General features: G+C 39.2%; 2 protein-coding genes across 4 annotated transcripts; one reads left to right on the top strand and one right to left on the bottom strand.

The window, feature by feature from the left end:
• Nucleotides 1-9,399: 9,399 nt before the first annotated feature.
• LOC120297225 (cytosolic 5'-nucleotidase 1A-like) lies at nt 9,400-20,037 on the bottom strand. Of its 2 annotated transcripts, none has more exons than XM_039319602.1 (7): nt 19,885-20,037; nt 16,177-16,234; nt 13,335-13,502; nt 12,258-12,387; nt 11,683-11,805; nt 10,661-10,839; nt 9,400-9,828 (listed from the first exon to the last, which is right to left on the bottom strand). In XM_039319602.1, exons 2-7 carry the CDS (start codon nt 16,219-16,221, stop codon nt 9,514-9,516), a joined length of 960 nt encoding a protein of 319 aa, XP_039175536.1. In that variant the 5' UTR covers nt 16,222-16,234; nt 19,885-20,037; the 3' UTR covers nt 9,400-9,513. The 2 variants fall into 2 exon arrangements, with proteins under 2 accessions (XP_039175536.1, XP_039175537.1); XM_039319603.1 differs by having other exon boundaries at nt 19,888-20,029.
• A 9,310-nt stretch (nt 20,038-29,347) lies between these two features.
• On the top strand, nt 29,348-60,432 carry LOC120297224 (synaptotagmin-A-like). Of its 2 annotated transcripts, XM_039319600.1 has the most exons (10): nt 29,348-29,500; nt 31,638-31,802; nt 34,725-34,865; nt 38,844-39,004; nt 40,617-40,712; nt 41,337-41,504; nt 42,958-43,125; nt 56,569-56,686; nt 58,149-58,282; nt 59,275-60,432. In XM_039319600.1, exons 3-10 carry the CDS (start codon nt 34,742-34,744, stop codon nt 59,506-59,508), a joined length of 1,203 nt encoding a protein of 400 aa, XP_039175534.1. In that variant the 5' UTR covers nt 29,348-29,500; nt 31,638-31,802; nt 34,725-34,741; the 3' UTR covers nt 59,509-60,432. The 2 variants fall into 2 exon arrangements, with proteins under 2 accessions (XP_039175534.1, XP_039175533.1); XM_039319599.1 differs by lacking the exon at nt 31,638-31,802.
• The last annotated feature ends 11,657 nt before the right edge of the window (nt 60,433-72,089 follow it).

Here is a 72,089-nt window from a genome sequence, read left to right as displayed (position 1 = left end):
ACCAGGTTTTATATCTAACACAAAATGTTAGATCTGGGTAGTAGCTCTCAGTCGCTAACATGTTGCATCTGGGGCCAATTGTAGCTTCTAAGTATTTTTCCAAGTAAGCTTCTTCACGTAATCTAACTGGAAGATGGCAAAGGCTTGAGTTAGTGTCACCAGGGCTTCCCTCCCAGGAGGGGCATCAAGTGGTACAGCATATAGTGAGCAATACTGTAGCCCTTCTAAGCCATAGCCACCCCCACACTTGTTTATCCAGCAGTAATTGTGAGCTAAGGAGAATGCCCATGTTGCTGTCCCACTTAAAGTGATCACTGGAGCAACTGAAGTGTTAGTTTTTAGACAAATAGACTTGAAATGGTCTAAACTGTATTCAATAAATGACTAATTCAGTAATTTGATTTCTGTTTCTCTCTCTTCAGTTCATGAAGACATGAAAGTGTGAATTTTCATGTGCATGTGCCCAGTGACAGTGAGAGTACAGCATTTGGAAATCTCCATATGCTTTTTAACTTTACCTTTAAAACTTATGAAAAGAGGAGGGGACAGGTTTGGAAAAATCTCTCATGTTCATCAAAAGGGTCTAGTAAGCTTATTGTTATTCATTGCTCCACACGCTGTCTTGGTTTTTGCTTTTGGTAGGGGGGAGGAAGCTGCTGACCAAATTGGTTCTAGGAGCCTGCTATCTTTACTATCTTATAATACTATAAGCAGCCTGTGCAATAAGGCTGGTTATTTCACCTTACTGAAGTTCCAGTCCAAATTTGATGTCAAGAGAATTAAATAACGAGCTTATTTAATGCACTGAATATTTTACCTTTGCCAAATGATTTCTTCCTCACACATTTTTTTTAGAGTTTCCCCAGCCTGAAAATATTTGAGTTTATATTTGGGTTTATATCTAAGGCATATCATCTACTGTATGAAGGCAGTGGTGACAATAAAAATTGTAGGATTACTATATGCTGACGCAAGAAAAGTGCAATTCCTGGCATAAGAACATAGGAATAGTCCTACTGGATCAGGCCAGTAGATATGGCTTAAGGATCAAGATATGCTACAATCACCTCTTGAGGAAAGATCCTGTGGTTTGTGGAAAGAAGTTCTGGAAGGGGACCTGCACTCAAAAGATTCTGAGAAGAAATCTGAAAAGAAACTTGGCAACTTCATTAGGAAAAAGCTTGGAAGATGACAGGATTTGAAAAAAAGACAAGCAACATTTCATTTTTTTAGGTTGCTTTCACATGGCCTTTAAGACAACTGTGGCACAAGCATTAATGAACCAATTTGTGAAAAGAATCTAGTTTATAGTTTCCATGCGTTTAAATGAAGAAAAATCCTGTCTCATTTGGTCAGGCTTTCTATTAGAACATCGTGGCCATTATTGAAACTTTGAGTTGGAAGAGTTCCAGGTTTAGGTTCACCCAATTCTTCTAGAATACAACTTTGAATGACCATGAATGCCACTTTACACCCCCCCACACACACTGCATGCAATTTGTTGCTTCATTCTTCAATGTTTTTGTGCAGTTAACATCTAGAGTGAGGCTTGTTGAAATGGAGTGTTGAAATGGAAGGAAGTGCAAAATGACTTCCTGATTAAAAAAATCAGGAAGTGCAAAATAACCCTAACTAGTTAAACAAAGAAAAAAGTTCAACTTGATATGGAATGGCTTCATATCCCATGAAGTAATTGAGTTACTATATTGTCCTCAGGTCAAGCTGCTCAGCTGATGTGCCTCAAAACAAGGTCAGTCAGGTGTCCAGATCAGAAAACAGACTCCACAAGACTAGAACAAAGCTTTATTGAAGTAGGCTATAGTAACACATTTTTTTGGATAGTTTGTGTTTTTATCAGCTCACTCTTATACCCCAGTAAGTCAGCCTGAGTCTCTTCTTAACACAACTCCTTTTCCAGAGCTAAGGAATGCCTCTGCCCTTTTTGTTGTTGTAATGGCTTCTAAATATTTCACTCAAGGCCATCTCCATGGTTCTCTGCATCAGATCAGGCAAATTGAACCGAGAATATCTGCTATGGATTTCTATTTGGGCCTTGAAACAGTTCGCTGTTGCTTATGTTTGGTTAGTTTCCTGGCCTGGTTAGGCAGCTGACTAAAAATGTAACTAAGCATCTTTAGCCAGAAAATAGGATTTCTCCATAAGCCAAATTGTACTCTGTTCCCAGACCAGTTGTCAGGAAGTTTTTTTGGGTCAGCTCTAGCTGCCATTAAACTGCTTGTTTTTGAACAGGAACAATTGTGGAAAGATAAATGTTTTAATATGTGTTGAATAAGGTACAACTGACTAAGTTCACCAAACACACAAAGCCATAAACCATGATTTAGAATTCACAGTTCTAGAGGAACATCTTAGTAAATAATACTGGGGTGTGAATCTGGGATAATATTTTGCAAAACATTGTGAAGATCTACAAAGAAAGCCAGCATTACAAATGCAACACAGCATCTTTGAGATGTGTTGGATTATTACTCCCATCACTCCCATCTAGCAAAATCAATCATCTCTTGCCCACAAAGCTCTTTGCAGACAAAGCATATTCTCTACCATGGAACTACACTCCATCATATATGAAATTTGTAGTACAATAATCCTTACTAACTTGATTTGTGTCAATAGACTAATATGTATGTAAAGCATTGCCAAGAACCATTCTGATTTGCAATTAATAAGAGTATATCTGGAGGACACTCAGTTGGGGAAGACTAGTGTAAGGTAGTCTTGTAGTATATACTGCAGCAAGTTTTGGGAGATCTCCTCTGGGTGGCTTTAAACTAGGCAATATTTTCTGCTCACTCTACTCCACTGAGTGTTTTGAGGGTAAAAAATAAAAATAAATTCATATGATGCCATATGTTTTTGGAGTAATTTACAAAAAAAATGATTGATTATGCACATTTGAAAATAACTTTCATTGTTTGGAATCCACTGGACTAGGTGAAAATGGGGTTTGATTGTAGTTCATTCTGATATTGAAGGCCCGCCATTGACTTAGCATGTTGTATGAACTAGCTCTTGGTTGTTGTGGCTGTTGTTTTGGTGCTTTTGAGTCATTCTTGTCTCCTGGCAACTACATGGACAAGTCCATGCAGTTTTTTTGGACACATTTTTGGGAAGTAGTTTGCCACTGCCTTCTTCCCAGGACTTAAAGACAGCAACTGGCCCCAAGTCATGCAGTTGGCTTTGTGCCTAAGGCATTGTCTTAGCACTTCGTATGAATCACCTCATTATATTGTACCATAAAACAGTTTGGGCAGAATGTATTATGCAAACTCAGCAATGTGTTCCATTAATCTTGTTTCAGCATGTCACATGAACTTAACCACAGAATAGTTCACTGAGGCAAGGAACCTAATATTGTCACAGCCTGGTTTTCATGCAGATATGATTAAGCATGTTCCTACTTTTGAGCTACGATCCCTATCCTTACATGATAAGATTAAGGAAGCTGCTCAAAATTTTTGCTGAACCGGTAGAAAAAAAAAAAAAAAGAAAACCCAAACTTTTCCCTCTTCCTTGATATGTTCCAGCACTTTTTGCTTGGTCACTCATCAGTCTATGTGCTGATGAAGCTTTGTTTGATGCACATGACTGTTTATTCCATCTGCCTTTGCACTTAAGCAATCTTGCTTGCTCAGGGTGACCAGGCACCTGAGCTTTGCGAGTGCTTCCTTCCCTTTATCCATCAGGCTGCTGAAGAACCTCTCACTTTTGCCTGCAAGATCTTAGCTACTGCCCAGCATTTCTGCCTTGTTTAATTTCCATTTGCATAGATGTTTGAGTCACCATTAGCACTGTCAGGAAATCCTAGGGAACACAATTTCCTTAATTAAAGAAGTTAATTTCATGCTGCTATGGAATGTACCTAACTTCAATTCTTCAAGATCCAGACTACGGCTGTTGAATGTTGATGGGAGAAAAAAAAAATGGAATAGTTTCATGATTACAATCTGTGTGTATGTTACATTTATAATAAATAAGAGGCCTTCATTATAATATAAGAAAGTGATGATGAATCTAAATTATGTTTTAAGATATAGTCACAGCTATGCTGATTTCTGTGACATCTAAGCTCTACCTAAAACAATAATTGTGGAGTGTGTATATGGTATACAGCACTTGCCACGTCACATGATGCGACGTATCGCGACTCTTTTTGCATTGCTGGCAATGGGATGGGCGTGGCTTCGTTATGATGAAACCGGCCCGTGGGACGCCAGTTTGACACCCCTGGTATACAGCAAACAAGACTTTTTGAGTAAATTACTATTCCACAATTTATTTATTTTTTAAATGCTAAGATGAGTTAAAACACTATTCTCTGTATATGTGAAATTCACTAACATAAAGAAAGACTTTTAGCTGACATTCTTATCCAGCAATTTTCACTTAAGGGAATAGATGTTATGCTTCTTAACTAACATACTTTTTTTTCTAATATGCTATGCAATCTAGGAAGAGCTGTACTTTTTTTTACTCCAAATCTGAGAGCTGTGTCCAATTGCTGGCTATGTCCGGTGTCAAATAGGCCCTTATTTTGGCACACACAATTATTTTATAGGTTGCAGTCTACAAATTAAATATGAGATTATTACAACTTTCTAGTGACTGGAACATACATCTCACTAAACTGTACAATGGTAGTAGTGGCAAGAGCTTTACATAGTTGCTTTGAGTGGTGAACCATAAAATTGCAGGTGGCAGCTTTTAAATGCTGCATTTCTAGTTTCTAGAGTATATTTCTTCATTTGAGACTTTGGAAAAAGTTCAGAGAAGAGCAACTAAAATCATCAAAGGCCTGGAGACTAAAACATATGAAGAATGGCTGCAGGACTTGGATTTGGCTAGTTTAAAGAAAATAAGAAAAAGGGTGATATGATAGCAATATTCCAGTATTTGAGGGGCTGCCACAAAGAAGAGGGGGTCAAGCTATTCTCCAAAGCACCAGAGGGCGAGACAAGAAACAATTGTTGGAAACTGATCAAAGAGAAAAGCAACCTGGAATTAAGGAGAAACTTCCTGAGGAAAATTAACCAGTGGAACAGCCTGCCCTCAGAAATCGTGGGCTATCACTGGAGATTTTTAAGAAGAGACTGGACAGTCATTTGTCTGAAACGGTATAGGTTCTCCTGCTTGAGCAGGGGGCTGGACTAGAAGATATTCCATTCTGTTCCGTTCCGTTCCATTCCATTCCATTCCATTCCATTCCATTCCATTCTATTCTATTCTATTCTATTCTATTCTATTCTATTCCATTCTATTCTATTCTAAATATTCATAGGATATTCCTGGATAGAATGGAATGTAAAGGGCTTCCTATGCCAGTTAAGGTTGTGTCCTTCATCTATAGCATATTATTGTACCACTAATTTTCCTGGATCTCATTTTGGCTTTCTTCTTAATCCTGACTCTTGGTTTGTCCTTTCAGCTAGTTAAATGCTAATTCCAGAAGAAGCCTGTGATTACAGCATTTAAAATGTACATATATCCTTTTGAACATACTGTGCCTGATCTCACCCGCACAGAAAAGCAAAATAATATTTGAAATATTATTTAATTATATTTTAAATAGTAGAAACAGAACATAATCATTGTGCTAAAGAGCTGTATGATGTCTTCTGGTGGACAATTTCGGATAGCAAACTGATTGGTCTACCAGTTATCTAGATCAGTGGTTGTCGACAAGTGGACTAGTACAATTGTTTATAATGAAACACTTAATAATTGAAATCTCATTCTTGAAATAGCAGTAAATGGTAAATATAATTGCAGATTTCCTGTTAATACATTTAGTTCTACATTTAGGCAAGAAAAACCAAATGCACAGGTACAGTAAAGGTGGTACCTTGCTCAATAATAGTAACTGTGAGAGGGATCTTGGAGTCCCAGTGGACAATCACTTAAACATGAGCCAGCAGTGTGCTGCAGCTGTCAAAAAAGCCAACACAGTGCTAGGCTGCATTAACAGAGGGATAGAATAAAAATCATGTGAAGTTAATACCACTTTACAATGCCTTGGTAAGGCCACACTTGGAATACTGCATCCAGTTTTGGTCACCACAATGTAAAAAAGATGTTGAGACTCTAGAAAGAGTACAGAGAAGAGCAACAAAGATGATTAAGGGACTGGAGGCTAAAACATATAAGAAACAGTTGCTAGAATTGGGTATGTCTAGTTTAACGAAGAGAAGGACAAGGGGGGACATGATAGCAGTATTCCAATATCTCAGGGGCTGCCATAAAGAAGAGGGAATCAAGCTATTTTCCAAAGCACCTGAAGGCAGGACAAGAAGCAATGGGTGGAAACTAATCAAGGAGAGAAGCTACCTAGAACTAAGGAGAAACTTCCTGACAGTGAGAACAATTAATCAGTGGAACAACCTGCCTCCAGAAGCGGTGAATGTTCCAACACTGGAAGTTTTTAAAAAAACAGTGGACAGCCATTTGCCTGAAATGGTATAGGGTTTCCTGCCTGAGCAGAGGGTTGGACTAGATGACCTCAAGGTCCCTTCCAACTTTATTATTATTATTATAACTTTTTCACAAAATAAAAAATTAAATTCCTGGACTTCTATCACGGTAGGGCTTAGATTTTTGATATAGGTAAGTAGACATTAAGTTTCTAAAGACTGAAAATCTCTACATTAGAAACTATTTATAATTTCTGTAAAAATGAAAGTTTTTTAATAGAATAAAATCATAAGCCATTATTTGTGTATCTTATAAAGAATATGCCTAGCTGCTTTTCAGCAAATGCAGTGAATGTCCTCATTCTTATAGCTTCTGATGCTTCTGCTTGTAGTAATTGTTTTGCCTGTAATAAGCATCACTCCAATGCACTTTTTTTGCAAGTGCTAGTTTTAGTTGTTTATTAAAGTATTCTCTTTATATTATATTAAGTATTAAACTATTCCCTTATGAAGAGTTCATAACAATCAGTATCAGTATACATGTTGGTATAAAAATAGTTTTAATTTTAATGCAGAAGAGTTGATTCCCTTCACTGACAGCTATTTTAAACTAGATATGTGTGTTGCCATTACACAACCATCACATGATAAAACCTAAGTAAGTTCTTGCAAAATAAGTGGCAGAAGATATGTTTTTCACATCTGATATTTAGCATGAGTTATCTATTTAAGAAATTTGGAAGCACTTATACTCAAATTCACAATATTTAACCTTTAAATTTATCAGCTTGCCTACATATAGCAGATGTACAGTATGTATTATGAGAGAGAGGGGTCAGTTCTATACAAAAATGAGAGTGCTAAAGAAGGGTTTTTTTTTTTTTTTACATTTTATTCTAAAGCCTACTGGAAGCCAATTCAGCATCTACAAAATCAAAATTTCATGGTTGGAATGGCTCTCACCTATCAGCAAGTGGGTCACTGCATTTTTCACTAATGCTTGCTTCTGAGTAATAGCATTAGTATTAGCACCTAGACCAGGGATCTTCAAACTTGGCCCTTTTATGCCTTGTGGACTTCAACTCCCAGAATTCCTCAGCCAGGAACGCTAGCTGAGGAATTCTGGGAGTTGAAGTCCACAAGTCATAAAAGGGCCAAGTTTGAAGACTCCTGACTTAGACTTATATACTGCCCCATAATGCTTTACAGCACTCTCAGTGCAGTTTACCGTGTCAGCATATGGCCTCCAACAATCCGGTATCTCATTTTACCAACCTCGGAAGGATGGAAAGTTGAGTCAATCTTGAGCCTCATTAACTCCTGCCTGTGGGTTGAGTTAGCCTGCTATAGTGCATTCTACCACTATGCCACCAGGGCTCTTCAAAATTAGTCTTCAAAGGCAGTCCCGTGCACAACGCATTGCAGTAATTTATACTGGAGTAATGCAAGGGAGTGCATTACTCTTGCCAGGGTCTCCTGCTGTAGGAATGGTCACAACTGGAACAAGTGGTGTTATATCTTGCACGATATGCCTTTTAATTACAGAAGAAGAACAGAACAATTACCATCCCATCCATTTACTGACTGTTTTGGTAGTGATTTTATTCAGTTTAATAGGACTGACAATAATAAAAATAAATGTAAAAATATAGGAGAATATAGGAGAAACTACAAAACTACAAAAATGAAATGGAACCAGAGTCATTACCAGATGGTAACAAGTGATTTATATGTAAGTGTCATCCTGCTTAACTTTCTCCAAGATTAGGCAAGATGTTGACGCTTAAAACTATTTAAATCAGTGGTTCTCAACGTTTGTGTGACGGCGACCCCCGTCACACAAACGTGCTGCGCAAGCGCTGCGCCGCCCCATGCGCGGCGCGTGTGCGCTGCGCCGCCTCATGCGCATCGCCGCCCCCATGCGCGGTGCGCATGCGCGTCGCCGCCCCCTGAGGGGGGAAAATGGTGGATCGCCTTCTTTGGCGACCCCCGAAAAATGATCGATCGACCCCAAATGGGGTCGCGACCCATAGGTTGAGAACCGCTGATTTAAATTATTTAAGCTCCATTTTCTAATATCTTTAAATGAATAACATATGTCTAAAGAAAGTCATCATTTTAAAGTAAGTTCAAATTCTTCTTTAAGTTTGATTTTTTTTTTTAAAAAAAAATCTACTTTAGAATTTCACTCTCAACTTTTTAAAATTCTTCCTTGCGTGTGAAGAGTAGACAATTTTCAAAGTCTCATGTGAAATTATTTCCAAGGAGTTACTAAAGGGCGAAGTGGCTGTCACTTTGGGCAACATTCACAGAATAAAATTACTCCACCAACATGATGGGCATGGATTTCTGGGGGTTGAGGAGAGTTTTTTAGGGAGTTGCAGATGTGGTGGTGATGGTTTCTGATAAACTAAACTCACTCCAGGGTTTAAATATCCCCCTGTTTTTCTGCCAAACCACTGATTTGCTGCCATAATTCAGTAGCTCAATCTGGAAACAGATGGAAAGAATGGAGCTGGAAGACCTACAGAATAAAGGAAAAGGGGCAGATACATTCAATTCAAACAGCATGAAAGGATTAAAACAGCCAGAAACGAGAAAAGCCCATTCTTTCTAAGACCTGCAGCAAATCGCTGTCACCAGGAGCAACCATGTGAGAACTTAAGCTGTTAGTGAGAACAGTTAATTTTTCATGGAGGTGCTAGAATGGAATTCTTATGATTACAGTAATTCCACTTGGAAAGCAGAGTCTGTCCCATGCAAGTAGCTTTTCGCTATGTTCCCGAACAATAGAGAGGTCCAGAATGTTTTGTTTGGAATGACCTTTTGTTGTAATAAAACAGAATCTCCAAATGTCATCAATGGAAAATAAGATGCACAGGCAAATAAAATAACTAATTTGCTACATGTTAAGCATTGATTTCGCCTCCCCTTTTTTTTCAATACCCTGATCAGATAAAGTCACTTCCTATTTTCTATAAATGTAATTTATTCTAAACATTGCTCTCACTGTACATTTAAAAGGTTGTTTGTATCCCTTTTACTTAGAAATATTGGTATTCTTAACTGACAGAACACTGTGATCCTATGTTCCCGTCTGACAGCCATAAGGGACCAATGCAGAGGGTATGCCAACATCCTGAGCGCCTTTGATGTTGTGAAAATTATCATCAAAAAAGATGTGGGGCTGGATCTTGGAGAGGATAGGACCTTTTGGAGCTCCAGCCATGAAGAAGGCTTCATCAGTCGACAGTCCCCATTCCCGAAGGGTTTTGATGATCCGGATGCCCATATCACAGCCACTGCGGGCAGTCACTAAATAGATACGGATGGGAGAATCCTCTTGACCAAACTTTTTGCGCATCTTCCCAAGATGCAAAGCAAAGGCTTTCAGGGGGCCCTGGAAAAGATGGCAGGAAGCAGAAAGAACGGTACTGTATTATTTTGCAGACAGCTGGAGAGCAAAACTGAAGACCCATTTATTCTACTCAGAGATGGACAAATAAGCTCTATTGTTCTTTTATTTTACAATGCGTAATTATGATCAACATGGGGCTCTTACTTTAGCCTATTAACAATAAGGGTTGTTCATGAAGGCAATTCAGTAAAGTAGCAAATCTGAATCCATCCATTAGCCAATAAGGAAGAACTTTATATTGTATTTTGATATCTCAGTTCAGTAATATTTTCATAACTATTAATGCATTACTCTATGTAACAAACATATAGAAGGCTGCTTTGTCAACATAAATAGATGCACTAAAACAAATTCCTCATGAGTTAGCTTTTGAATTGAATTGGTACCTGGGAAGGTAAAGCAGAGGTATTATGCAGACAGCTCACTTTGGTTTAACCAGCTGTGAATTCTTTTTTAAAGTTATATTAAAAGTTTAAAGTCACACATCCTTTGTTATTCTTTGCTAAACTGAATGAAAAATACCATTTCTACAATTGTTGTAAAACACACAGTTGAAGGTAGAAGGAGTGGGCTGACACGAAGTCTAGTAGCAGTGGCAGGAAAACACTGGAAAGACCAGGGGGTGGGCAAGCTGATGGGAAGACCTGAGAAAACTGAAGTGAGCTAGCCATTAAAAAGATCAGCAACAGCAGTGAGAAGGTATTAGGAAGAAGTGTTGGGGGAGGGGCAAACCAATTACTGCTTTATTTAGGTATCACCCTTGGAGAGAAGAGAGAAGATAGGAACATCTTCTTGGGGATGTAGGCAACCTTACCTCTCCCATGGGTACAGTTTCCATAATTTTCTCATATTCTACTGCTTCCTCAAGACCTTTCTCATGAAAGACACGATCAGTCTCATCCGAAAAGAGTACAGCATCACCATCAAAGACAATTCGTAATTGGGCTCTAGGAGCCTGTATCTCCTGCTGAAAGATGAGGGCTGCTGAGACTCCTGCATGACAAATAGACTTTGTTACCTTGCCTGTACAGAAGAGACATTTTGGCGCTTGTCCCAATTTAAGAAGTCACTCCTTATCATTATATAATTTCCTGAAGATGATGTGGATTATTTATTTGCACGAAGCAGAAATGGTTAAAATGTTTTATGACTGCACAGAACCCCTCAGGAAAAGCCATCAAATCATCATATGTTTCTGAGGCCAGGAAATTGACAACTTTTCTTGTCATCAAAGTTCTCCTTAAGAGGCACCACAGAGTAGGTGAAGAGAGACAGGAAACCCTTCCTTGGCTTCAAAACCTATCTCTTTCCCTTTTACAAAAAGTAGAATTTTCAGAATTTTCAACGGGTTGAAAATTCTGGGAGGGTTGGAGGGTCAAATAGGACACCAAGTTAGAGAAGAATGTGCTAGATCAATGTGCTTTACAACGTGCTTGTAATGGTTCTACTGAAATACCTGAACAGCATGACAGAAAATGCCTATTCCTTTTTCATGAGAAATAGACTTACTTCCCTGATAACAATCAACTTCAGAAAAACCTGCACTGCTGAACAGTGACACCAACTGGGATTGAGGGCATCTAACACTGCTTGCTGCCCTCAAGGTTTAAGCTACAAAACAACCTGATATAAGTCATTGACAGAATGTCAACATTGAAAAGCCAACACAGAGGAGATATTGTTCCTTGTTGGCATGATCTTGGAGGAGCATGGAGGATTTTCACAGGAAGGCCCTTTCAGAATTTGTGATAGGCTATAATGGAGGAGGCATATTCAACTCAGGACATAATCAGGGAGATGGCAACAAAATATAATGCAAAATACAAAAGAACAAACCTCTCTGAAGTGCGTTGCACACATCTTTTGGGTCAGCTGAGAGAAAAAGTTTCACATTGTGGGTTTTCAAATATTGGGTAGAATCCTCATCACTGACAAAGCAAAACTTGGAGATTTCCAAACCTTAAAATCCAGGAACAAATAAGGATGGTAAAGGAGGAATACAAACACAGCTTGAAGCAGCAAAGAGATATATCACAATCCCATTTGTGCAATCCAACCATTAAAAACTATGAAGTGGTTAGCTGGCTCCTCCAGAGCTTTTTTCTTAAAGGAGATTGAAGTGGTGCAAGAACACATTTGAAACTCTAGGGAAAGAAGAAAAGGGCTGTGCATAACTGATTAAAAAAAATGGAGTTGGCAGAGGAATAACTAATTCTCAAGCTCAGTGTTTTCCCTCATATGAGGATATTAAAGCTACACAGTTATATTTATTAAACCAGATTTATATACCACAGCAGCTCAAGATATATACATAGCAGCCCCTCCTCCTATTTTCTCAACAACAGTTCTGTGAGACTAAAAGAAAACAACTGGCTCAAAGTCTGGGTGACCAACTCAAACAGACAACCTACCATAATGTTTCACGCTGTTGATTATTCGCACACCACTCTCTGGACTGTTATTGGAGAGAACAATGACATCAAAGAGGCCCTTTTCTTCGGGGTCTCTTTCAAGAAGTTTCTTGTTCACAAACTGCAACGCCTGAAAGGAGCAGGCAGAGATGCATTACTATGTGTCTATGGAGATTCTCAGTCATCCAGGTCATGGTTGTCCCAAAGATGCTTCTTCAAAAGGTAATTGGACTTTCTTTGGTTTTTTCCATGAAGACATTTTGCTTCTCATTCAAGAAGCTTCTTCCATTCATGAACAAGCTTCTTGGATGAGAAGTGAAATGGTCTTCAAGGGAAAAAACAAAGAAAGTCCAGTTACCTTTTGAAAAACCACCTTTGGGACAGGCATTACGATAGGTTTCTCTGAATGCAAGACTTTAATGGCCATATATGGCCACTCTGCAAAAATGACATTTTAAATGTAGTAGCAATTGTTTGAAAGTTCATATATTCAATACAGTATGTCCACATTAATGATCTGGAGTGAATTCTGAAGATGGAAAAACCCTGAACAGCAATAGATGATTCTTTGCAGAACGTGGTCAAAAATGTCAAGATTGCAACCACAACTGTGAGATCAAAGTTCCCCATCTATTGTTAGGTGATACATGTGCAACCCACATAAAAAATGAGCAAGTCAACATTTTGGCTTTTTTTTAATATCATACCTGGTGAACAGCTTTTGTTTATAAACAAGACTATTATAAAATGCCCATAAGCCTTCTGTAACTTCATCATAAAACAAATATCTGGGTACCTAACAATTGAAGTTCTTATTTCTTAGAAAAATGGAGTATGCATTAGAATTACAATTAATGGGCAAAAACTTGATTATCTTCATACATATGGATATAAACATTGTGATCAAGCCAGAATCACTGCTGGTGAAAAACTCCCAATTACAATGTCTCTTCTGCATTTATTCTATGTTTTAATTTAGTACATGAGTACTGGATGAGGACTCTAAAAATTAACATGTGTACTTCATACAAATATCTTGTTAAGAGAAACTCCCTCCCCCCCCCCGCTTTTTCTTACCTGAATTAAAGGAAAAGCTGTTCCCTGCTCCAAGGGGCTGTTCTCATTTGCTTGCTGATGTTTCACATATTCCTCTTTGCCCTTTGTCAAGAAAATTTCATGCTCTCTCTCCAAATTGAAAATGGTCCTGGTCGTCACAGCAATAACCAAGGCTTCCTTTGGATCTTTCTGGAGATGTTCAAGAACATTGACTTAGCTAATATTAAAGAGATGGAAAGGAAGAGAAAGAGGCTTGTACTTTCTCCTCTTTTATGCCTTTCTCATCATCACATTATACCATCTGTGCTTGTGATCCAGCACTATACTCAGAAAGCTAATTATATATATATATATAAAAACTCTGCAAAAGCTGTATTTATAGCATAATTACTATGTAGTGTGCAGAAGTGACTCCAGCCTAGAAGCCTGGACCTGACCTTGCATGCTGCCAGAGAAAGGAATGGCAAGGAAATCAGCCATCAAGGAAGGTACTATAATTAATCAGTGGTCATCAGCTCACACATGATTCCCATAATAATATTCAGGATAGTCTTGCATGCACGTAAATGAGAATCCAGTCTCTATCAGCCACCATAAATCTTCCTTTTCATTGTTAAGACTTGGTCCATTCACGCTTTTTTAGACTCGATGCCAGCTCATCATGTGAAATGTCTTCAGGATAGGCTCAATCGGCCAGAGGAAACGGCCAAAAGAAAAAAATGCAAAAAGGAAAAATTGGAAGGAGCTGGATCTTCACTCCCTAATTAAATGCATGAATAAATGACCAGTGGTGGTCAGGTTGATGCTTCCAAGAGATCCAGAAAGAGACATAAAAGCTTTAGAACAGACCTGGGCATTTTACAGCCTCCAGGCCACATCTGGCCCTTTGGTTGTCCCTGTGTGGTTTGTATGGATTGCTTTTATTTTGAAAGTGACTGCTTGTTTTTTTTTTTTTTTTAAAAAAACTATGTATTTGCGTGTATGCATGCCTATGCACCTTCACAGCCCTACTGCTACTTTGGCCCTCCAAACAGTCTCAGTTTCTCATGCTGCCCCTTAGATTAATTGTCTCACGTGGCCCCTCAGGAAAATTAATTAACTGTGCTTCGGAGGGTAACAGCTTCACACATATAATTTTGCCCATATTACTGAACATTTCCCCTTCCAGGTCAAAGGCACATTGTTCAAAACTACTTTAATGTAATTTTAATGTAACTAGTTTAAAAGGATACAGATCCATTCTAAAATATTTCTGAAATTAAGCTTTAAATGTTATATAAAATCAATATATCGACATGGCCAGAACACAAAAACTGCCAAGGAATACATCTTCTAGCTCACAATCAATTTATAACAATGGTTAATTTATGATAGCAATTAACAGATTCCAGGGAGAAATCATAAAATAATTTAAAAATGATATTAAATTGGCAACTTTAAAAATGACGTCATTAAAAGCTACACAGAGAACAAGTTACAACATATATGTAACCTACCTGGAGCTTTACTTGGAGTTATATAACGGTGACTGAATTACAAGGGAAAACCTCTCTATAAAGGGATACATCAATTATATTCATTCCAATTAAGACTGAAAGCAGAGTATTAACAAGAGCTAAGGTCTCTTATGATGCTTTGCCATATCAGGGTTACATATACTCACTCAGGTGAAAGCTTTCTGTAGCTGTCCCTTCTCAAAGCAAAAATAGCCCTTAACATTCTCTCTCCGCAAATCAATATCCATTAGCAATTCTCTTTTAAAACCCAAAGGTTACAAAGCTAAAATAGATAGATCACAGTTGTGTAGTTTGCCTCTAAGGTCTCTTCCAAATTGAATATATTATCTAGAACAGTGGTTCTCAACCTTTTTATACTGGCAACCCCAATCATAAGGATGCGCTGCGCATGCGTGGTACCGCCCCATGCACGGCACGCATGCGCGCCGGCGCCCCCATGCGCGGGACAGATGGACACTTGTGCCCTAAGTCATCTCAAGAATGAACTACAGTACTGCAATGTGCTCTACATGAGGCTGATGTTGAAGGCTATTCAAAAATTATCCAGAATACCGATCCAGAAATCAGTTATGTGTATGCTAATTGCTGGTTAAAATTCAAGATACTGGTTATTACTAATAAAGCCCTTAATGGCATAGGATCTAATTGTTTGATAGATTACCTATTTCCAATAATTTTGCTCATCTGGTTAAGTTTTGCAAGTGTGATGTGTTCCAAGTCCCTTTAATTATACAATGCCATTTATCAGGACTTATGAACTTAACATGAAGGGGTTAGTTTATAGGTCTTGTGAATCCAGTAGCTATGCAAAATTTCCAAAAGGAAATTTGGTTGAAGATTTGTGCAAAACATGTCTTATAAGGTGCTTCCTATAACCATGCAGTCTTCTTAGTTCTAAAGGCAGAATAACTGGGTATATGGGCCCTGCTTTGCACTTACTTCCAGTATCCAAAGTGCCAAACCCAGTTGCAAAGTCACACAAAGTGCACTGACAAGTCACATTACTTCAGTGAAATGAACTGTGATTGCTCAAGCCTAGAATAATTGAGTTCATTCTACAAACCACATTTTATTAAGCATAAGTTAGCATCTTATGTGACCATTGTCAAGTAAATCCCTCTACTTTTAAAGGGTGGAGCTATCAAGGCAAGAAACAAGGAGTTGGGACCAAATAATATTGTTTTGGAGACTCGGGCTTGCTGCAGGTCTGATATTAGGCAAAAGGAAAGAGCTTCCTTCGGGATTAACAGAAGCAGAACAGCAAAATCTACCTCATGCAAGAAACAGACAGCAGCAGAAGCCTTTGAAATAGTGCATGTAAGGCATTGTTGTAATTAATACTTCACCTGATTAATGCTGGTATTTATGATGGTGCTATCAGGGTCGGCCATCTTCTATTCTTGCCTTGAAAGGGAAAAAGAAAATAGCTGATCCAACAAATTCATTTAATAGCAAGAGAGACATCAGACTTAATGACATCCTTTACTCTATTCCCAAAAGAGGAAGAAAACACTCCTTCACACGTCTGTGTTGTGATATGCTATAAGCAAAGACCTTCTTGAAGTAAAAAAGAAAAAAGAAATGACAACCCAAGATGATGTTCCTTCCATGAGTGGAAGTGGGATTCAAATATGTGAACAACTGGTTCTCTGTGTGGATGCCGCTTCCGGAAGTCAATTCTGGGCCCGAGCAACAAAAAATTAGTTATCGGTTCTGCTGAAATGGTATGAACTGGCTGAATCCTACCACTGGTCAAAGCCTCTTATTAATACTGGCAGTGGGAGAGCATCTTCCATTGTTCTTGAAGGCAACAGACTAGCATAGCGGATCCAGGGTTGAGAAGAAGGGCCACTTCTACTTGGGGGACTGCTGTATACAAGCACTGGCTGTCTGAAGCTCATTTTGCCTTACAGCAGGGCCTGCTTTCACTCAGCATAAACCTCTCATATAATTGGACAAACTGTTGTTCTATGGAGCCAGGATCAAACTATGAATGATGAAATATAATTCAAAGTGAACTGAGAAATAACACCTTAACAGTACAACTTGCTTAAAAAAACACACACACAAAAAGGGAATCCCAAACGAGTGAATACGCATTCAGTTAACATTCTGTTCATAACTTAACTCAGTCTGGAGTAAGAAGATGGCACCTTTGTATTGATTTGCTGATGTTTATGCTATTCAGAATGGAAATACATATTTTACATAAAAATAGGTGTATCTTTCGCAATCAGATCCCCCCCAAATGGCTTTAACATTTGGGGACTTAAAAAAAAGTATTACATTTGTTAATAACCAAACCTAAAGCCAATTCATTCTTTGCTGGGATATATCACATTGATAGAACTTTTCATCCAATAAAGCTTATCATTGTTATATTCTTTCAGTAAAGAAAGTTAATTGAAAGCTGTGAAGGGGCCAGACTGGGTCCAAGCAGACTCGGATTTTAATTTGCACTCGACTAAGGATCTCACCAAATAATTTTGAAGCAGTAATTCCTTCTGCTAACTTCCCTGGAGAGTTGCTATAGGATGAAATGAGGGGGAGCCGCCCTGTATGCCACTATGTTTCCATAAGACAGGCAGGATATAAACACAAGACATACTTTTTAAATGGCCAAACCTATCAAAAAATCAACAACATCTTCACAGACAGTCGATTCACGATAGAAACCGAGAACAACAATGAACTGCCATTCCTGGACGTCCTTGTAACCCGAACTAACAATGGACAACTTCTAACATCTGTATACAGAAAGACAACACACAGAGACCAAATCCTCAACTTCCACCACAACCACCCCAAAGCCATAAACAAAGCTGTGTCAAAACACTTTTCAGAAGAGCAGAATCCCATTGCAACACCACAGAAGACAGATCAGCAGAACTGAGACACTCAAGCAGAGTCTTTGAGAGAAACGGATATCCACGAGGCTTCATCCAGAGATCCCTACACACAAACAACACAAACACCCAAAAACAACACAACAAGAACAACAAGGACCAAACGAATCATAATTCCTTACATACAGAACATTTCAGAGATGACAGCAAGACTACTATACCAAGACAACCACACAGTAGCCCACAAACCAGCCTCAACTCTCAGAAGGACCCTATCAAAACCTAAAGAGCCAACAGAAACAAATCAAAGATCAGGTGTCATATACCAAGACCAATGCAACAAATATGAAAAGAACTATGTGGGCCAAACAGGAAAAAAGCCATCTACCAGACTGCACGAGCACTCCCTGGCTATCAAAAGACACGACCCATTGTTCCTCATGTCCATCCATGAGGACTCAGAAGGACGCAAGTTCGATCTAACTGAGACCATAATTATAATCCAAGCAAAGTCAGGGAGAGAAAGAGAATTCCATGAGGCCTGATTCTCCACCAACCCAATCAGTGAACAGACACATTGACATCGACTCTGCCTACCAACCACTGAGACCGGGAGAGCTACTTCAGCTGAAGATCAAACCAACAGTCCATACTTTTTAAAATAATAAAAAGTACAGATATCGGTGGGTTTTTCTTTTTAACGTTAATTTTTAGGAAGAGGGGATAAAAATAGATTATTGATAATTCTGTGTGCCAGTTTGTAATATAAAATGTCTATAGTGTATGTGCCATGCCACTTTGCAGCATGTAACAATTCCAACATTGCAGCAAATGTAGGCTTGCCTGCTTTGAAAGATTGCTTAAGTATATATAAGAACTGTGTCTGGATTAGGCCAAAGTCTATCCAAGTCCAATGTAGTCTAGTTCAGCATCTTCCCAACTGCCTTCCAACATTAGCCAGTTAGACAGTTTTGGGAGCTTATTTTAAAAATTGCTTTTATATTACCAAGAATCGGCACCTATCTTAGCCCTGCTCTCCTGCATTGCCTTTCCTTGCTGTGCAAAATTTTATGGTCAGCCTTCCTGACTGCCCATTGCCTTGCTGTGCCAATCATAGCAATTCAAAGGCTTTTTTCTTGTGAACCAAAATTCCTTTACTGAGGTTCCTTTATTCCTGTGCTGGGTGAAATATACCTTCTCTGGGTAGATAAAGTGGATTAGAATTAACACCACAGATTTTAAAGTGGTAAAAGAAGGGGCCTAGAAAATAGTCATTCATTCTATAGAAATCTTCCAGGAATACCATCCTAAGTACTTACACACTGTAAGTGCCACATACAAAAATTCCTATAAGAGCAATGAATTAACTAATCATTTTTTATCACTAACAGCTGGAATCAATCTGGAATCAGGCTTATTGCAAACTGCCCTTTCAGTTCTGCAATGTGTTGCATTTAAGGATGGTTTGAACGCTCTCAGGAAGTATTATTTCACAACAATCTTTAGTTTACCAACTAAATGATTAATAGTGAAGGAGTTTGACTGGATTCAGCGAGATTTTTATATTTCAGTTTCTAGTTAGTAACTGGGGTCAGTTCAATTTCATCCATGAAAGTTGGAATACCTGTTTGCAATTAAGAATTTATAATAGGTAGGGAAAAGGGATAAATTACAGGAACAACATAAGAGGCAGTGCCCAGAGACTCACAAAAGTTGCCTTTGGATGCAATTCAACCTCACCCTGTTTATAGCTAGTCATGTTAAGTAGAAATGAACAAATGAATGAAGGCAAATATGTGTATCCAGGGTTAATGTTGAAAGATCCAGTCTGGGTCGATCACCGGGACCAGAGTGAAATGAAACCAACAAATGCGAGGTAACTATTGGTCCGTCTTCTTCCCTGTACTACATATAGAAAAATGATAAACCTGACTTCATCATCTCCGATGACTGAAATACTGTAGCCACTGAATCTTTCCCCTGGTGTCTGGCAGAGAGAAAACACACATAAGCGGAGAAACAACAGAATGAAAGGAAACCGCATTCGGCCAATACTTCCTTATAAGGAGCCAGCGACAATTGAAGAAGCGAGAAAGGATCGATTGCTTGCAAAAAGTTGGGTGTTTACGATTTTTCTAATGACAAAACACGCATGCAATTCAATATTCAATATGCAAATATTTAATAATCAAATATCCCCAAACTCACCACCTTTCATTCATAAAGTCAGCTCGTTTCAAAACCAGCGGCATTCGAGGCATCAAGTTTACAACTAGCGCACGGCGCTTCTTTATGTATTTTTTTTTCTCCCTACAATAATATAAAAGTTCCCCTGAATGCTGGGAACTGTAGTCGGTATTTCTGGAAAGTCACATGTCTATTTACGAAGAAAACGACCAGAATGGACTCTCTTTCCCAGAGGGCTTTGCGCTGACTAAAAAAAAAAATAGCAGGGCGTGTGTAGGATGCGGTTTTACACGTTGATGGATAAATTCTCCAGGTGATGAGAGTCTGAAGTTTCTCCACAAGGCGTAGGATACAAAAAGCGAAAGAGTCAGAGTTAAATTTCAAGATTACCATAGGCTAGTCTTCCAATTTAGGGTAGACTGTGCAGTCATCTTTCATAACCGTGTCAAAGGCATGTTTATTTTCACTGGCAGAGATAGATTATAATTTTCTTCTAGCCTTCTAATTTCATGAGCAATAAAATGTCACTGTTAAATACAGTCCATCCGAGGCATGTGAAAATATAGCTTGGAAACGCCTCACTGTAAAAATATTAAGGGGGATAAATAAAACAGATCTATTTATAAAGATCTGTCCTTGCTTTTATTTAAAAATTTCTACTTTAGAATTCAAGAACCATCTGCTTCCACTATTTGCAAGGGATTTCAAGGGATGGAATACATTTTTGCAGAAACAATATTGAAGTGGTTCTTGTTTCCCTTTTGCCTATCACTAGTGTTAAAATTTCACGTCCAAAATGTTTTTGCCTGCTATGGGCATAATCCATTGGTGCAATATGCTTGTGATTAAAACCTGGCCATATAAATTCACAGAAGCAAAAAGGATGAGACAGCTAAAAGAAGTGGACACAATTCACTGGTCTTCAAAACTTCCTGTCAGGCAAAATTATTTTGGCAGGCAAAAAAGGAACATTCCAATTTTCTTTAACAGAATAGCTTTACAGAAAAGTACCTCTGAGCATAAAGAGAATGCCTTTCTCTTTGGAATTGGAACAGCTTCATAATCTTAAACAGGAAATACAGTACTGAAAACGCTTTTCTGATAGACTGATGACAAATCTTGATTGCTTGGTGATGGCATTTAATTTGTTTACTAAGGGTTGTACTTAACTCTCACCATGTTTATATTTAAGGTGACCAACTTTTTTACAATGAAAAGGAGGACACAAATAAATTGAAGAAAAAAAATATCGTAAATAAAAGAAACATTTTATTCATTGCAACAGTAATACAGAATACACTATAATATGATAAATGCATAATAAAACATTTGTAACAATAACATTTTATATTGTAATTATGCTTACATGCTGCACTCCCGCCCACAGCCGGCCCGCCAGCACTGCTGCCCTGCTGTGTAGAGTGAGCCCCGCAGCTCCCAAAGCACCAGCTGTGCCGGCTCTAGCCCCGGAGGGCAGCCCACCGTCGACACACCCCGGCTGCAGCCGCCCCACCAGCACCACTGCCCATCTACCCTGCGCAGCCCCGTGTAGAGCAGGCCTCATAGCTCCCACAGCACAGGGGGCAGCTGGCCACCGCTGCCCCTCACATCCCCACCCGCAGCAGCCCCACTGCCCCTGCCTCTTGCGCCCGCAGCCATTATTTCCCTAGCAGGGCCGAAGATCATGAGAAAGTTACCGTGGCGTCACCGCTCCAGTCTCCTCCAGGTATCTTCGGGACTAACTAGGAGATGGTGTAGTTGGGTAGCAGGGAATGGTGCAAAGTTCCTGCCAATTTGCCTTCGCTGAAGATAACTTACATGTGCAAAATTTGCTGGCCGGGTGTTTTGGCGCGCCCAGCAGCAATTCCTATTGGCTTTCGAAAGCCAATAGGGGGAGTAGCACAGCTCATGCAAAAGTTGAAAAAAAAAACATCAAAAAAGGTGCTGGAACGCCGTTCTGAGCGTTGTATGAGAAAAAAAAAAGCCCTGCAGATTAGTTTTCAAATATCGAAGAGGAGGACATGTAGGAGGACACTTTTCGAGGGAAGACAGAACTCACAAAAGGAGGACTGTTCTCCCTAAAGGAGGACAGTTGGTCACCTTATTATATTTCTAATTTGTTAGATTTATGTCTATCTTATCCTCCAGGAGCTCAAATTTTTCATTTTATTCCCTTTGCATATTTGTGTGGTAGGTTGATTGGAGAGAGATTGACTGGAACAAAGTTAGTGAGTTACTATGGATTATATAGGACAATTTTATTTCTTGTAATTTTTTTTGAATTCTACTGCCATCCAATCACACCTCCAACTGAGTTGAAAGGGAATGGGGTAATTATTTACCTTGCAGTTCTAAACTCACTTACGGAAGAGTAAGCCTCACTGCACACACCAGGAAGTGCTTTTGAATAAATACATATACGATTCTGAATGTTAGAATGGAGAATAAGATATGGGATCAGTGTTTTTTCAGTGACTTTGTAGCACGATAGGGATCAGCAGTGAGGAAAAAAATGAAGCTCTAACATGTTACTAAAATTAAGATAAGACAAGACAACCTGTATATAGTTGGTCCTCGAATTACAACAGTTCATTTAATGACCATTCGAAGTTACAACACCACTGAAAAAGTGACTTATGACCATTTTTCACATTTACAACCATTACAGCATCCCCATGGTCATGTGATCAAAATTCAGGTGCTTGGCAACTGATTCATATTTATGACAGTTGCAGTGTCCCAGGATCAAGTGATCACCTTTTGTAACCTTCTGACAAGTAGAGTCAATAGGGAAGCCAGATTCACTTAACAACCATGTTACTAATTTAATAAGTGCAGCAATTCACTTAAGAGGTGGCAAGAGAGGTTGTAAAATGGTGCAAAATTCATTTAACAAATGTCTCACTTAGCAACATAAATTTTGGGCTAAATTGCAATAAATCGAGGACTTTCTGTACACATAAATATATCTAGACACAGAGGCATATTAATTACTATTACTATTTAATTAATATACTAATTACTATTACTGTGGATGTTTTATTTGTGGTCTAGTCATTACTATGGATGTTTAAACTGCTATTTGCAGGTTGTTTTTAATTGTGGATTTTTGTAAGTTGTCATGAGTCGGTATGAGTAGGTAGCATGTAAATCTAATAAAGAGCTCTTTCTGTTAATTTCTTGTGGCCTTTGGGAAACTAGATTCCAGACAACATTCACAAGTTCAAGAGACACACCAAGAGATTTGCAAGGAACAAAAATACCTTGTTCCCAGTAATGGGACATTTCAGTACAAGGGCTTAGGATATATCATACCAGCCATAGGAACAATTTCTCAGAGGGAGAAAATATCTTGAGTCCCATGAATTCAATGCATATGACAATACATAATAAATGGCTGTCTTGTGCATTATAAATTGTCTGGTAAGGCTGGTGATTAATGAATGCTTCATTAGTTTTTTTGAAAGGATGTTCCATGAGTATAGATCACTGATACGTTTCTGCTGCTCTGAGGTTTGGCTTAATCTGTTGTTGCTGCTTTTAGGAGGAAAAAAAAAAAAGGGGGGGGAGCCAAAGCAAGTCTGGAGACCTTTAAACTAAAATAACATTACACACTGTCTTCATTGCAAACAGAAACAGGGCAAACCTGCTCTGGAAGACATGACACACCTTTTAAGTTTGAGGCAAGACTTTAATAGATTTGGCGTTCAGCTGGAAATGCTTATGGAGCCTTTGGTATTTATTACTTCTCCATCACAGAGTGGAATGAACAAGAAAAACAGTTCCAGTATGGCAAGAAGGACACAGGAGATTACCGTATTTTCTAATTTTTACAGGGGTTGCTCTACAGATAGTCCCCGTCTTACAACCATAATGGAGGCTACCCATTACAATCCTAAGTGATAACAATTCTAAAGTGAGTCATCACGTGACTGATCACATTTATTTATTTATTTATTTATGAGACTTATATACCGCTTTAAGTGCAAGCACTCTCTAAGCGGTGTACACCAGTAAGCAATGTATATATATATATTTACATTGCCCCCAACAATCTGGGTCCTCATTTTACCTACCTCGGAAGGATGGAAGGCTGAGTCAACCTTGAGTCGGTGAGATTTGAACCGCTGACCTGCTGAACACAGTCAGCTAAAGTGGCCTGCAGTACTGCACTCTAACTGCTGCGCCACCTCGGCACATTTTACAAGCTTTTTTGTGGCAGTAGTTAAGTGAATCAGACATTAAGCAGTGTTTGCTATGGAACATTTTTTGCTGATAATCAATCAATCAATCAATCTCTGGTTTTCAGCAAAAACTTCATAAATTGTGATCATGTTACCATAGGGCACTGCAAATAACTGTAAATACAGGTCAGTTGCTAAGCACCTAAAATGCAGTCACGTGACCAGAGCTGCCAGAACTTCAGTATTGTAAGTATCATTGGGGGGGGGGGGTCAGAACATCAAACAGTCACTAAGCAACAGGCCATAAGTCAAAGACTACCTGTATTATACCAACATGGAGCTGTCCTCACATAGAACTGTTATAAAAAATATAGTGTAGGAATTAGCATGCCACTCTCAGTCTTCAAAATAAACCTGTAGATTATATAGTCTAATTTTTATCATAATTGCTTTGGGTGTCATGGTCTTTTCTGTGAATCAAACTGTCATCTAATGGAACCTAATGAATCCCAATTCATAGAAGGCACTTAGGAGGAATTGTGAATGTTTTGGTTTGTGTATTACACATAAACTCCTTATTTCCAATTTCCTTATCTTTATATATCTTTATATATTTATATATCACATAAATCCAGCAATAAATAAATATGTATTTTTTAAAAAATATTTCATTCATTCCTCATCTTCCCTTCTAACCTCATTTATTATGGATTGTTGTGACTCGCTCTTTATAATACAGTTAAAAAAAATCTTAAAATTTCAGTGGGTCAATCTAAGCTAGATTGCAGAAAAGACTTGCTTAGAGCTACTGTATCGGAGCTTCATAACTCCAAATGTCCAATAGAAATAGTTAGAATTTTGTATCTTTTTGCTGCCCTATATTGGTTAGCTCACATTTTGCAGCCTACTTGTAGACCTATTGTCTATCTTGAAACACTAGAAGACCAACAACTTCTAATTTACTTCCCTTGTTCAAGATGGGACATGACTGTTGAAATGGACCTTCCACCCCCCAGATATATTTAGGAATGCTAGATGAACCTAAAGAATTGTTGACCCCAGTTCTATGTAACTATTTGCTTTAAGACCATATGGTTCATCATCTAAGGACAGAGGTGATGGAGACACCATGTTTCATCCATGTGGCTCATGTTTGACCATGTATCTATAACACTTCACCACCACAGTAAAAGTATGTATTCATTAACATGAAACCACTGCAGTTCTCAAAGTTGCTATACTGAATCAGACCATAAATTTGCCTAATTCAGTGGTTCTCAACCTGTGGGTCGGGACCCCATTTGGGGTCAAACGACCATTTCACGGGGGTCGCCAAACAACGCAGTCTGCCATTTTTTCCCCCTTTTCCTTAGCTGTGCTACTCCCTTTTATTCTATTGGCTTTTGAAAGCCAATAGAATAGACTCTCTTGAATAGAGTCTAATTCTATTGGCTTTCAAAAGCCAATAGGAATTGTCCAGGCTGTCTCTGCCCTGCTGAGCCCGCCAAAAGTCCCATTCTGCAAACGGTGCTGCACCAGTTAAGTAGTCCTCGACTTACGACCGGTTGGGGATCGCGGCATTAAAAAGGTTGAGAACCACTGGTCTTGTTCATCATACATTAACTCTTTGGAGTCTTAAGGCAGACTTTTATTTTAAATGAGAAGTTGTACTTACATGCGTCTCCTACTCAATTTATTTCTTTTGATTTGCTATTAATCCAACAGCTATTTGTGGAGTTGTCTTGCCTACCATACACCACTGTTAAAGGAAATAAATTGCACCTGGATTTTCTGAAAACACATTTTTCTGTTATATTTTGACTTTTGCACATCAAGCGTTAAAGGACATAGACTGTTATGCTTAGGAGTTAACAATTAAATTTGGAGGGGGGTTGCTGCTCATATTCTGTTGAACAGTGTACATGAAAAAAGAATATTGGAGTGATTTACACAACAAGTCTGGAGAATAAAGAAACTTTGCTTATTGATTTGAGCTGAAGATATGATATAGTTGAGTATGTACATGATTTTCGTCAAGGTTCAATGAATGTGACATCAAATGATGCTTTGCATACCTCATCCTCAATAAAGTGGAATACCATAGAAAGAGCTTTTACATAACATGGCCTTGTCTCTTGAGTACAAGATACCATTTAGAAAACTAGGCTGATTAAACTAATATTAATTTATGCACTATCCAAATTAAAGAAGCATTTCAAGAGGACACTTCCCCAGGAACTTGTTTATTCACACTTAGAGGAAAAACAGTTATAAAGAATTTATGGTGGATAATAGAATTTGCAACCACATGTTGTGATAATGGTTAGTGGTTTACCTTGCCTTCGAAGGGCACTGGTGAAATCATGCTGGCTGGCTGTAATCTACCTGCAGGAGCAGAAGCTATTATCAGTTTCGGCAGAAGAGCAGCAAAAGATGAGAGATATTTCCTTTGTGTGTTCTGAGATCCGGACTCTGAAATGAATAGTTCTTCTCTAAGTTACTAGGCCTGACTCTGCTTGGCCTTCTCTAGGTTGACTTGTCTCTTTCTTTCCTCACACCAGAAACAGCTCCAAAGAGGAGGGAGGCAGACCCTGCTTTGATAATGCAACAAGCTAGGTGTTGTAAAGTGGGATTATTAAAACTATGTAGTTGCTGCTGATAACCAGATCTCATTATTTTGAAGGCTTCGTTGGCTTCTTCCAACTCTATGGTTATAAAAACAGAAAATAGTCTGAATGCAAATGGTAAAAATAAGCATGATAGATAGAGATACTGTAGAGACACATAGTTAGAAACAGAAAGAATAATAGAATCATAGGATTTGGAAGTCTTCTACTCCAACCTCCTGCCCAAGTAAGGAAACCTAATACCACCCTGGATAAATGGTTGTCCAATCTTGAAGATCTTCAGTGATGGAGCACCCATAACCCTAGGAGGCAGGCTGCTCCATTCTATTTGCTCTCAATATCAGGAAATTTCATTTTAAAAATCTAGATTATAGATTAAATCTAAATTATAGAGATAGATACCCGTAGAGTCAGGCATAAATTAAAATGAAACCTAGCATCAGATTGTATAAACTGTTGTATAAACAGAGGCATAGAATCACGCAAAGTATTAGTACTGCTTTATAAAACCCTAGTAAGACCACACCTGGAATAATGCAACCAGTTTTTGGTCACTATACTGCAAAAAAGATGGTGACACTTTGGAAAAAGTTAAGAGAAGAGCAACTAAGATGATCAAAGGCCTGGAGACTAAAACATACGAAGAATGGCTGCGGGACTTGGGTTTGGCTAGTCTAAAGAAAAGAAGAAACAGGGGTGACATGATAGCAATATTCCAGTATTTGAGGGGCTACAACAAAGAAAAGGGGGGTCAAACTATTCTCCAAAGCACCAGAAGGCAGGACAAGAAACAATGGTTGGAAGAGAGAAGCAACCTGGAATTAAGGAGAAACTTCCTAACAGTAAGGACAATTAAACAGTGGAACAGCTTGCCTCCAGAAATCGTGGGCACTCCATCACTGGAGATTTTTAAGAAGAGACTGGATAGTCACTTGTCTGAGATGCTATAGGTTCTCCTGCTTGAGTGGAGGGCTGGACTAGAAGGTTCTTTTCTGTTCTATTATATTCTAAACTGTGGCTGCTTATGGGAGAAAGTCTAAAGAATGATCATACATTTTAAGATTTTTCTTAAAGAGTGGCAAAGTAGAAGCCAACCAGAGGATTGGAGGAGGGAATTCAGCCACCAAAAGGCCACACAAGAAGTTGATTTCAAGTGAGCGTCTTTCCTGGCCACAAATGGGGTTTTGAGGTGGCAAAATTCTGCAAGAGCAGGCTGCTGCTATTGCTTTAAAGTGCAACTGGGACAGTCCTATAAAAATGTAGAGTCATTCAGCATAATACACCTCAGTCCTAGAGACATTCTTTCCTATCCTGCTGGGCAAATGTAGGCATTTTCCTAATTTAATTACATGTTAAACAGTGGTTCTCAACCTGTGGGTCGGGACCCCATTTGGGGTCGAACGACCTTTTCACGGGGGTCACCAAACAACGCAGTCCACCATTTTCCCCCCTTTTCCTTAGCTGTGCTACTCCCTTTTATTCTATTGGCTTTTGAAAGCCAATAGAATAGACTCTCTTGAATCGAGTCTAATTCTATTGGCTTTCCAAAGCCAATAGGAATTGTCCAGGCTGTCTCTGCCCTGCTGAGCCCACCAAAAGTCCCATTCTGCAAACGGTGCTGCACCAGTTGAGTAGTCCTCGACTTACGACCGGTTGAGTAGTCCTTGACTTACGACCGGTTGGGGGTCGCGGCATTAAAAAGGTTGAGAACCACTGTGTTAAGAATACACTGAAAAGCATTTTGAAATCTCATATTTACTTAGTTTACGATTAGGGAGACAGATGTATAACCAAATACTATCTGGCAGAAGTTTTGACTGTACAGATGGTATTTTCCTATGGAAACAGAGTGATGGATGAAAGCAGATTTGGGGGGGGGGGAATTGTATACCTAAAAAGTAGTAAAGGAATAATCTTCCAATTTCTTTTGTGGCAAATTACAAATAATTACAATTATCTCTGACTCTATGACTACAAAAAATCTCACCTTTTTTCTATTTTTTTTCTAATCATTCAAACCACAAGTCAATTTAACCATCTCTGCAAGTTCCACTATCTTCACTAATTGTTCCTCTCTTTTGGATAATGTTGAAGAATGAAGAAAGATATCCAATGACTACTATTTGTTAGCCTTCTCCTAAAGCTGTTGATTTTTAATAATAATAATAATTTGCAATGCACTTTTCTCTTTTTTCTTTTCTCTCTGTTTTCCTTTCTTTGTTTTCTTTATCCTGTATTAATTTGTGTTAGCTTTTATGTCTCTCTCCCTTCCTCCCTCCCTCCCCCTCTCTCTCTCCATACCTGACAGGTGATCTGGAATTAAATATATAAAACATTCTAAGCAATGATATCTGAATAGGACTAAATATAAGAATAGAATGCAGTTTTATGAAAAACCATCTAAATGATTGAAAACAACTTTTGTGTGAAACAAAGATGAAACAATATAATTAAAAGAAAAAGAGGGAAAAGGAAGAAAGGTCAGGGAGAGATGAATAAACAGAATGCTATTAATGTTTGATAAAATTATCTTTTGGGAGTGTCCACACTTGTTTTCTTTTCCTATAAAGATACATATATCAACAAATCAGATAGGGCTAACCAAGACATTCCAATCCAGTTTTCTTAGTCAAGAAAAGAAGAATTTCCGGTTTAGTTTCTGCTTTACTCACCCACACCTATGCACCTTCATGTCACTGGAGATTACATTCAACATGCTTAGCTGGAGATTTAGCAATGATGTGTTCCCTTTAGGGAGGGGAATGTCTGAAAATGAGGAAGAAAGTTTCCGCTGAGGGACAATGAACAGAAATTAAAAGAAATAAAGTAAGTAGTCTTGTTTTCATTTCAGTTGTAAGGGTAAATGCTTGTTTTTGAAGCTGCCAGCTTAACTTTGTTGATGATTATTGAAACTAGGTAATACCATGTATAATATTTAAGGAATTACACACTGTTAATGACTCTTTAAAAGCAAAAAGAACAAAGAAATGGCTTCTGATATCATCATTATCATAATAATTTCCATGTATATCAATTCCAATGATATCCTTTCTGCCTGTGGATCACTCATACATATAACTTCTGCAAGTTAATTCAGACTTGAAACCACATTGTCTCTACTCAGAAAGGAAGTGTTGTACACTGCAATAACCAATCTTATATAAGTAGGGAATGAATATGAAAATAATTTCCATATATTTAGAAACTCAGTTTTATTTATATATATTTTTACCAGAGGCCCCATAGGGTGTGCTTGGAGTCTGTTTATGGTTAATAGCTATCTTTCTGCAGTGGACGGCTTCTCCTTACTTTGAATTCTCTTTAGTATAACAAGTCCCATGGCTTGTATATAGCTATGTTAATCTCTGGCTGTTCCTTTTGTAGCGGGAAAGTAGACTTTGTGGTTAATCTGATATATAACTGATATTCAAGGGCATTTTGTGGTTAATCTGATATATAACTGATATTCAAGGGCATTTAATCACCAACGAATTGCACAGGACTCCTACGTATTCAGGCATCTAAAACCAATTAGATTCCAGAATATTCAGCCAGCCAGGAATATCAAACTGTTATGCCAGGAAATGCTGGTAATTAGAGCTATTGTTATACCTTAATCAGCATTTGGTTATTCAGTTCAGTAGTTGCATTCATTTGATGTGCAACATGCACTTGATGCTCACAGTTCACAGTTTGTGCTCTACAACAATCTGAACTTTTTCTTTTATACATGGCCAAGAATGCAATTATAATTTCATTGTTTGATTGCACCACTGTGGGAGCAACATTTTGATTTATCTTATGCAACATAATTTCTATGTTCTAAAACCACAGCTTGTCTTGAGACTCACCAGACAAAATAGATCTGATTTTACTGTGCACTGGTTTAGATGATAATACAAGCTGTGTTTTGATCTTTTGGCTGTATCCTATGTCTTTGGAAGGAACTGGTATATCTTTACCAATACTTCACTTAGATTAATTGATAGCTATTGAACCCAAAGCATACAGCATCAGAAATCATAAAGAATGAATGCAGGAGGTTAGCACTTGTATTAATCATTTTCGTATAAAATATCAAATGCGTATCTGACAGGAGATTTGGAATTAAATATATAAAACATCCTAAGCAACATTATTTACATATTTTTAATCCTAAAACCACACACCAAGAAGTGTATGACCTTAATACTTACAGGTTTAAGGAAATTATAACCCTCTAACTGCTGTACTACTACAGTGCTGTACTACTGGTTGAGTGCTGTAGTTCCTAGTAAGCTTAGGAATAGTCTAGATTTTTCTCTTAAGCCCCACCGCAAGCTTTTGCTGTTTGTATTGATTTGTAATATACAATAACTTAATAATTAAAACATTTTTATTTATTTATTACTATTTTATTTATTAGGAAATTTATTTGCCATTCATCTCATGTCTAACAACTCTGGGTGGCTTACAATATAATGTTTTTTTAAAAAAACAAACATTAAAATCCTCAGTTATAATATAACAAAGCAGATAAAAATCATGAACACAAGATGGTAAAGAAGGGAGCCAGGTACACCGGGGAGGGAGATGGGATTAGGTTTTAATTAGCCAACCACTTCCTGTATGAAGTTCCCTCTGTTGGGCAGAGCCAGGTCTTAAGGCTCTTATGAAATGTCAGGAGGGTGGAAGCCAATATCACCTCAGAGGGTAGAATGTTCTAGAGGGCAGGAGCCACAACAGAGAAAGCTTTTCTCCTGGATTTTATTTAATCTCACCTCTCCCCCCCCCCAAAAAAAAACCTTTCCAGAAGCAAATATGTAAAGACTACAGGGTAGAGAGAATGGAATTCCTTCTTAAATGTGCTTGGCATATTGTATCGGTATATTGCATATGGTTTAGGGTTGGCTTTTTGGATTTATAATTTCCTTAACTAAATTTTTATTTTCATCTTGTTTTATTTGCCTTGCATGCTACCTAGAGTCATTTTGGACTTGGACAGTGCAGAAATTAAATGGAAGGAGGGAGGAAGAAAAGAAAGAAAGAAAGAAAGAAAGAAAGAAAGAAAGAAAGAAAGAAAGAAAGAAAGAAAGAAAGAAAGAAAGAAAGAAAACAGTGTTAAGGAAATTTGCCAATGGGGCAAAAGGTAAAGGCATGCTATTTTGAATTCCAGGATTGATGGGAGCACAGCACAGGCATTTCTCTATTTAGCTATACCTTTCTTCCTTATTGGTACAAGTTCTGCCACAATTCTTCTGTGTAGGTAAACTTTAAAACAATATGATAATGCAAGATAATACAAAGGGGAAGGAACATAAAAACAAGAGCAGAGGGAATGTCCCAATGAGATTTAATGATCCAGAAACTGAACTATAAGAATGATTAAGAATAGATCTAGACACAATGATCCCCAGTACCTGTTGAGATTTAAGCAATTAACAGAAGTCCTGAGAAGTGTGAACAAGAAGAATATTAAAACAATGTATGCCTATGGTTAAGTAAAGGTCAATCCTAGTTGGGATCCATCTCAATCTCTTCAGTGAGGGAGAAAAACAATCTTGGAATGCTGACATGTATTAGTATAACAATGGGAAAAAAGGACAGAAATTCAAAAGTAGAGGAGCATGAAGGAAGAAAATAGAAGATCCATTGTCTTTTTAAAACCCCAAGATGGTTATGAATAAAAATGGTGAAATGAAAAGACACTTTCCTTCTTAGAACTATAGTACTATCAAGTTACAGAACTAATAGAGAATATATAGAGGAATATATTTTAGAGAATCTCCATCCTTCCAGGGCTGGTAATGCGGCCAGTAGGTATTGCAGCACATCTGAGTAATGATAGCAGGTCTTTAAATGCATACTGGCCAAAGGAGAAAGCATGCAGCTGGATCAGCATGGAGTGCAGGATTATCAGTATGCTGATGATACTCAATTTATATCTCTGTCCTACCTATCCTGTGTTGTACGTGGGACTGTCCTTGAACACCTTCAGGAAGGTATAATTGGTGTAGAATGTGCATTTCAAGGTGCTGGTTACCATATGGCATCGGACCAGATTATTTGGGGGATTGGTCTATCCCCAATATATCTTCCCCTCGTACACTCTGACAGGAAGAGCCTCTTCTGAGTACCTTCATTGGAATCTTGTGGCATCCAAGAGGCACACATTCCAGTGTCAGCTTTCCTTCTGACTTAATGAAATGCTCAAATATGCTGGCCTTTAGGAAGGCTATCAAGGCCTGGCTCTTTCCTCAGGCATTTTGGTCATGACATGTTACAGTCCCAGTTGTAACATAGTGTTATTTCTGTTTGGATTGGAATTTAATTGTCTTTTTGTTTCATTATTGCTTGTAGGTTGTGCCTGTGGTTTTATACTCTTTTCATTAGGCTTTATTCAATGCCTTACTCTTTGTAAATTGCCCAGAGTAATTTTAGTTGATTGGTTGGCCACATAACTGTAACAAACAAACACTCTCTGTGGGCAACTTATAGAAAGACAATAAAAAGATTAAAATCCCATTAATAAGAAGAAAGATAAAATACTAAAAACCAACCCAGTAAAACAGCATTAAAAACTAACATATTAAAAGTCCTGGGAGATTTGTTTCATATCACAGTAAGTGCTAATTAAGCATTGATGAAAATGGATGATCTAGGAATGCAAAACATGCTATAAGCAGGGCTTTTTTTGGTCAAAGAACGCCCAGAATGGAGTTACAGCACCTTTTTTGGATGGAACTTTGTAGGGTAGGCAAGGCGGGTTGTATGACATGTGTGAGTTCCGGCATCTTTTTTTTCATTTCACAAAAAGCACTGGCTATAAGAGATACTCTCTTATTGGGTGACCCTATAAGTTCAATGGCTCTGTGTTGTGTAGTGGTTTTATGTATCACTGCAAACATCTTAAACTGACACTGTTTGAGTACGGGAAAGACACCATATCAAGCACACACAAGCAAGGGCGGCCATGTTCTCAGCTAGTTGCAATTTCTATGCCATCTTCTATGGCCACCCATGAAGTTCATGATCCTTGGGAAGGCCTCCTGGCATTGTGAGTGGGACTCATTATGTGGCTTTTTGCTGCATAATGTATTAATTAAAATACCTCAAAGAATTAATGCTATTAACTAGTGAAGGATGTTTATACAGTACTCACAATCTGTTTTAACAACTGTTTTACATCTTTATCTCGTGGAAAGAAAGCTGAGCTTTCTTATTAAGGAATGCTTGAGAAAAACTATTCTTGTGTTGCTGGGGAAATAGGACTTCCTATTTCCATCACTGTTCCTTGATTAAGATATTGAGTGTTAAGATGCAGGTATCTTAACACTCAACACAAGTGGATGTTATTTAGAAGCGAAGATAAATCAGTGATGCAGCTACCGTCCTGATTTGGTGTGGCCCTTGGGTTGCCAGGGAGGAGTTTAATCTTCATACCTGCCTGGACTACACATTTGTGAACCTTCACAGTAGGAGCACTGCTAGAAGGAAGCAGATTGGCTCTTGAGGCAAATCCCACAAAACTTACCATTCTTTATGCATTTGGTTGATCCATATTCACAAGAATAAGCATTTCTTAGAAAAGTATTCAGCAGATTTGGAAGCACTCCCACTTTCTGCAAATGGGAACATGAGAGAGGCTGGGGCTCAATGGTAGAGTGCTTCTTCTGCATACAAGAGATGCAGTTCAAGCCTGGCATTGCCAGCTGGGGCTAAAAAACCTTCTGTTTAAAGAATTGAAGAGAGGCTGACAGACAGGAAAGCCAATTCTGGGTTAGAAGGGCTGTCCGTTGAGCTTTGCGTAGGGAACTGCCTCTACAGAAAAGAGCAGAAAGGCATGCTTCTTTCAAGGGGTGATCCTAATAATATAATAAATTATATTCTGGATGCTCAGAGGAGCCATTACCTTGTATTAGTTTAGAATTTGACTGGCTATTCCTAATGCAGAAAATAGATATTGAGGTGTGATTTAAATTCAGGTTGTATGAAAGGTGATGGTCATCTATATGGCGATGTCGGAACGTAATCAGCCTCTTCTAAATGATTATGTTGTTTCTCTTTCCAGCTCACCTTTCCTGGGCCATGGCTACTATAGCCTCATCTGGCATCACTGTTGTGCCCAGAGGCTCCAGTAACATCACAACAAGTGCTGTGCTAACCACTGCCCAACCCAGCTTCATTGAAGGCCTTATCAACAAAATTCCACGTGAGTCAATTCAAAGGGGTGATAGAATAAACAATTCATTCAATAATTTTATTATGTGTCGCTTAGATGAGAAGCTCCAAAAGGTCCAATTCATACCTAAGTTGGATTTCTTTTGCAACGAGTGATTGGAGGCTTATTATTAGGTTTTTTTTTCATCCATTCAGTCATGTCTGATTTTCAGAGATTACCTGGACATGTCCCTGCGATTTTCTTGACAAAGTTTTTCAGAAGTGGTTTGCCATAGTCTCCTTCCTAGGGCTGAGAGAGTGTGACTGGTCCATGGTCACCCAGCAGGCCTCATGCCCAAGGCAGGATTAGAATTCACAGTCTCCCAGTTTCTAGTCTGATGCCTTAACTGCACCACCAGATACAATTACTTAAAAAAAAAATACTAAACAAATACATTTTTACTAAAAAATACATTTGCTAAAAAAAGATGACCATGAATTTAAGACTTCCAAATAATAGTGTGTGTGTGTATATATATAAGTTGCCTAGCTTCTTTACCTTGTTGATTTAACAGTGACCACTATCACTTGAAACTGATCCTAGAAATTTCCCTACCACCAGCACCCTGGCCAATAAGTGGGTCTATGTGTCCTCACTAAAAAAAAAAAAAAAAAATAAGGCACCATTGTCAAATTGGTTAACATTGCCTAAATACCCTATTTATAAATTTAATCCTTCGTCCCAAATCTGGTCATACCAGGCATTCTTTCTCATGTATATAAGCTGCTCAAAGATACAAGCACGTGCCTGTATTCCTGTATTCCTTTCCTTTTTTTCCCAGCAGAAACAGCCACAAAGCAGAGGGGGAAAATGGAGACAGATAGTTTGTTGGGAAAATGTAGCTAGCTACACTGGGACGTGAAAGAATGGATGGAAAAATGGATGAAAATGAGAAGAGAACTGAATAGGAAAAAAAAGGAGTGAGAACTTAGTTTAGGTATTACAAACAATGGTAAAAATAACCAACATTCCCCTCTAAAACATCAGTTAATTAATCCTTCGCAACTGAGATGCCTGCAGCCATTTGTCTCTGTTGATCTAGCTTTTTTTAGATTAGAGAAGAAGACATCCACAATTTTAAATTTCAAAATATTTTTACAAATAAAGTAGAACATAGCTGGTGATGTAGAAACTGCACAACAATTCCAGTAAACACTGAAAGCTTTTATTTACAGTCCACTACTCCTACATCAGCTTGTATTTGATAGTAAGCCCTTGAGATTTGTATAGAGAGGAAAAAGTGGAGACAAATGGATTCCATTTTGATACTCTTTCATATGGCCCCGAAGACTTGGTTTTGCCAATGGGCCTGTTTGGGGAACCCAATGTAAGATGGAGCCCATCAAGTGGCTTATTGGATTGAGTGATTGCTGTTGTCAGGTACGTGGGAGGTAATTGATTTTTATTGTTTTTTTATATTGGATTTTTGTCTTTGTAAGCTGCCCAGAGTCACTGAGAGTGAGTTGGGCAGGCGTATAAATTTTCATAAATGAATGAATGATTGTCTATGGCTTTACATTACATTAAGTCATTATAGAATGAGGCTTTTTATGGCTTAAAGCAGCGCCCCACCCAACCTTTTGGGCACCAGGGACCGGTTCCATGGAGAAAGGTTTTTCCACAGACTGGAGGGGGCGTGGTTTTGTGTGCTGCCTGCATCCCATGGAAGGGGCTTTGCTTGTGTGTGTTGACTGGTTGCTGGCATGCCATGGACAGGTGCCAGTCCATGGACCGGGGGTTGGGGACCTCTGGCTTAAAGTGTCAGATGTGGTTCTTCAATGTCATGGTTAATCAAACTACAGCCTGATCTGATGGTATGAAAGTAGGCAGAATCATAAATGTGATTTAAAAAGCTCCTCATTTGTAAACCCACCTTGATCAGATCATTTTAGCAACAGAAGAGGAGTCTTCCTTGCATGTTCCTAACATTCTACGTAGTTGTTTATTCTAGAACATTATTCTGTTCTGTTATTGAAGGAGAAATTAGTCGTTCATTTGATTCTCATGGCAACATACACATAATGCCTGGCAACATTGCTGAGATTATACAATTAGTCTTTAAAAGTACTCCTGGACTGAACTCAGACTCTCCATTCTTAAACAATAGGATTGCTGGGAGAGCTTGCCAGGCTGTTTTTTTAAACACAGTGAATGAGAGAAAACATCTCCTCCCTTTTTCAGTTCTAAAGGACAAAAATGTTTTATTGATGTATACGAAAAGAAGAGCATTAGCATCATGGGTCAAGGTATCCAAGCCTACCTTCAGCACATTCTTTGGTTCGGTGATCCTCCTCATTCATTCTTTTCTGACCCATTTTTGCTTTCATCCTTCAGTGGTATTAAAAAGAAATGCAAACACGCCTTGAGGATGACAATAAGATCTGCCATTTTACAGAGAAATTGGAAGACTGTGGGAAAGGAAAAAAGTCACCCCTACCAAATAGAAGTCATGCATGAATACGCTATTACCACAAATGTGTTTATGCATTTACTTTTTAATCTTGTGCTAATTGACTTTGGCAAGATAAGATGAAGGAACAAATTATTTAGCTATTAGGAAGGTGGCATTAGATGTAGAACAAAAATCTTTTTTTAAAAAAGAAAACAAAAGGAACTGACTAAATAATTTACTATACAGTACCTTCTTGGCATAGTGATTATAAGAGTTAAAATATAATTTATGGTAATTCCTACTATTGGTGTCGTTCCAGATGTGCTAGACTCTAATTTCTGATATGGTAACCATGACAGTCAATAGGCATCTTGGCTGAGGGTAATGGAAATGGCAATCTAACTTGGTCTGCTCCCAAATGCAGTTCAAGGTGTTGCTTATGATCTTTAAAACCCTTAATGGCCGAGGTGGCGCAGCAGTTTAGGGTGCAGTACTGCAGGCCACTTTAGCTGACTGTGTTCAGCAGGTCAGCGGTTCAAATCTCACCGGCTCAAGGTTGACTCAGCCTTCCATCCTTCCGGAGTAGGTAAAATGAGGACCCAGATTGTTGGGGGCAATGTAAATATATATATACATTGCTTATTGGTGTACACTGCTTAGAGAGTGCTCGCACTTAAAGCGGTATATAACTCTCATAAATAAATAAATGGCATAGATCCAGGCTACCTGATCAGCTGCCTCATTCTGCTAGGACAGAGATTGGCAACCTTGGCTCTTTTATGACTCGTGGACTTCAACTCCCAGAATTCCTGACCCAGATCAGGAATTCTGGGAGTTGAAGTCCACGAGTCATAAAAGAGCCAAGGTTGCCTACCCCTGCGCTAGGACAAGCCTGTCGTATTTGTACTAGCAGAGAGGGCCTACTTCGAATCCCGTCAGTCAAAGAACTCCAACTATCGGGATCCAGAAGAAGAGCCTTTTCTGCTGCAGTTGCCTGCTTTTTGGAACATCTTACACTTCCTAAATTAAGATCTGCCCCAACCCTCCATTCCTTCTACAGAAGCCTGAAGACTGGGCTCTGCAGGTTGGCCTGGAAATCAAATGGGGGAGTTCCACACCGGAGGAGGCTGTAAGATTAATGGCATGCTCGATATCCCCCTACTTGCTCTCTGTTCTCCACCCATCCACCTTTTGAGTTATCATATTGATGTATTCTCGTTGTGCTCTTTTTTCATTGTTTATTTTATTGTTCTATTGTCCTACTTCTGTTTATACTCCTTTCATTTTCTTTTTTTTTAATTATTGTAAGCTGCCTTACATGGCAAGATGGGCAGCAAATAAATTTAACAAATAAATAAATAAATCTTTGGCGGATATTAGGTTAGGTATTAATTGTTGTAAATGCTTAATTCTCTGACATAGCAGCCTCGTCCCCTGTTTTGCAGATAATGATCATGATTTGCCTCCGTTTGGAAGTGCTACTAGAGCCTCCAAGACTTTGTCGCCATCCAGAAAGGATTCCCTGATTTGCATTACATGATTTCTTTTTTCTTTCTTGTTTCCTGCTGCTGAAACAGTACCCAGATGGGCTCTCATAGCAATTGCTATAGCAGCAGGCCTAGTCCTGCTACTTTTCCTTATCTGTATCATCAAGTGCTGCTGCTGCAAGAAGAAACGCAAGAAGAAGGAGAAACTCCACTTAGCAAGCATTAATGGTGCCTCCACAACAGCCAGCTTGGTAGGTACTGTTCACTTTCAGGATGGAATAGCATTTTGCTTTTTAAGTTCAAGTTTCAAGAGGACTTTAACCCCTGGAGAACTTTCAATGAGTTTTTGGTTACAAGACAGCTTGGCTTCTAGCCTTGAAGTACAAATACATGGCAGGTAGATAGGAAAACAAGATGAATCTCAGTGGTGAGATTCAAATATGTGAACAACTGGTTCTCTGTGTGGATGCCGCTTCTAGAAGTCCGTTCTGGGCAACAAAAAATTAGCTATTGGTTCTGCCAAACCAGTGGTTCTCAACCTTTTTAATGCTGCGACCCCCAACCGGTCGTAAGTCGAGGACTACTCAACTGTTGCAGTACCGTTTGCAGAATGGGACTTTTGGCGGGTTCAGCAGGGCAGAGACAGCCTGGACAATTCATATTGGCTTTTGAAAGCCAATAGAATTAGACTCTATTCAAGAGAGTCTATTCTATTGGCTTTCAAAAGCCAATAGAATAAAAGGGAGTAGCACAGCTAAGGAAAAGGGGGGAAAAATGGTGGACTGCATTGTTTGGTGACCCCTGTGAAATGGTCATTCGACCCCAAATGGGGTCCCGACCCACAGGTTGAGAACCACTGTGCCAAACTGATGTGAACTGGCTGAATCCCACCACTGGATACAATTCAACTGATCTCAGTTAGGGGTTAAGCCAGAACTGGCAACCAGGGAGTCAAACTGGTGGCCATGAATGCTTAATCAAAGTTATGATTCATATTAAGAAGGGCACAGAGCTTTAGTGGTACAGTTGTGTCTGCCATCTTGACTGTTTGATCATCTGTGCAGATGTCTCTGGTAGCTAAATGATTGGGAACAGTTGATATGACAGAGAAGCTCAATCTGGGACTATATTAGTACCTGTGATGGATTATTAATGAAATCATACACAAGTCTGATTTTTATTCCTTGGCTGCAAATACCTATTTCTTAGTACAGGTGCTCCATAGTTAACAACCATTTGTTCAGTGACCATTCAAACTTGTGATGACACTGAATGAGGATACTTATGATGGGTCCTCGGGGATCTGGCTGACACAGTGGGCAAATTGGGCAAACCACCCCAGATTTCTGACCAGCACAGTGTCCCACAGTCATGTGATTGTAATTTGCAATCTCCTCTTCTGCCTTCCCACAAGCAAAATCAATGGGAAACAGGCAGAAAATCAGAAATTGTGGGCACATGAGGTCTTCATTTAACAACCCATGAGGATTCACTTAACAATAATAACCAGGAACTGCTGTCACTAAGTGGTATCATCATATGATATCACACTTTACAATTGATTCACTTAGTGATGGAAATTTCAGTCCCAATTACTGTTGTTAAACAAAGACTACCTGTAACACATTTTCAAAGCACAATTTTTCATTGCTACTAATAAGACTTGATAGATTTTGAATTTGTTTTGGGTTTCCGAGAACTGAATATAATACAATAAACACCAGAGGGTTGTTGTTATAGAGAAAATTAGAAGGTTCCTGAATGTAAGATGGAATATACCCAAAGTCAGTCACCCTTCATAAACCATTTATTATATGAATTGCATTGAAAGTTTGAATGAAAGGTGCCAATATTTTGATGTAGGTCCAGCCTGATTTGGAAGACATCGAATGTGGACTTGAAGATGAGAAACGTGGACGGCTGCAATATTCCCTAGAATATGACTTCCGTGGCCAAGAGGTATACTTCACAAATCCCAGGGTGACAAATTTGCACTCCTCTTTTATTGAAAATCAATATTAAATAGCAATACTTTTCCTTCCTGCATTTCACATGTTTTGTTTTCATGTGGGCAACTTTGTATGTCTTCCTTATTCTACATTGATTCTTTCATCCAGTTTAGAAAAGCTACTGTCCTATTGGTAAATGCTCATAAACTGCATAGCTTCTGGGTTCTTCCTATTCATTATTACTCCAACAGAACTTAAGGGAAAAGTTAAAGCATTCACTGAAACAGATACGGGTCCAGTATTTTGACTGACTGTGGTTGCTCAATAGGTCTTTATTCCCCATAATGTTTGGGCAGCACCAGCAAGCAATCAGAGAATGATCAGATTTTGGGAATCTAGAAGTTTATTGAAGGATGTTATTGTGCAGTAAGGAGACCAATACAGCAGAAACAAACCCAACTGTTCCCTAGAGTCAAATTTTATCCAGAGGATCTAATGTCACAACTTTTACGAACTTTACTTTTCTATTTTGGTTTGCTTGCCTACTCCACTTCTAGCCCATTTCTACAGATTTGCAAATTTAACACACTCTGTCCATTTCAAGAGTTTCATATTTTTGAATTGATTCTGTAAGTTGAAGGTTGGAGTAAAGCAGGCAGCAGATCTAAAGGCCATGGACAGTGGAGGTACTTCTGATCCCTACGTGATTGTCTTCCTGACATCTGACATAAGGAAGAAGTATGAAACAAAGGTTCACCGCAAGACACTCAGTCCTGTTTTCAATGAGAGCTTCATTTTTCAGGTAGGATGCAAGGTCCTCTGTAAGTTCATTGACCTGATTAAATTCAGTTTGGTATTCTTAAAATTTAGCATAGAAGTTTGCAGAAATATTCACTAACAAACTTTTCATTGTCATTTCATGCTCTTGGTTAGTTTAATTTACTTTAGTATGATTTGTGATGTTGAGTTTACAAACCCTGTCTTCTATTAAAATCACTTGTAGACTTCTAGTTCATATATTTAGGATAAAACAAAAGTAAATTTCTGGATTTAGATTAAGGTGCGTGTTACCCAGGGCTTTTTTTCTCACAAAACGCCCAGAACGGAGTTCCAGCACCTTTTTTGGATGGCACCTTGTAGGATAGGCAAGGCGGGTTGTATGACGTGTTCCGATACCTTTTTTTTTTTTTTTAGAAAAAAAGCACTGGTGTTACCTATATACTACTAAAATTCTTGTGTTTGTAACCTTTAATTGTGCAAAATGGTGCATCATAAGGCAAAACCTTTTCAACCAAGGTACCTCAAATGGGCTAACTTACAAAATACCAGGAGCCATCACTCCTGTGGGAATGAAATTTTGGAAAGTTCTTACTGTTTTCTGTGCCACTGCTGTTCAGTGCTGTCATGATGATGCTGCAGTCACGTGATTCTCAGTTACACTTCCTGGTACCTCCCTACAAGTCAGTCAGGAAGACTGGGAAGCTGTCTGGGATAAAGTCAATGGAATACATGACTGTGGCTGATGGTGGGAGTTCAGTGCAGTTTGGAACTTGCAACTTCTTTCCTGGGAAACTTCCAGGGTGAAAGTCAATGGGGAACCTTGCAGAGAAGGTCACAAGTTCCTCGGGTAAGTCTCCTGCACCTGCACAATCTCTGGCAACCTCTCTGCAGTCGTGAATATATCTGAAATAATAATCCAACAAGTCACAGGTTGTGTAGTTATCTACAAAACCCTTAATGGAGTAGGGCTTGATTCTTAGAGGAGCTGCCTGTCTATGATAGTCCTTGGGGCAGAGTGGATATGCCTTGGATCCTTTTGATTAAATATTATCATCTACCACAGTGTTTCTCAACCTTGACAATTTTAAGGCATGTGGACTTCAACTCCCAGAATTCCACAGCCAGCATTGCTGGCTGTGGAATTCTGGGAGTTGAAGTCCACATGCCTTAAAATTGTCAAGGTTGAGAAACACTGATCTACCAAGACCTAAGAAGTATACCTTGTTTGTTGTGGCACCTGTAACACCATTCTCTCACTCCAAAATCCCTACCGGTCCCACCCTGTTGGAAAACCAATGTTGGAGAACCAATCTTGGGCAAAATGAGTCTTGGACACAACTTTTTGACACCATTCTTACTTTGCAGAGTGATTTTCCCATATCACACAGATTCACTGCTTCATAATTTCAGAAAGACGTGGAATTTCATCCATTGGTAGAAGTGAAATTGCCATTCTCTTTTTACCCCATCTCTAGGTCTCCCAGGCACAGGTGACTGAAGCTGTACTGATTATGCAAGTGTATGATTTCAACCGCTTTTCTAAACATGACATAATTGGTGAGGTGAGTCTGCCTCTTGTGGATGTGGACTTACAGCATGTAATGGAACAATGGCTTGATCTGTCTCCAGCTGGCAAGATAGAGGTATGTATCTCAGACGTGAGGGTGACAATTTTTTTTAATTTGAAGTGATCTGGCATCTTATTCATTCTGGGCAAGGGAAGCAACTCCCAGCTTCATTTTTATGGGTCAAAAGCTTTCCAAAGGTATATCATATGGACATGAAACAAATGTTTTTGCCTTGAGTGGTATTAGTTGTTACTTCAGATACAACAGCAATAAACTGAGAGTGATAAGCTGAATAATTATTTCATTTCAACTACTCAATTTTCAGAGATGGAAAAATAAGAAGCAAATAATTTAGATGCCTTCCTTATTAGTCATCTCACCCTCTCAGTGCCAGACCTCTTGTGGATCCCCAGGCGGAAAAAAAAACCCAAATAACTCTGACCCCAATCACAAAATACCTGCTCAGCTTTGATGCAGAAAATGGAATAAAATATCACAAAAGTTCATTATGAAACTCTGGAGCTGGGGAAGGAAAATGCAGACTGGTTTTGTTTAATCGAAGAGTTAGAGCTTGGTGCTGATTCTCTTGACCAGTCAAAAGTGCTCTTTCAAGCTTAATTATGCAGATTGTATCACTTTACTATTATAGGAGTTTAATTATATAGGAGTTGTTTCCCATGCTGAAGAGTTTGTAAATTCTTCTGCATGTGGGGCATATAATGATAATAATAATAAGAATAATGATGATGGTGATGATGATGATGATGATGTTGGAAGGGACCTTGGAGGTCATCTAGTCCAACCCCCTGCTCAGGCAGGAAACCCTATACCATTTCAGACAAATGGTTGTCCAGTCTCTTCTTAAAAACTTCCAGTGTTGGAGCATTCACAGCTTCTGGAGGCAGGTTGTTCTACTGATTAATTGTTCTAACAGTCAGGACATTTCTCCTTAGTTCAAAGTTGCTTCTCTCCTTGATTAGTTTCCATCCATTGCTTCTTGTCTTGCCTTCAGACGCTTTGGAGAATAGCTTGACTCCCTCTTCTTTGTGGCAGCCCCTGAGATATTGGGACACTGCTATCATGTCCCCCCCCCCCGTCCTTCTCTTCATTAGACTAGACATTCCCAATTCCAGCAACCATTCCTTATATGTTTTAGCCTCCAGTCCCCTAATCATCTTTGTTGCTCTTCTCTGTACTCTTTGCCAAGGAAGGAAGGAAAGATCTTTTGTAAGGCAATATAATAGGATATATGGAAATTGAAGGGGTTATAGCACCCCAGATGTTGCTAAACTGTAATGTTTAGTTGTTGGGCAATCTGGCTGGGATTTCTGAAAGTTACAGAGATCTAACTGTCTCCCCTCCTTTCCTGTAAGGTAAAGTTAGCAGTGAGAGCATTTACTCTGTGTTTGTTTTCAGACTAGGCAGTCCCTGTGAAAAGAGATTAGACTAAATTACTCTGTTTTTTCTGCTAGTAAAGAAAAAGTTTTTCTTAAGCAGGCTTTTGAGAATGGGAAAAATGGCTTTGTTGTTTGTTTTGTCCCTTATTTGTGAGCGTGTGAACCATTTTATTCTGTTTACTATTAGCGGCCTTGGGCACCATTATTTGATGGAAAAGCTGGGAATCAATACAATCATAAATCTCTTCATTTCCTGTTGTGTGCAAAATGTTGTGACACCCCAATCAGATTGTAAACTTTGATAAATCCCCCAAAAGAGCAGATGCTATCACAACCCTTACATGGTATAATGTTAAATTGACCATCTTTCTACAAATTTGAATGCACTGTTACAATTTATGCACAGTTGATTATAGATTCATGATAAGGACACTGTAACTATTGGCAGATGCAGAAATTCACTTGATTTGATGCTATAGTTTTTACAGTACAGTGGTTAATAAGTTCCCTAAAAGTGATTGAGTCATTAAGTCTACAATTACCAAGGTGAAGAAAATTCCACTGGGTATATAAACATTCTGAACCTTCAAATCTCTCAGGCTGTGATGTCTGTTTATTTTAATAGTTCTTAACTTTTCTAAAAAGAGTTGTCTGAGTGTTTGAAAATGAAGATCATTCTGTCTTATAAAATAGGGGAATGCTATAAGGGAATCTTTGCTAGCAATTTCAGCTGTGAGAAATGTTGTGAGAGGAAAGCTATGTGGAACCGTGGAAGTAAAGACTAGACCTGAAAAACTAAGAAAAATCTCTGGTGGGACTACTTGGAAAGTAGGAACTACTTGCAAAAGAATACCCTCTGTGAGTCACCAACTGAAAAGTTGAGCAACAAACAATATAGCATTGTTAAGGCAACAATGATCTGCACGGGCAGTTGTCAAAAGAACATCTTTTTTCTCATCACAAAAGTTATTGCATAATATGCATAAAAACAAAACTGAGAATATTGAAACATTTTGGGATAAAATTGTTTGGACTGATGAAACAAAAAACAAACACATCATAACTACATAAGATACATTTGAAGAACAAGATGTGGAAGGTTTAAAGAAAAAAGCACTCTGCCAGCCATTAAGCATGGTTCTGGTCCTATTATGTTTTGGGGCTGAATGGCAGTCATTGACCCAGGAAATTTTGGGCAGGTAAAAGGAAGAATTGGTTTAGGTAAATATCAATGTATCTGAGGGAAGCTCAGACAGCTGCTGCTGGTTTTGGACGTGGCGGGCGTGGATCTGGCGGAAGGAAAGAAAAAGGAGAAAAGAAAGGGGGTGGGGGTTGTCGGAGAGAGACCAGGTGAAGTTGAAGAGGGATTTGAGGTTTTAGCTGATCCCTTTCTGTGAAGGAGAAGGAAGGAGAGAGTGAGAGAGAATGAGAAGGTGGAATTTTACTGCTTTCTTTTGCAGGGGGGATATCCCGAGCAGAGGCAAGAGAAAGAGAGTGAGGAGAGAGAAAGTTGCTGGGGTTGCTAAATTCATGTTTTAACAATAAAAGAAAGGGGGGAGGGGTTTTGATACCGACGAGACCTGAGACTGCGAGTGACGACAGAAGAGAAGGGGAGGCTGGTTGTTACTGCTTTGGAGACTAGCGGTCATCCAAACTTTGATTATTGTTACTTGTGCAGGTTATAGACATTGTGGGGAATTGTCCTTGTGGGGCAAGCTGTGACTAGCTTTGTTCGTGTTCCTATTGCTGCCTGGAGCCGGGGTTTTCCCCACCCCACTTGTTTCCAAACGGTCACTGAGAAATCATTGACTATTGCTGCTATGACTGCCTGGGGCTGTTAAACACCATCACACATTGACTATCGGGGCTAGGGGCTGGTCATCTTTGTACCTGAAAGCCCCCCTTTTGATGACGAGAGTCTGCCACCTCCTCACTTCGCGTGAGCTTCTGCTAGAAAGGATACTTCACTAACACCTTGAGAGTGCAGCTGCAGAGCGTGATGGAGGGGAGTGGGGCTGGGAAGGCCTGGGCTTTGGCGGCCTCTGAGGGGGTAATGCTACACCAGTGGTTCTCAACCTGTGGGTCGGGACCCCATTTGGGGTCGAACAACCATTTCACGGGGGTCGCCAAACCATGCTGTCCGCCATTTTTTTCCCTTTTCCCTAGCTGTCCTACTCCCTCTTATTGGTGGCCACACCCATTTGGGGGTCACCACAACATGGGGAACTGTATTATGGGGTCACGGCATTAGAAAGGTTGAGGATCACTGTGCTACACCATGAATGGTTTTCTTCTCCTACTTTTCTGCTATTCCTTTTCAGTAGGTCACCAGCCCAGAGGGAAAAATACATGAATCTGGAGTCTGCAGCAAAAATGGGGTGGACCTGACTTTTGGGGACTCTCGAGTAGAAAGTTTGTCTGCTTTCTGATGTCCCATTTTAGCATTTCTTATTCATATTTGTCTTTATTTGCAATAAAAACACATTAAACATGAATAAAACAAATGTTAAAAACTAAAATTCATAATAGAGATAATCTAATTAATTGATAAGTTATAATAGCGCAGCAGACCAAACACATGTTTCAATATCATTCTGCAAGGAAACAAAAAGAGATGCAACCAAATCATATAATTATTGTAGCTTTACATCATTAACCCAGAAAGCATACAGCCCATCCTTTCTGATTCATTCTTTAAGGATCCAATGGCTTCAGAATTAATTTTAACCTCAGGACCAAAGGAACATTTTAAACATTTTTAAAGATTTGCATCTATTGATGTTCCATTAATGATAATGCCAATTGTTCATTCCATAAGTCACAATGTCAGTTATTTTCAACTTCAAAAATATTTTTAAATTTCTGCTTTAGGTGCAAAATTTGATTTCAGAACAGGCTCCATCAAAAATGATATCATCTTAGGGCTCTTTGGGTTTCCTTACATATCTGTTTCATATTGAGCAATCAAAACATTTAAATTGGTTTATATTGCCAGAGTCATGAATTAGGCAACGGAAATTCTACCTGAAGTTGTTGACATTCCTTAAAATAATCACTATAATAATTAATTAAAAGTAATTATTCCAGAGTTTGCCTATACTTTCCAATAGAAAGTCTTACCTCTTATATTTACCATAGACTTCTTCCATAAAATAAATATTCATGACATTAGTAGATGGCCCCAAATATAGCTATTTGCTTGCAAACCAGGAAGTGAAAGACTGTTTTTGCTACGTGGGACTGATTGAAATCATTGCTAAGATCTTAAGAGAAATACATAACAACTTTCCAATAAAATGTATAAAAGTTGGTATTCAGTTAAATTCTCATTCTGCATAAATATAAATGATAACATAATGTCTAGTGATATTTTTGAGATGCTGGTAAAGTAAAACTCCTTTATCAAAGATAATTTCATCTTAGCCAGTAAAATCCTGGTAGAGTATTTTCCCATATAAATTTCCTCAACAGTCTCTTATCTTAATAAAAATAACTATTTGGAATTAACAACAGTATATATCTTTAAAAAGTGCATCAGTTACGTAGTAATATTCATTTTAATAACATTAAATTAAATGGATTTTAAATTCATCCATTGGTTATTAGAATCTAACTTCTAACATTCAATATACTAAGTTTGAGATGTTTTTAAAATTGTATAAATCAAAATATTTAATATATTCTGTACACATTACAAAACCCAACAACTTATATCGACCTGTTTATAAATCAGATTCCAGAGAAAGTAAATTAGATTGTCTCAATTAATCTTATAGCTTGAATATTTACCATTAATCAAGTGAGGCAATAAATTAGAATATTCATACAATATTTTCCAAATATCAGCAACATGTAAAATAACTACATTCTGAATCTGAATAGCATGGTATCTGCCAGTGTAATACCAGTAATACTGCAAGATTGCCTGAGAATAATTGTTAATGGCTCAAGAATTAGATCATAAACCAATAGAGCAATTGGGCAACCATAACAGTTGCCATGCTATAATTCAACTGATAACTCAACTAGTCTAAAAATTAAAAATGTTATTACACTTGCTATTGGTTTCAAATAATAAATTTCAATCCATTTAGTAAAAGAAGATGGGAATCCATACCTACACATGTCTTGCTTAAAAAAATTAAGCTTACCCAAGTCTAAAGCTTTTTCAGCATCCCAAAACATTAATATATCAGAATCCAATTTAATAATAATAATAATAGTAAAGTTGGAAGGGACCTTGGAGGTCATCTAGTCCAACCCCCTGCTCGGGCAGGAAACCCTACACCATTTCGGACAAATGGCTGTCCAGTCTCTTCTTAAACACTTCCAGTGTTGGAGCATTTACTGCTTCTGGAGGCAAGCTGTTCCACTGATTTATTGTTCTCACTGTCAGGAAGTTTCTCCTTAGTTCTAGGTTGCTTCTCTCCTTGATTAGTTTCCACCCGTTGCTTCTTGTCCTGCCTTCAGGTGCTTTGGAAAATAGCTTAATTCCCTCGTCTTTATGGCAGCCCCTGAGATATTGGAATACTGCTATCATGTCCCCCCTTGTCCTTCTCTTCGTTAAACTAGACATACCCAATTCTAGCAACCGTTCCTTATATGTTTTAGCCTCCAGTCCCCGAATCATCTTTGTTGCTCGTCTCTGTACTCTTTCTAGAGTCTCAACATCTTTTTTACATCGTGGTGACCAAAACTGGATGCAGTATTCCAAGTGTGGCCTTACCAAGGCATTAAAGAGTGGTATTAATACTTCACGTGATCTTGATTCTATCCCTCTGTTAATGCAGCCTAGCACTGTGTTGGCCTTTTTTGGCAGCTGCAGCACACTGCTGGCTCATATTTAGGTGATTGTCTACTAGGACTCCGAGGTCCCTCTCACAGTTACTACTATTGAGCATGGTGCCACTTATGCTGTACTTGTGCATTTGGTTTTTCTTTCCTAAATGTAGAACCTTGCTTTTTTCACCATTGAATTTCATTTTGTTAGTTAGTGCCCAGTGTTCAAGTCTGTCCAGATCCTTCTGTACCTGAAGCCTGTCTTCTGGCGTGTTGGCTATTCCTGCCAGCTTGGTGTCATCTGCAAATTTGATGAGTTCCCCATCTATCCCTTCATCCAAATCGTTGATGAAGATGTTGAAGAGTACTGGGCCCAGAACATAGCCCTGGGGCACCCCACTACACACTTCCCTCCATATAGATGCAGTTCCATTGAGGACCACTCGCTGAGTACGGCCGGTCAGCCAGCTACGGATCCATCTGGTGGTGGTTCTGTCTACCCCACATTTTTCTATCTTTTATCTTAAGCTATATCCAAAATATCTATTTATGAGTGTAAATTATCTGATGCTATTTGGTTTTGAAAAATCCAGACTGAGTTGGATGAATTATGCATGGTGACACTTTCTGAAATCATCTGGCAAAAAGCAATAAATATTCTTGCATTTATCATATGGATCCATAAATTGTGCAAAATTCAAAATCTTTACCTGCTTTTAAAATCAGTGCTGTAGAAGCCTCATAAAAAGTCAAAGACCGTTTACTGGATTTAAGTAATTCATTATAGACCTGTGACAATAATGGGTCAACAAATCTACAAAACACTTATACCATTGGACAGAAAAGCTGTCCAATGGAACTTTCACATTTTATCTTCAATATATCTTGCAGTTTTAAAGATACCTTCCAAAAAAATCAACAGATTGGATAGCAATGTCTTAAAGTTACCCTATTATTATATTTAAATAATGCAAAATAGAGTGGGAGAACTGAAACTGTCTACTTGATTTTGGAAGGAAGAAGGACTGAGACCAACCAATGCAGGGAATCATAAGCCAATGAGCATAAACTCACCCTCCCTCTTTTCTCAGTGAAATGGGGTATGCCTGTTCGCTCCTTCTCTACATTATTCAAAGCCTGCATAGATATAAAAGGAAATCAGGAAATAAAGAAGGCTAATTACAAAAGCTGAGGGAGAAACGACTGAGGTAGAGGTCATTCATGATCATAGGGGTGATTATGAGATGTCTAGGCTTCCAACACTCCCATTTCTATGTACTTCTAGCTTCTTGACTTACCGTTCAAAGTGAAAACATTTTACACGTGTCAAAGCTGTTCTTGAATGGTGTTGGATTAAAGGGAAAATTCTACTATTATAGCAGTGTAATTAATGATAGCTGATACCTATCTCCTCCTTTAGGGAGAAGATAAGGGCAACACCACGGAGACAAGGCCCAAACTACATTAATGTCCACTCACTTTATAATAAGGGATACTTAACAGTCACATTCAAAATAGTGGAAGACTAGACATTTTGAAAAGCTTCAGCAAATAATGGATTCTTTGTTGTAGCATATATCAAACTGAGTATCATCTCTCTCTTGATCATCAACATAGGCTGTTTGAAGAAATCTCATTTGAATTCAGCCTGTGCTGATAGCAGATATTATTATATCTTTGCAGACAGATTGTTTTTTTGTCTCTTGAAATCCATTTTAATCAAAACATCAATTTTCTAAGATAGAAAGAAGCACATTTCATTCCCTAAGCTCATTAAAGGAATTGGGATGCTGTTGTTGATCATCAGTGGGATTATGGAAGTATGCAAATCTCAGAAATGAATAAATAAAAATAAGTATGCTTCGCTTGTGAGTATGCTAGCTTAATAGCACCTTGACATCTGTGAGACAACTCTAATAGTTTTATTGCTGGTGTAGAAATGGAATATCCCCTAGAGGGCACTATTAGCAATTATATTACCACAGAACTGATAATATCTCAGGCTGAATATGAATGGTTAATGAAGTTTGTATGTTGAGGCCATTGAGCAGTAATGTTACTACATTTTGTTGAAGAAAAGCGTATTCATTTTGGGATCAATTGCCCAGAGCATGGATTTTATTGATGTGCAACACAGGCAGCTGCTCATGGTGATGATTAGTTGAAGCTTGTAATAGTACAAATTGAGAACTTTGTATGGGGTATGTTTATGTGTATCTGTCCACACACGCACACACACACACACACACACAAACTCCTATTCAATGAATCAACATGCAATTGATTGGATTCATAATCATGGTTTTATATTGTTGTTAATTGCGAAGTCATGTCCGACCCATCGCGACCCCATGGACAACGTTCCTCCAGGTCTTCCTGTCCTCTACCATCTTCTGGAGTCCATTTAAGTTCTCACCTACTGCTTCAGTGACTCCATCCAGCCATCTCATTCTCTGTCGTCCCCTTCTTCTATTGCCCTCAATCTTTCACAGCATTAGGCCCTTCTCCAGTGAGTCCTTCCTTCTCATTAGGTGGCCAAAGTATTTGAGTTTCAACTTCAGGATCTGGTCTTCTAAAGAGCAGTCGGGGTTGATCTCTTCTAGGACTGACCGGTTTGAACGCCTTGCAGTCCAAGGGACTCGCAGGAGTCTTCTCCAGCACCATAGTTCAAAGGCCTCAATTCTTTGGCGCTCAGCCTTTCTTATGGTCCCAACTTTCACAGCCATACATTGCAATTGGGAAAACCATGGCCTGGACTATACGCACTTTTGTTGGCAGGGTGATGTCTCTGCTTTTTAGAATGCTGTCTAGATTTGCCATAGCTTTCCTCCCCAGGAGCAAGCGTCTTTTAATTTCTTGGCTGCAGTCCCCATCTGAGGTAATCTTTGAGCCCAAAAAAATAAAATCTGTCACTACCTCCATTTCTTCCCCATCTATTTGCCAGGAATTGAGAGGGCCGGATGCCATGATTTTGGTTTTCTTGATGTTGAGTTTCAAGCCAACTTTTGCACTCTCCTTCTTCACCTGCATCAAGAGGCTCTTTAGTTCCTCTTCACTTTCTGCCATTAAAGCAGTGTCATCTGCATATCTTAGGTTGTTGATATTTCTCCCGGCAATCTTAATTCCAACGTTTGATTCATCTAGCCCTGCCTTTCTCATGATGTGCTCTGCATATAAGTTAAATAGGCTGGGCGACAGTATACAGCCTTGCCGGACTCCTTTTCCAATTTTGAACCAATCAGTGGTTCCGTGTCCAGTTCTCACTGTTGCTTCTTGACCCGCATATACGTTTCTCAAGAGACAAATGAGATGGTCTGGTACTCCCATCTCTTTAAGAACTTGCCACAATTTGTTGTGATCCACACAATCAAAGGCTTTTGCATAGTCAATGAAGCAGAAGTAGATGTTTTTCTGGAACTCCCTAGCTTTCTCCATGATCCAGCGTATGTTGGCAATTTGATCTCTAGTTCCTCTGCCTCTTCGAAATCCTGCCTGTACTTCTGGTAGTTCTCGATCTACATACTGCTGGAGTCTAGCTTGTAGGATTTTAAGCATAACTTTACTAGTATGTGAAATGAGTGCAAATGTAAGGACCCACCCCACTTTGCATCTTAAGAAGACAGAACTCTTGGAATAATTCTTCCAACAGGAATCCTTTATTAAGAGAAAATGGTTGCAGGCATGCTAGACAGGACTTGGGGTCCAAGCTCTCCCATTCAAGGTTTTAAGGGGTTCCCCAGTAGTCCCACCCAATCAACCCCCCTTCCAGTGATAGTTTCAAGTATCACAATTCCACCCCCTTTCTTCTTTCTTCCGTCTGGATGGAGACTTCAGATAACTACATGAAAGGCAAATACCCTTCTTTGGTATGCTAACGCTTGGAGGTTACAATAAACACACATTCAGCATTCAGCAAACACACATTCAGCATTCAGCTCTTTGAAGTGTACTGAAGGAAGTGAGGGCCATAAAACCCCTTTGTTCTCCCCCTTCTCTCCCTCTTATGGCAGAATCCAGAGAAGGCAGAATTGGGAGTTTCTATATTTGATAATTAAAGATGAAATATAATTGGATTCTGACAGCAATGGTGCGATAGTTTGAACATTCTTTGGCATTGCCTTTCTTTGGAATTGGAATGTAAACTGACCTTTTCCAATCCTGTGGCCACTGTTGAGTTTTCCAAATTTGCTGGCAAATTGAGTGTAGCACTTTTACTGCATCGTCTTTTAAGATTTTGAATAGCTCAGCTGGAATACTGTCACCTCCACTAGCTTTGTTGTTGCTCAGATTTTCTAAGGCCCATTTCACTTCACATTCTAGGATGTCTGGTTCGAGGTCAGTGACCATCTCATTGTGGTTATCTGGGATGTTAAGCTCATTCTTGTATAGTTCTTCTGTGTAGTTTGCCATCTCTTCTTAATCTCTTCTGCCTCTGTTAGGTCTCTGCCATTTTGGTCCTTTATCATGCCCATCTTTGCATGAAACGTTCCCTTCATATCTCCAATTTTCTTGAAGAGATCTCTGGTCCTCCCTATTCTGTTGTTTTCTTCTATTTCTTTGCACTGTTCATTTAAGAAGGCATTCTTATCTCTTCTAGCTACTCTCTGGAATTCTGCATTCAATTGGGTGTATCTTTCTCTTTCTCCTTTGCCTTTCGCTTCCCTTCTTTCCTCAGCTATTTGCAAAGCTTCCTCAGACAGCCATTTTGCTTTCTTGCATTTCTTTTTCTTTGGGATGGTTTTAGTTGCTACCTCTTGTACAATGTTGCGAACTTCCATCCATAGTTCTTCAGGCACTCTGTCTATCAGATCTAATTCCTTAAATCTATTTGTCACCTCTACTGTATATTCATTAGGAATATGATTTAGTTCATACCTGAGTGGCCTAGTGCTTTTCCCTACTTTTTTCAATTTAAGCCTAAATTTTGCAACGAGAAGCTCATGATCTGAGCCACAGTCAGCTCCTGGTCTTGTTTTTACTGACTGTATACAGCTTCTCCATCTTTGGCTGCAGAGCACATAGTCAATCTGATTTCTATGTTGACCATCTGGTGATGTCCATGTGTAGAGCCATCTCTTGGGTTGTTGGAAAAGAGTGTTTGTTATGACCATCGTATTCTCTTGACAAAATTCTATTAGCCTGTGCCCTGCTTCATTTTGTACTCCAAGGCCAAACTTGCCTGTTATTCTGGTTATCTTTTGGCTTCCTACCTTAGCATTCCAATCCCCCATGATGATAAGGACATCATTTTTTGATGTTAATTCTATAAGGTGCTGTAGGGCTTCATAAAACTGGTTAATTTCATCCTCTTCAGCACCAGTGGTTGGAGCATAGATTTGGACTATTGTGATATTGAAAGGTTTGCCTTGGATTTGAATTGAGATCATTCTGTCATTTTGGGGATTGTATCCCAGTATTGCTTTTCCTATTCTTTTATTGACTATGAAGGCTACTCCATTTCGTCTGAGGGATTCTTGCCCACAGTAGTATACCTGATGGTCATCTGAGTTAAATTCACCCATTCCTGTCCATTTTAGTTCGCTGATTCCTAAGATGTCGATGTTCAGTCTTGTCATCTCTTTTTTGACTACGTCTAGCTTGCCTTGATTCATGGATCTTACATTCCAGGTTCCTATGGAGAAAAAATCTTTACAGCATCGGACTTTCCTTTCACCACCAGATATATCCACAGCTGAGCGTCCTTTCGGCTTTGGCCCAGTCGCTTCATTCTTTCTGGCGCTACTAGTACTAGCCCTCTGCTCTTCCCCAGTAGCATATTGGACACCTTCCGACCTGAGGGGCTCATCTTCCAGCGTCATATCTTTTTGCCTTTTAGTACTGTCCATGGGGTTTTCATGGCAAAGATACTGGAGTGGTTTGCAATTTCCTTCTCCAGTGGATCACATTTTGTCAGAACTCTCTGCTATAACCTGTCCATCTTGGGTGGCCCTGCACGGCATAGCTTATAGCTTCATTGAGTTACGCAAGCCCCTTCGCCACGACAAGGCAGTAATCCATAAAGGGGATGGTTTTATATATCAAGTTACAAATGTAGTTTGATTATTTCTCATGCAATGTAAAAATAGCCATTATAGTTTGTAAACATGGTTTATGTTTTAATAGCATATAAGAAACCAACCTTTATATCTTATTCAACAATTGATGATTAAAGCCAACTCCTAGATCAGTGCAGCATGTGAATCTAACACTCACTTTGTGGGATTAAAAAAAAAAGGAAATCCTATTTTTAAACAAATAATTGGACATACCATTGGAATTGAAACAAATTATACTTAGGTTCCCCTCCAAGGAGGACGATTTTCAATTAATATAGGTGTAATGTAGGAATTCTTTGATCAGATCACTTTTTTCCTGTGTGTATGGTGCTTCAGGGCAGTAAAACTATTTTCCCATCTCATTTTCCAAAGTTGCCAGTTTGGAAGATGCCAGTTGCCAGTGATACTAATAACGTCAATACAATAATGGGACTAAGGATGTGAATTGGAGAAATGGTTCATGGATAGGCTTAAAACCCCTCTTCTCTGCTCTAATGTAGAAGGCTGTTTGAAAGGATTTGCCCATGAACTTAAGCAGAGTGCTGGAACAATATCAAGGGATTTAAGCAGAAGGACATCCCATTTAAAACACTGCTCCTAACCAAAAAGAATATCATTGTTGTGGAGGCAGAGGATGAATGCAAGCAGACATTCACTACATTTGATTTAAAACCTAGATTTGTTAAGAACTACAGAAAAGCCTCACTTCTTCTACCTATAGAGAGGGAAACCCAAGAGAAGGAGGAGAACATTCCCTTTGTCTCTTAAGCACAGAGACTTATTTCAGTATCAATAAGACAGCTGAGAAATACACACAGGGGCAGCATAGGAAGTGAAGACCCTCCACTTCATATTTCTGCCCATTTGTCCTAGGTTTCCAGTGGCTCATGGGTGCAAATAAATAATGCCATCGTCTTTATTAATGATTGGAAATCTGATCATAGGTATCACCCATTATTAAGTCACTTGGCTTAACTTGAATTTGCCTAAGTTTAAACAAAAAACAGTTTTTTTTCCTGAAGAATTAGGGTAGTTACAGCAGAAAACAGTTTGATGCCTATTAAGTTGGTGCACATTAAGAATACATTCACCTCTGTGGTGTCAATGCCACAATTCCCATTCTTCTGGGCTTAGAAAAAATGAATTCTGGAGCAACAACAATTGTTTCAAAGTATTCCTCAGAGTGTTCCTATTTTAGCGCTATGTAACAGGGACTCTTGGCTTCACCCCTTAATCTTTTTTCAATATATCAGTCTGGCTTCTCCTCGTTTTTTTGTTTCTCACAGCAAGAGCACCTTGGAGAAATCTGCTTCTCACTGAGATATGTTCCCAGTACCAGCAAATTAACGGTAGTTATCTTGGAAGCCAAAAAGCTCAAGGTTATGGATGCAGATGGATTATCAGGTATGAAGGACAGATTCGTAAGGCTCATTGTGGAGAGCAGAGGAATGTCATGCTGATGTAGAGCCTGTTAATGCATGTTGCTGAAATGGATCCTGGAGTCCCATTATATTTTGAACCTCTTTGGTCTAAAGCAGGGATTTTCAAACTTGGCCCTTTTATGACTTGTGGACTTCAACTCCCAGAATTCCTCAGCCCGGCACGCTGGATGAGGAATTCTGGGAGTTGAAGTCCACAAATCATAAAAGGGCCAAGTTTGAAGACCACTGGTCTAAAGCAATGGGTGAAGGCCCATATTAGCTCTCTTGATTTGAGTTACTGCTGATCTTGGTAGCAGGGAAGATACAACATGGCATAGATTTCTGTTGTAAGGACTACAATCCTCTCTTGAATCATGAAAGTGGGGTGAGTTTGTCATAGCTGCTGTTATTCATATTACAGTGCTCTGGAAGAGAGATAGGAGAATTGTATTAATTATATTTAGTTACTAATTGTATTAGTTATGGTTACCCAAAATCAGAAGGAATTTTCTGACTAGCACATTTTATTAAAAGATAAGAGCTTTTGTGAGCTGCAGTTCATTTCATCAGAGGCATAAGTGGATCTATGTACCTGATGAAATGAACTGCAGGTTAGAAAAGCTGATGTCATTTCATAAAATTTGTTAGTCAGAAAAGAAAGCTATCGCAGGGGTCTTCAAACTTGGCCCTTTTATGACTTGTGGATTTCAACTCCCAGAATTCCTCAGCCAGTGTGCCTGGCTGAGGAATTCTGGGAGTTGAAGTTCACAAGTCATAAAAGGGCCAAGTTTGAAGACCCCTGGCCTATTGGATTCCTTCTGATCATCAGGACAAAAGGAGATTACTATTATGTTTGTAAGAGCCATGGTGGCGCAGTGGTTAGAATGCAGTATTGCAGGTAAATTCTGCCCACAGCCAGGAGTTCAACCTGATGGGCTCGAGATTGATTCAGCCGTCCATCCGTCTGATGTCACTAAAATGAGGACCCAGATTGTTGGGGGCAATATGCTGACTCTGTAAACTGCTTAGAGAGGGCTATAAAGCACTGTGAAACAGTATATAAGTCTAAGTGCTATTGCTATTGCTATTTTTGTTTAAGAAAAGGGAACCATGTAACATTTGAGCAATATGATTTGTTCTGGTTGTGAAAGCTGGTGGGGATGAATTACACTTTGTCCCAAAAACTCACAACAGCATTACAGTCTCATAATGACCTTTTCAGGAAGATCAGTTTTTTTTCCTCCAAGCAAAATACCTAATCAACCCACAAGGCTCCTGGCAGAGCCACCAAGCTTTATAATAGAGCAGCTAATGTTTGAGTTAGGATTTTTTTTATGGAGATCCAAAAGGCTGCAATATGGTATTCAGAAATACTTTAATGTCTGGGGAAAATTCTTTTTGACTTAAATTGCCTCCACTGTTCTTTGCTTTACTTTCCACGCCAGACCCATATGTCAAAGTGCAACTTATTCTGAACAAAAAGAAATGGAAGAAAAAGAAGACAACTGTGAAGAAAAACACATTAAGCCCCTACTTCAATGAAGCTTTTGTTTTTGAAGTGCCTTTCAACTTGATCCAGGTAGGCCCAGCAGAAGCCATTTCATAGCAGATCTATGTTATGGGAGAGCAAAATAATCTCTAGAAGCACCCTTGCTTTCGCAGATGTTTTGAGCTCAACTTATTTAAACCTGCTGTAAGAATGTACCTCCTTATACACCTTAATTAATGATGGCCCTGTTTACAATTATTTGAAGTTACAGTGGTATTGAAAAAGCAACTTTATACCTGGTTCTTGTGTCCCACAGTCATGTGATCACCATTTGCACAGCTGGCTTCCATCAAGCAGCCTCAATGGAGAAGCCAGCAGTAAAATTGCAAGTCACGATCATGTGATGTCTTGCTTAGCTATATGGTTGATTCTCTTAGCAACCACAATGGAAGTGAGGTCCTATCTCGGTTGCAGTCATGTGATATGTTGTTTAATGACCATGTGACTTAGCAATGGAAATTCTGATCCCAATTAAGATTGTTAAAAGAGAGATACTTGTACTGAAGTCTACTTTGGTTCTTATTGTGACTGCATTCCTGATATTGTGCTTCTCTTTTGTTTCAGAGGCTTAAACTAAATTCACATAATAACTAAGAAAGAAAGAAAAAATATCAGCACCATATTTAAAACCTATCATAATGGTGTCAATCAGGGTTAGAGGAGGCTGCTCATTTGACATCTTGCAGCAGCATTGTAAGTGCTATTTTGTCAGGGTGCTTTGCAAGGCACTGCTGCAAAGTTTAAAGTCCTCCACCTACGAATCTTTATTATGCAGCTCTTCTTAAGAAGGATTTGGGCTGTCATTTCGGAAATAATAATGAATTGAGTACAAAAGAGAAATAGAAAACTAGTAAAGCTGTAATGGTAGAAAGGCATGGACTCCCCCAAATGTCCCCCTTATAGAGGGCACTTTGTAAGGAGATATGGATTTTCTCTGTTTGCATTGGAAAACCCCATCTTTCTCCCTTGTTTCCCCTTCCTTTTCCTCCTTTCATCTCTCTGCTTTGTCATTTTCATTCTAGAATGTAGACCTGGTGATCTCTGTGTGGGATCATGACAAAGTGACCAAAGATGACCAGATCGGAAAGCTGTTTCTTAGCTGCCGAGCTACAGGGAATCAGTTGCGCCATTGGTCCGATATGCTGGCTAATCCTCGCAGGCCTATGGCACAGTGGCACAGTCTGCAGCCTGTGGAAGTTATTGACAAAACTCTGGGACTGAAGACACGCTTCAAGCTGCCACTACCCAGCAGCTAACCCACCCTCTAGGCCTCTCCACTCCAGAAGGAAACCCATAGCTATTATTTATAAAGGGAGACATGATAATACAACTCACCACATCATGGTCAGTTAAAGATGTAGATTCTAGACAAGGGGAGGCAAGGCTAGGCATTATCCCAATGCAGCCCACATTTAGGTTAACCAGCAGTTATCTCAGGGCACCCTTCCATCAGGATCATTCCTCTGAAGAGGAATTTGAACTACTGCACAGGTCTCTTTATTGGTGTTCTCTGGGGCTGGAGAAGATAAGGAAGCAAGAGAATGACAGGTTATCCTGTTGGCCAAAGTGGGAGATTAAGAAAAATCAGTGCACCAACCTGCACATTTCTCTTTTAATGTCTTTAACATGGAGACATTTCACATGGAGGCTGAAAAAAACCCATTGCCTGTGTAAATTGGGATGGTTGGGTGGGAAGGCATGGCAAAGCCCTATTGCACTTTAGGGAGAAGGGGAGATCAGAGTGGAATGGAAAACTGTCTTCCCCATAGCGTCAGAGCAAACATAGCGAAGTAGCAGAACCAGAAGTTAATCAACTCATCAGCTGACAATTTCCCTAAGACTAAAAGTCTTCTGAAGACATAGAGATACAATCTTGTGATTCCAGCAAAAAATTATATGTACTGTAATGTATTATCTTGGATTGAATCTACTGTTTTAAAAAAACTGAAAAAAAAATCACCATGTAGCCTTTCATAATCAAACTGTTAACATATCAGTATATAGACTCATGCGAGTCAGTTGTTTTTCCTCTAGAAAACTTGAAAATAACCACGGTTAGAGTTGTGCTCTCTTATTAAATATTTTAAAAATAATTTGCCATTCAAGCTATATGTGCAATCGTCTATAAACCTGACTGTTAAACTCAAAGGAAGAAATAAATGTTTCCTTTGGCATTGCTAGCAGCTGGTTTTTTTTTTCCTGAAAACTTAAAAAAAGGGTTCAGATGAAACAAATGCAAATAATGATTGCATATACGAAATGAATAATTTAAATGGTAGATTCTTTGTTCTCAAGTATCAAAAGAAAGGCTATCTTTCTAGCTCTTTGGGGATGCATCAATGCCTCCTTGCCTGATGGGGTGCTTCAAGATGGACTATTAATTGGATAGCAGGAATACTAATTTCCCACTATGCTTGTACCTCAGTTTCTCTGGGCTATTCCCAGAGATAAAGCCTCAGTTTCTCTGGGCTACTCCCATTGTGCATTTACATGACATATATGCTTTCTTCTTCTTCTTCTTGGAATGAGTAATAATTAAAAATCCTAACAAACCCAGTAAAACAAACCAATTGATTCCTTTTAAGAATAGCTGTACATTTATTCTATCATACCTCTTAACTGATACATCATCCCAAGGATCCTTGTTTCCCTGTTGATATTTGCAATGGCTCTTTGTATCTATTGGTGCAATACAATTGCAAAGAAGTTCTTTTTCTGTGTTTCAAGATCTGGTTGCTGCTGTTTGATGCAGTGAGCTTCTGTTACAGGCTCCAGTTCCTGCTGACCCAGCAGTGGGAGACCACGAGTAGATAGATGGGTACCACTTTGATGGTCAATTTAATGGGGACATGAAAGGGGATCCCAATTGGGCATCCCCTGGACAATGGTGATGTTCAATCCTTTCAACCAAGAAGCACTACTGACACAAATGTAGTACTAATACTATAGCATCATATAGCAATAGCATTTAGACTTATATACCTCTCCACAGTGCTTTACAGCCCCCTCTAAGTGGTTTTACAGAGTCAGCATATTGCCCCCAACAATCTGGGTCCTCATTTTACTGACGTCAGAAAGATGGAAGGCTGAGTCAGCCTTGAGCCGGTGAGAATCAAACTGCAGAACTGCTGGCAGCCGGCAGTCAGCAAAAGTAGCCTGCAGTGCTGCATACTAGCCACTGCGCCACCAGGGCTCTTATAGATATGAGATTCGGGACATGATACATCAGATGGGGCCTCACATGGCAAATACTATATGGATAGCAAAAATCAGCCACACTAGCCAATTCTATGGAAGAGATGATATTTTATCTACTCTTATCTATCTTTATCCTTTATTAAATGAGGTTGCTTGATTTAACTAGACTAGAAGTAGCAATAAGAAGCAAAGGAAAAGCAAAAACAAAACAAAACAGCTAAACAATGTGCTTTTAAAACTAGGTGACATTTGGATTATTGCAAGCAATTCATGCTTAGACCTCTAAGAGAAAGGTCCCTTCCAACATCATCATCATCATCATCATCATCATCATCATCACCACCACCACCATTATTATTATTATCCACTATTCCAGCTGTGTACCTAATGACTGGGATTGCCCAGGTGTTGATTGCCTTTATGGTATTTCCTCCATTGAGTTTGGATTTTAAGATCTTCTTCACTCTCTTGATGTATTCACCTCTAATCTTTTTCTTGACTTCAGTGTGCTTGATGTTGTCAGCTTGAAGGATACCCAAGTATTTGTAGTACTCTTCCTCATCCAGATTCTTAATGTTATTTTCGTGGGGCATCTTGATTCCTTCAGTTTTCATTATTTTTCCTTGTTTAATAGTAAGTGTGGCACATTTGTCCAAGCCAAACTCCATTACAATATCTTGGCTATATATACGGACAGTGTTGAGCAGCGATTCTATTTCAGATGATGTTTTTCCATACAGCTTCAGATCATCCATATAAAGGAGGTGGGATAGTCTGGCAGATGTTTTTGATGTTTGATAGCCATGTCCTGAGTTATTCAGTATTGTTGACAGAGGAAACAGTGCAATAACAAATAGTAATGGTGATAATGAATCTCCTTGAAATATTCCTCTCTTGATATTAACCTCTCCCAGCCTCTCACCATTGATCTGCAACTGTGTCTTCCATTGTGCCATCGATCTTTGCACAAATTTTCTGATGTTTCTACTGACTCCTGTTATTTCTAGGCACTTTATTATCCAATCATGTGGCAGAGAGTCAAATGCCTTTTTGTAGTCAATCCATGCCACATTCAGGTTGGTCTTCCTTCTCTTGCAGTTTTCCAAGATCATTTTGTCTATTAGGAGTTGATCTTTTGTTCCTCTGCTATTGGGGCGGTTTCCTTTCTGCTCAGGTGGAAAGAGATTGTTTTCAACTAGATGCTGTTGCACTGCATCAGCTACTACACCAGTTAGTAATTTGAAAGTTGTTGGTAAGCAGGTAATTGGCCTGTAGTTACCTGGTGTTGCCCCTTTTGCTGGATTTTTCATTATTAGGTAGGTTTTCCCAGTTGTTAGCCACTTTTCAATTTCTCCTCCTTGTAGTATATTGTTGAACTGTTTGGCAATGAGTGGGTGTATAACAGTTAGATGTTTCAACCAAAACCCATGCAGTTCATCTTCACCTGGTGCTGACCAATTTTTGATTTTCTTTGCTCTTTTTTCTACCATTTTTGTTGTTATTACTAGTTCTTTCATTTCAACTTCTGTTTTATTTGCATCCACCTCTTTTAACCAAGCCGCATCCTTGTTGTATTTCTTTGGGTTATCCCATATCTGCTTCCAGAACTGCACTGTTTCTTCCTTGTCAGGTACTGACTGATTCCTTGCAGTTTCTCCATTGATGGATTGGTAGAAACGTTTCTGATTGGATTGAAATTGGAGGTTCTGCCTATAGTTTGCAATTCGAGCTTCATATCTACTGATTTTCCTGGCTATAGCTGTTATTTGTTGCTTTATTATTTCCAGTGCTTCCTTGATCTTCCTTGTTTCTAAGTGGTATTTCTTGATTAGGTATTCTTTGGTCTTCTTGTTCTTCAGCTTCTTTTCTTTCATCTGTTCTAGCTTGCTTGCATGTGATCTTAACTTGCTGATCTTATTTTCTAGTCTAACCTTCCATTTTTCTGGTGCACTGTTTGTTTGTTTTTCTTCTTTGTTGATTTTGCATCCCAGATATTCTGTTATAACTGCAGCTGTGCTGTACATTAGTTGGTTTGTTTCTTGCAGTGAATTGGTGCTTATACTTGATATTGCAGTATTTGCATCTTTTAATGCTTGTGCTAGCTGTTTCTTTGGAACAAGCTTCAATGCAGGTAGCCTTATTCTGTTGTTTTTGTGCTGTTCTAGATGCTCAGTTATTCTTTGTTTCAATTCTTTTATTTCTTTAGTTAGAGGGTTTTGTTCTTTCTGAGGAAGAGGTGCCTGGTTTCCAAATGAGAACAGTTGTATATCTCTGCTGGATTCCTTCACTGCCAACTCCCCCTGGTTTGCCTCTACATTCTGAATTACTTCTGGTAAGGCTTTGATTTCTTTGCCCTGGGTAAACCTTTGCAGTTCGTCCAATTCTGTTTCTGTGAATACTTTATTTCGTGTTATAAATCGGCGTTGATCTGCTATTATTATTATTATTATTATTATTATTATCGATCATCGCACAGTCAGCCAGATGTTCAGACTGGATTTGGCATTTTGTCTACCTATCGAGTACTTACCCAGGACCTGGGATAGGCAGATGTGGATGTTTGATGGTATTACAGATATCGTCGCAGGATGGAAGCAGTTCCTAGTAAGGCCGCCTTTTGCAATTGACTAATAGTAAATTTGTCAATGCCAATGGTGTTCAAGTGGTGCTCCAGTTGTTTTGGGATTGCACCCAAGGAACCTATGACTATTGGTACTACCCTTGCTTGCTTTTGCCACAGTCTTTCTATTTCTATTTTTTTTATTTTTTTTAATTATTATTATTATTATTATTGATCATCGCACAGTCAGCCAGATGTTCAGACTGGATTTGGCATTTTGTCTACCTATCGAGTCCTTACCCAGGTATTATTATTATTATTATTATTATTATTATTATTATTATTATTATTATTGTATGGAGACATCTCCTGCTACATTAGACAATCAAACTTCTTTGGAAAGCTAGACTGCAAATAGACAGAGAGGCATTCAAGAATACAAGGATTTCTGATAAAGAGGTTTATTTGTAGAAAAATTAATGAAGCGTTTACAAAACAATTCCAGGGAAGGTAAGTCCTGTTGATAAAGAAACCCAATTTCACATTCTTGTGCCTCTTTCTGCCTTCTGAATGTAAAGAGCTAGAAGCCATTTCTTCAGGGGCAGAGTGATTTCCACAAGCACATAAAGCAGACATTCCTTCATGATATTTGTCTCCCTTCCCCACAGGTGCCATTTGTGACCAGATGAGAATTTGTTGCAAGATATCAAAAAGTCTTGGCTTTTGTGGCAGTTCCTTAAATTGAACTCCATAATTAAAGCACTTTTGGTGTTCAGCGTATATTAAAATATAAGCTCTGGTGATTTCAATTACATATGGTCCTATTTTATTTAGTGAGAACAGTGGGACTTGTACATACATAGATTTTTAGCTCCATTATGTGAGACAGCTAATTCTGACTACATAGCTTAGTTATCAAATAAAATCTTGAAAATAAAATGCACATAGCTGTGGGAAAGCATGTATATATATATATATATATATATATATATATATATTCGAAATAAAAGTGAGCACCAGGGAAGTTAAAGCTATAAAAAGTTTAATTAAAAAATGCCAAGCTTTCACCGGCACCTGCTGGCATCATCAGGGCTCAGAATGCTAGGAAGTGAGGAAGTCCCTTGATAGGTCAGCCAGGGTCTGCGTCTGGCTCCTCGATCTCGTCACCGGACCTGATTGAGTAGATTTTTAATTAAATTAAAAATTAGTTTCAATTAAACTTTTTATAGTTTTAACTTCCCTGGTGCTCACTTTTATTTTGAATATGGATATACCCAGGGTTCATATTTTTAACGTTATTACCAATATATATATATAGTAAGTATAATTTAGAAAGTAAAAATAAATACCCTTATCAAGCAAGAAGTCAGCATAATGTTCAAATTTTCAAAATTTAGCACCACCTACTGAGAAAAATGTGAATATGTCCTGAACCTCAAGGCATTTTTGTTATTGACACTGATGTGACAACCAAATATGTCACCATACAAATATTCTAGTAATTTTCACTATTCATATAAGCTTAAATATGGATATTCTAGCCACCTACCCCACCAGTCAAGTAAAACAAATAGGATATCAAAGGCTTCATTGTAGTTAAAATACAGAGTATACAGTCCCATTTTTAAATTACTTTAATCTTTCTACACAACAGAATTTGAAAACTGATCTGTTTAGTTCAGTGATTTCAGCTGCTGTAAGTGTTATAGCCTTAAATAAGATGTATGATGCATCAGCGGGAAGAAATCTGAATGCGAGGGTGTAGTCCAATTGAAATGAAGTCCAGAATACAGAATATAGATTAATAAATTCAGTTGCATTAAAACTCACTGGGTGAAACCATAAGATGAAAAGAAAGTGAGCCACATGCAAAGCAGGCCATCCGTGGGACACCCAGAAGCAAAGATGGAGGCACATGCCTCTTTTCAGAACCCTTTGCCAGTGACTATTGTAATGGCAGGTGGAAACAACCTTGAGATACAGGGGGAAGAGCCGCAGCCAGAGCACTAGAAGGCCTCAAAAATCAGTTCCAACTCTGGTGTTCTTTATTCTGTGATAAGTGGCAGCTTAGCCTGCAGAAGGAATGTGGACATGGCAAACATTTCAGAAGGGACCTGCCATATAATCTTGGACTGTAAAAGTGGGGGAGGGAGAGATGCATTTTTAGACTTGCAAGTTTCAGTCAGGGTAACCTTACAATAAAGTTAGAGCTAGTACTTCTGGGTGTGTATCTTGTTTGAACACCCCTGCAAGGCTGACAACTATTACCCATACCGGGCATTCACTGCTTCCAGGGTACAAGAACAGATACTTTGTCCTTATCTCAATCTCAGTGCACCCCACACCTTTTCTGTATGCTTGAGTTTCAATTCAGAATTGTTGTTTCCCAATCTAAGCTGCCATAAACTCTTCTCCAGTACTTTGTTCTATTTTAATAGCCGCACCAGCTCCCACTGGCTGCCATGCCTGGCATGTCTGTTGTCCTCCAGTGGTTGACCACAGTTCTGGGTAGCCATTTCACCCTGAATTATCAGACTTACATTCTCTGATGCTTAGCTGGAGATCCAGTGTTAACCTGTTAAGTCAATGGACTATCCTTAACCCTAAAAACTCAACTCCATTCAACCCTTTTATCTTATCCATGAGCATCTTTTCAATTTCCTCCCGCGTTGGGTATAACAAACCTTTGCTTTTCCAGTCCTTTTCTTGCAAAATGTCCTTTTCTTATTTATTAAAAAAAGCATCTTTAGGTAGCAAAATAAGTACATTGCCACTTTGTTTCTACAAAGGAAGAGAGGATCATAAAACAATTGTTCTTTTTGTATTGATTATTGTAGGATTGGAACTTTGAGGGCATCATCATTGGGGAGGGAAGAAAAGAAGGGACATAAGAGGTAATTGGGAAGGGGCTACAAGCATCCACATGTGAAACATCTGGAAAAGTAAAGAAAAAAATTGGGGACTAGTGAGAAGGAAACCCAAGCAGGGGTTAAGACTTGTGATGGCTGAAGTTCAGATTTAGCACCCACCCAGTTCTGTTGCCAACCCATTGCAATTTGAAATTTTCAGTCAGCTTTAGAAGCAGTAGCAACATGGGAGACAAGCAGCTTTAGCTGCAGTGCAGAATTGCCCTGTGTTCACATACTCATCATAAATTATCCAGCTAAATTTGAGCAGAGTGAATTGTGCAAAGGTGTCCACCTTTTTATGGTTGAGTATGTGGTACAAGCCCAAACTCTGGGGAAAGTTGAATAACCCAGGGTTACGTCCATGAGTTAGCAAGTTGAATAGTTCATACAGCAACAGCCTGCCTGTTCCCAGGCTGTTTTTTGGGGATGGCAGTTCAAGCTAAATTCTGTACCAGCTGGCTCCATGTAAGATTAAATATGGATCTTGTTTGCAAGGGAATTTACTTTTAAATTAACAAGTGACTTTTATAGGGATGCATCCTTCTGAGGAGAGCAACGCGCAGGTTACATTTGGCAAAGCCGTAAAACCCACTGGAAGGAGCTAGCATTTCTCATTTTGCTTCAGGTTTTGTGGCTTTTCAAGTGTATGAAACCCAGGGCTTGTTTTGTCATAGAATGCCGAGAATGGAGTTCCAGCACCTTTTTTGGATGGAACCTTGTAGGCTAAGCAAGGCGGGTTGTATGACGTGTGTGAGTCCCGGCACTTTTTTTTTTTTTTTACAAAAAAAGCACTGATGAAACCTATTTAAGAATGTAAAGCAAGGGTCTTCAAACTTGGCCCTTTTATGACTTGTGGACTTCAACTCCCAGAATTCCTCAGCCAGTGTGGCTCCCACAATTGTGAATCAGTGATAAGTTCCAAGTCATCTGAAGATTTTGTTTTGTCAGACATTCTTCTCTTTGTTTAAACTTTCTGAGCATTGTGTTGTGATTAGAGTTTGCTTAATTGTCTTTTCTTTTAAATCCAGGTCAGGAGCATCTAACACTTTGTTTATAATAATAATAATAATAGTAGTAAAGTTGGAAGGGACCTTGGAGGTCATCTAGTCCAACCCCCTGCTCGGGCAGGAAACCCTACACTGTTTCGGACAAATGGCTGTCCAGTCTCTTCTTAAAAACTTCCAGTGTTGGAGCATTAACTGCTTCTGGAGGCAAGCAGTTTAATTGTTCTCACTGTCAGGAAGTTTCTCCTTAGTTCTAGGTTGCTTCTCTCCTTGATTAGTTTCCACCCGTTGCTCCTTGTCCTGCCTTCAGGTACTTTGGAAAATAGCTTAATTCCCTCTTCTTTATGGCAGCCCCTGAGATATTGGAATACTGCTATCATGTCCCCCCTTGTCCTTCTCTTCGTTAAACTAGACATACCAATTCTAGCAACCGTTCCTTATATGTTTTAGCCTCCAGTCCCCTAATCATCTTTGTTGCTCTTCTCTGTACTCTTTCTAGAGTCTCAACATCTTTTTTACATCGTGGTGACCAAAACTGGATGCAGTATTCCAAGTGTGGCCTTACCAAGGCATTGAAGAGTGGTAGTAATACTTCACGTGATCTTGATTCTATCCCTCTGTTAATGCAGCCTAGCACTGTGTTGGCCTTTTTGGCAGATGCAGCACACTGCTGGCTCATATTTAAGTGATTGTCTACTAGGACTCCGAGGTCCCTCTCACAGTTACTACTATTGAGCATGGTGCCACCTATGCTGTACTTGTGCATTTGGTTTTTCTTGCCTAAATGTAGAACCTTGCTTTTCTCACCATTGAATTTCATTTTGTTAGTTAGTGACCAGTGTTCAAGTCTGTCCAGATCCTTCTGTATCTGAAGCCTGTCTTCTGGAGTGTTGGCTATTCCTGCCAGCTTGGTGTCATCTGCAAATTTGATGAGTTCCCCATCTATCCCTTCATCCAACTCGTTGATGAAGATGTTGAAGAGTACTGGGCCCAGAACAGAGCCCTGGGGCACCCCACTACACACTTCCCTCCATATAGATGCAGTTCCATTGAGGACCACTCGCTGAGTACGGCCGGTCAGCTAGCTACGGATCCAACTGGTGGTGGTTCTGTCCACCCCACATTTTTCTATCTTGTCAAGTAGTAGGTTGTGATCTACTTTATCAAATGCCTTACTGAAGTCCAAGTAAATTATGTCCACAGCATTCCTCTGATCCACTAATTTTGTCACTTGGTCAAAGAATGCAATAAGATTTGTCTGGCATGATCTATTTTTGACAAACCCATGTTGGCTTTTAGTAATGACTTCGTTTGCCTCTAGGTGTTCGTTGATTCGTTGTTTGATTATCTTTTCCAGGATCTTCCCAGGTATTGAGGTCAGGCTGATAGGTCTGTAATTTCCTGGATCCATTTTTTTTCCTTTTTTGAGGATGGGAACTACATCAGCTCTTTTCCAGTCCTCTGGTAGTTCCCCTGTGTTCCAGGATCTTTGAAAAATATAGTTAAGTGGCTCCGATATCACATCTGCCAGTTCCTTGAGAACTCTGGGGTGTAATCCATCTGGTCCTGGCGATTTGAACTCATCTAGGCTGGACAGGTGCTCACTAACCATTTTCTTGCCTATCTTAACTTGTGTTTCTGTTTTGTTTTTTATGGCACTATTTTTGATAGATTGGTCTGGGATATAGTCTGGTTTAGGGGATATAGACCTCATAAGTAATAAGTGAACATACCAGGGGGTCTAAACATTATTTCAATTAAAATGTGAAAGCCCATTTAAACCTGTGTTGGGTCTGGATTCAGGGATAGGAGCAAAACTCAGCAAATGGTGGAACCCAGAAGCAGAACTCAGCATCTTGACCTTTCTAGGAATAAAGGTACAGCAAATCAGAGTGTCCCCAGAGCAGAGAAGTTTGTATGAGGAGATAAATCTGTCTGTAAATGTCAACAGAAAATATCTGATGTAAATGCATAGACTATAGGAGGGAAGTTTGCAGGCTGTTTGCATCACAAAGCAATTTGTATTCATAAGCTGTTTATTTAATCTTTCCATGTATTAATTATGTGATTCCCAGAGCAACATACAGTGTTGGGATTCAGCTGGTTTGCACCACTTCAGCAGAACCGGTAGCTAATTTTTTGTTGCCCCGGCCCAGAATGGATTTCTGGAAGCGGTATCCACACAGAGAACCGGTTGTTCACATATTTGAATCTCACTACTTGCAACATATTGTAAACAGACTGCAGCTTTCAAGACCATCGCCCAGAAAACAAAAGCACAGACAAACTCAGAACACTCAGAACACAGTAGTAGTATTGTACACACATTAGGGCCAGTGAGTCATTGTTTAAACCCACTGTGAAACTCTAATCTATGTACTACTAAAACTCTCATTGTCATGACCTTTAATTGGGTGAAATGGTGCATCACAGGGCAACAGTTTTAAAGCCAAGTACCTCAAATGGGCTAACGTACAGAATATGTCCAAACTCTGGGATCTGTGATTCCCAAGGAAGTGAAATTTGGAAAAGATGTGACTGCTTCAATCCCTCTGTCTCCTGCTGTGCTGCTAGGATGTTGCTGCGATTACATGATCCTCATTTGCAAAGTTCTGTGGCAGTTTCGCAGTCAATCTTGCCATGCCTCACTGCCTCCCCATATATAAAGAACAGGCTTTCACCAGAGTTTTATATTCAGAAAATTATATGGAATGAATGAGGTTGTTTCTATCTAGCATATGCACTTGGATATCTTCATCATAATATCTCAAACTATTCAGTCTTCCTATTTTTTTATTTTTTTTTGCAACATGCTAAATCTCTTGTAATCTCCGCTAAATCAGATGAGCAATTGTACTGTAAATTCAGACCATTTTTTTTCCAGAGTTCAGATTATGGTTTCATACTCAGTTACATGGACAGTGCTGAATATAAAAAATGTAGTGCAAGGGAAAAGGTGGTTACAGAAACGTAAAAGGAAGATGATTCTGTATGGTTGGTGTTGAGTCCGTGGTGGGAAGACAGAAACGAGAAGCAGCTGGAGTTCTCAGTTTCATTTATTCAGCGTTCAGCTTACAGGAAGATGGCTTCAGCCTCGCCCAAACGCCTCGCAGCCTCTTATATAGGCAACTCCCGGGTAAATGGGTTACTTTTCCCGCGCCAGCACCCGCGCATGCGCACGGCGCTGGCGACAGCCTGTCTGGTCCCGGGCAGCTTTGCACCTGCCCGGGACTGCCTGCAAACGCCCGAGCCGTTTGCAAAGGCTCGGGACATAACACCCCTTTCCCCCGGGCTAAAACTACTACCAACATACAACATTTATTTTATATGACATTTTGCTCCCCAGTGCTCCCACTGATTACTGGCTTTTGCCTTGCCAGCAATGTTATGTAATCTTCTAGATACTTAGGAGATTTCTTTGCTCTCTGTGACCTTCTTAGCTCTGGGTTACTGGCATAAGTCCCCTGACTGGAGGGAGGCGTGAGCCTGTTCTCTCTATTGTGCCCTGGTGTCTTCCAAGGACTGTGCCCCGATGCCTGGCCTGCTTGCTTGCCCACCGGGCTCGTCAGGCCAGGGCTTCTGTTACTTTGTGACCTGGTTGACCTACCTAGCTGTAGACCCTCAGGCCCCTTGAAGTGATAGCCGCTGCTGGGCGTCTCTGTAGAACCTCCTAGGTCAGTCCAAGACCTGTCAGGAGGCTGTCCATTCCCTGAACCCCATTCTGTGTTCGGGCTCGTGTGGGTTTCTGTACTTTCCCAAAACTCAGGTGTTCCCTGATTTGTGCTAGGGTTGTTGTAGTCGGGACTTGGTTCCTCGACTAACTCTGTGTATGTTTGACCCCCTGTAGGATTTGGGGTAAGGTCAGGCCAACCTTGGGAATTGTGTGCCAGCTCTCTTGCGGGGAATGATTTGTTGGGATGCCCCCGGGTATCCTCCGTTGCTGGAGTGCTGTGTGATGTGTGTGGAAAGTGAGTATGCCCCCGGGGTGACTCCCTGGCTGGAGTAGGCGTGAGTGCCTGTTGTGTGGGTAAGCTCCATGACTTTCTTTTCGGAGCAATTGCAGAACCTTGGGACGAGCCGTTTGTGGCTCCCTCAGTGGAGATGGGCAGTAGCTCTTGCCCTTCCCTTTGCTCCAAAGGGTCCCCCTCCCCCCCTGGAAAAGACCC

The sequence above is a fragment of the Crotalus tigris genome, unplaced genomic scaffold, assembly GCF_016545835.1.
Source record: "Crotalus tigris isolate CLP2741 ecotype Arizona unplaced genomic scaffold, ASM1654583v1 scf7180000023603.165588, whole genome shotgun sequence".
NCBI lineage: Eukaryota > Metazoa > Chordata > Lepidosauria > Squamata > Viperidae > Crotalus > Crotalus tigris.
This window is presented reverse-complemented; position numbering and strand designations above follow the sequence as displayed.

Excerpts from the sequence above, each read along its gene's own strand:
- LOC120297225 (XM_039319602.1), bottom strand. The coding sequence starts at position 16,221 with ATGGCCGACCCTGATAGCACCATCATAAATACCAGCATTAATCAG. Across the intron at positions 11,806-12,257 it reads CAACAGCGTGAAACATTATG|GTTTGGAAATCTCCAAGTTT; the intron begins GTAGGTTGTCTG and ends CTGGATTTTAAG. Across the intron at positions 9,829-10,660 it reads AAACTGTACCCATGGGAGAG|GGCCCCCTGAAAGCCTTTGC; the intron begins GTAAGGTTGCCT and ends CATCTTTTCCAG.
- LOC120297224 (XM_039319599.1), top strand. The coding sequence starts at position 34,742 with ATGGCTACTATAGCCTCATCTGGCATCACTGTTGTGCCCAGAGGCTCC. Across the intron at positions 40,713-41,336 it reads ATGACTTCCGTGGCCAAGAG|TTGAAGGTTGGAGTAAAGCA; the intron begins GTATACTTCACA and ends TGATTCTGTAAG. Across the intron at positions 58,283-59,274 it reads TGCCTTTCAACTTGATCCAG|AATGTAGACCTGGTGATCTC; the intron begins GTAGGCCCAGCA and ends TTTTCATTCTAG.